Here is a 60948-nt window from a genome sequence, read left to right on the forward strand (position 1 = left end):
GTTAGCCTGCTGCTAATCTCTTCGTTTAATGAGTGAACTGCATAAAAATGTAATTCTCACACTTTAAACATATGTCGCCCATTTTCTCAATGAGTGCGGCCGTTTCTTTGTTGTTTGTTTGTTTTTTTACGAGGGAACACCATGCGACCAACCTAACAGCAACATCTTCTGGAAATGAAAAGAAATCCGGAAGCGCAGCATTTGATTTGCACTGCAAATTAATTTTGTGTTACTGCCTACTACGTATAGTGACTTGATTGGTAGTTTAGTGCCCACTGGCAGAGTGGTGCATCGATGACTCGATAAATAAGTTACTGGAATAGAACCTTCAAGTGCAACATAAGATCAAGCTTGCGAACCTGAGAGTCCCGTCTTTACTGAACTCCGTGGCAGAAAAAAAGGAAGTTTAATTCGGAGGGAATTTCAATGCAAGTGGGAGCAAAACGTCTTCGTGGGCATCCTTCGCAATAGCAAGGCTTTCTTGGGGCATAATATGCTAGGGAAAATTTACATAACTCATTCGGTATTGCCAAATATTTTTTGAAGCAGTTGCCATCTCTGCTCATATTTTCCGCATTCAGTTTGACGTTGCAATCGCAAAAAGCATTAAGCACCTGTGTGCGTTAATAAGCGGCGACAAGTGCGAAAATAACGGATTCGCCTCATTACATGGACACGGATAGCTGCACTAGAAACAGCGGAAATAAACACGCCCCGTGTTTATTTCTCTCTAATTCAGTGAAGTGTCCCCATTGCTAAGCAGGAATCGCGGGAAACACGAAACCGAGGTTTCTATTGTGTCCTATTCCCCTGTGCTAAAATTCCAAACGAGACAAAAAAAAACACTTTTCGAATCACTTCATCTACGGGAGCTGTGTTTTGGGGTTCAACATTCAAGACCTTCTAACGAAGAGCACAGATTGACGATGCCAGCCCAAAATCAGCGTCGAGTGTGTTTTGCTGTGCACAGCGCCCTCCATAACTAGCACAGCGTCCTAAAGGAACAAAATTGGACGCCGCACAAAGTACCCGCTTACATTTTATCATCCCAAAAAAGATAGCGAGGGAGCAGCCTTACGTCAGCACGCTTGCGCTCGCAGCCGGCGAGCAACGGCCACCGACGGCGACCGCCACGCCGCGGCTCGGCCCTGCGCTTGCTCCGCCCCGGCCGGCTGGGCTGCTCGGTTACCTTTGGCAAAGACGGTACGTTATACAGGAGCCAGTGGGTATGCTTGGGTGGAAGATATTGGGTAGGCGTTCAATGAGGCTGCATGCCAATAAATAACCTATTCTTCCATTGGTGGCCAATGGTTGTAAAGCCAGTCTAGTAGATTGGATTAAATCTTGGCACGGGTAGCGCCCCTATGACACGCCATTATCGTTCCCAATATTGGGCTGATGGCGGTCCATTGACGGCGTGCTTCTTAGGCCATGTGTTCAGCAGCCGGCGGTTAGCTACTGTTTCGTGGCAATAAAGCAGCGGAATGGCCGAATGCTAAACTGGAACTCTTGTCAAGTGTAAGAGCCACCTGCGCGAAAATGAGAGCGAACCACGGCATTGTGAAGGCACTAGCAAAGGACAGGTTGTGAGGAATGGCACCCCTGTGGTGCACTTCGCGGCCCTCTCATTGGGAGACCCCTGGCCTATATACTTATCCAACTAGTAGTAAGCAGATATTAACGTTCAATCGTCCGTCCTCAACACTGCAACATCTAACTTGGCCACAATCACTAAATAAATAAGAGAAGTTGCTCAACTCGTAATGCAGTATAATGTACGGTCTTAAAACGTTTAAGAACGTGCGCAAATTATGCAACGCAAACCTGCAAGGTGACAGCGTACAAATGCATAATAAGGGCCGTGTTTTAATACATTTCTGCAGTATGAATACCGCACATTCAAAAAAGTGTGGCTAATCTTAAAAATGTTCAAAAACGCGATAGGATATGCTATATCAGAGGTATGGCCGCCACTTCTCACCATCATGTTAAGCTCGCACACTGTCACTTGAGACACTTCAAATCAGACGCATGCGCGAATGCATGATTCTTGTTCAGAAGATTAGAAACAGAAAAATTAAACGTTGACTACCCCATTTACTTCACTACTCCTTTTGTCTGTGTCACTCCCCGTACAAACCCTATTAGTAGAATTTCGTGTGAACGTCTTGTAATCTCTTGTGTGCGTGTGTGTGTGCACTCGCGCGCTCGGGCGTGTTTGTGATGGACACTGAGCGCCAGAGGCCTTCAAACCCTCTTAACATGTCGCCGTTTATGCCATTTTTGGATGTCTAAGTTATTTTTCCTTTTCTTTTACAGTCAAACTATGAAATAATTTGAAATGGGCGCTGCGTCAAATACAGCGTAGGGCTTCTTTAACTTAGAAGTTTCTGAGAAGCTGTATAGCTTTCCTTTGCAGCTGTATGGTTGCGCATGGGTGGATGTCAATGAGTAATTACTCCCTTATTAGAAACCTACTACACCTTGGGGGTTTCCCTTAAATATTTGACCATCATCATTCCCACTTCGAGTTATGGATCAATTCAATCTCGCTCTACCATTTGATCTGCTAGCCGTCCTGGTTAGTTCAGGCGACAGAGCGACTGCCTCAGAAAGGCGGCGGTGTCGGGTTCGATTCCCGGATCTGGTCGAATTTTTAACTACGAAGTTCCTGAGAACGCTGTACAGGATTCCTTTGTAGCCGTTTAGCTGCGCAAGGGTGGATGTCAATAAGTAATTATTTCTTTATTAGTCCAACGCTTTGCGGTTTTAAACTACGACGGCAACTCTCTAAACTCCATTTTTGCTCAAAGCTTGTTTAGTGTAACCTATCCTTCAAGCTGCTCACCAGCACCACGCTCATTCATAGCAGCAGACATGCCCAAATGAGCTTATTAGTAAGACAATATCAAAACTTTATGGGGGAGGTTTGGAGCTGTGTGATAGGCCTCGTACGATACGCATGCCTATGACATCAAAGCTGTCAGAAACGCGCGCCCTCGGTTAGGCTAATACGCAACCAACATATCGAAATAAAGCAGTCGTTAGTAATTAGCCTTTCATTAAAATCTCGCATTGATGATTTCCTTCATGTCTTAAGTTTGGCAATATATTTTCCAGTACTCTTAAAAAAATCGCGCGGCAAATGCAGCATTATATGCAGAAAATTATTAGCCACTAACAACCGCCAGTACTAAGAGAGGTTGCAATGTATTTGAGGAAAATTATGTTAATTGTGTAGACATTACTCCGACCAGGACTATTTACCAAGAGTTATCATCTTAGTCATCACAGTATGAAAGAAATATTAACTGTCAATTTCTTTGTATTCACGTTTATAGTCTGAACTCGCCTACATCGAATTCAGGTGGTTTAATTTAAAATAAACGGCACAAGCCGTTTCTTTTTTTTCTTCGTTTTTCTGCCCACATTTCTCGTCCTGTAACATGGTCTCGGCAATTGGACATCATCTACAATGTGCTTCCTAAATGGACAAGTTACTCCGCAGCCCCAACTGCGCTGCTGTGCTACCAAGAATCAAGTCAGCAACTTCCACCATAAGCAACGTTTGCTTCTTTGTACACAGATAGCCCGCTCAGGTCTATCGAAGTACACCAAATTGCAGCTCACTTTGACATTTAAACAGACTTTTTTAGTACTTGTTAATGTTGGTGACACGTTTCCAGCCATGTTAAAAACAGCGAAAAAAGTTTGCCGACGCTAATTACTCTCTAACGCGAAACTTGAGCGCAGCTCATTTGCTTTGTCACCTTTTTCGATAGATTGAGGCAAAGATTTCGATCAAGACATGTTGTACAATTACAGACAACTATTTTATTTTTCACACATATTCTTTCACAAAACACTCCACCAACAATTTTTGACTGTCATGAAGGAAGGTTTGTGGTAGAAGATATGAAGAGAGCAATTAAGTTATCGGGAAGTTGCGGGAGGCAGTGCGTGGGCCAATTATTTTCTCTGTGAGTGTGTGAATTCATTTTACTGCACATGTTACCCTGCAGTTCGGTGTGGGCGCTCGCATTATTCATGAATCCCGCCCTCCGTATCCGAACATGGCCCCCAGCCCTAAGTCGAGAGCCAGAACAACTCAGCCGCTTACACTAACGCAGTGGAATTGCAGAGGTCTCAAGAACAGCAAGAAGCGGGATGAACTCCGCCTCTACCTTGAGACCTTTGAATTCCTCGTTGCCGCGGTTGCCCTTCAGGAACCCGGCGCAGGCGTCAAGCTCACAAACTACACTACATTTCAACACAACCCGCACACATGTATACTTGTTCACAAGCAATATACTGCACAGGAAGTCACACTCCCCACAACACCACCGTTCGCGTACACGATGGTGTCAGTACTGCCCCTAAGGCGGTCTGACCCACCTGTACACATTCTAAACATTTATTGTCCCCCGAAACTTAAAAATGTTACGTTAAGCGAAATTTTCACGCAAGCTATGCAGGTATCGGGAAAGGACCCACTTCTGATTGTCGGTGATTTTAATGCTCACAGCAGGCTCTGGGGGTATCCCCGAGAGAACACACGTGGGAGGAAGCTTGCGGAACTTCTCTCTACACTCGGACTCACCCTCCACACCGACCCCACCAACCCAACACGTGTAGGAAATTCGATTCAACGCGACACTTGCCCGGACCTCACATTAACACGCAACATACGCCATGCCGACTGGCTGAACACAGAGGAAACTCTTGGTAGTGATCACTGTATAATCTACACAACCATCTACACGCGTCCACTGAAACGCCCACAAACACAAGCTTGTGTCCCGAACTGGACAAAATTCCGCACCTCTCTGTCTATCGTAGACCCCCTCAAGTCGGGATATGACACCTGGTACAAATCACTCACGTCTGCACTGAAACAACACGAAAGGCAGATACAGCTCACGGAAACGCAAACGGACGTAGACAACCACCTCCTACATCTTTGGGAGGCCCGCCGCAGCCTCACCAAAAGATGGAAAAAACAGAAACATAACAAACGCCTCAAAAAACGCATCCTCGAACTCACACATCAAGCCGCGGAATATGCTGCTCAGCTAGCCGACACTAACTGGGTAGACAGGTGCAACACGGCTGCGCGCCAGATGTCTGGTCGTAATACGTGGCGCCTATTCCGCGCGCTCATCGATCCCACACAAACACGCACGGAAACCCAACGCCACTTACATAAAGTCATGCACAACTTTACAGGAACGACAACACAGCTAGCGCACACACTCAGGGATCGATACCTGTGCACCACCAAGGACCCCCGGGCGGTCGCCTACTCGTATGCAGGCAAAGAGAACACGGAGCTGGACACTCCGTTCCAGCTCCACGACCTCCGGGCGGCCTTAAGCAAGATGAAACGCGGCACTGCACCCGGGCGCGACAAGGTTACGGTCAAGCTTTTGGCCAACCTTTCCGATGCAGCATATGTTGTGCTTCTAAAATACATCAATAGTATTTGGGACGGAGACACTCCTCTCCCTCTCGATTGGAAGTCGGCTCTCGTCACCTTTATCCCGAAAACCGGCAAACCTATTGATGTGGAGAACCTTCGCCCCATCTCTCTCACGTCTTGTGTCGGCAAGCTGATGGAGACAATGGTGCGCGACAGACTCTCCGAATTTCTTGAAACACAGCACATTTTCGCGGACACCATGTTCGGTTTCCGCCCTCAAAAATCAGCACAGGATATACTCCTTCAGCTCCACCACGACATATTAGATCTTGTCGAATGCCCCCATAATGACAAGGTGGTCCTGGCCTTGGACCTTAAAGGCGCATTTGACAATGTGAAGCACGAAGTAATCCTCGATCACCTCAGTCACACCAACTGTGGTAACAAAACTTTCAATTACATAAAACAATTTCTTACAGACCGCCAAGCCTACATACGCATACAAGATGCGGAACACGGGCCATACACCATCGGCTCGAGGGGAACACCTCAAGGCGCTGTCTTGTCTCCCCTCCTCTTCAATTTAGCCATGCTTCATCTTCCCTCCAAATTGGCTTCTCTTCCCGGGATACATCACGCACTTTACGCGGATGATATCACAATCTGGGCCACGCAAGGTAACCTGGGCCACATGGAGTCCTGCCTGCAGGCAGCGGCGACCGTAGTCGACGACTACGCGACCTACTGCGGACTCCAGTGCGCCCCAGCTAAATCTGAATTTGTGCACGTACGTCCATCCCCTCGAGACACAACTCAGCTTCGCATCAGTCTCCCCTCGGGACCGATCCGGGAGGCCAAAGAGATCCGCGTCCTTGGCCTCTTCATACACCATCAACGCAGAGTTGACACCACTCTGGCCAAACTTCGCATGGTGGGAGACCAGGTGGGCCGTATGGTCCGCCGGGTCTCCAACAAGCGGGGCGGATTACGAAGCAAGGATGCACTGCGGCTTGCCCATGCTTTTGTAACGAGCAGAATCCTCTACTCGACACCCTACTTGTACCTGCGTAAACACGATGAGGATCAATTGGAGGCCATCCACCGGAAAGTCATCAAGCGGGCTCTCGACCTTCCGGTCAGCACGTCCAACCAGAGACTTCTGGCTCTGGGCGTGGTGAACACGTTCCGGGAGCTACGAGAAGCCCACATACTAAGCCAATACACGCGTCTTACACAGACCACGTCCGGTCGCCGCCTCTTGGACCGGCTACACATCAAACACGATTACCACATTGAGGAAAGGGTGAGAGTGCCAGAACTCTGGAGACGCGCCCTCCAGGTCCGACCCCTTCCCCGCAACATGTCCAAAGAAGACCATAACGGTCGTCGCCAGGCGCGCGCGGAAGCGTTGGAGCGATACTATGGTCACCAGCAACACGTGTATTATGTGGATGTTGCCGGCCCTTACCATGGGGGGTGGTATACGGCTGCAGTCGTACACAACACAAACACGGTTAACGGGCTAACCTTCAAAGCCTACAGCACAACTCACGCGGAGGAGATTGCTATCGCTCTGGCTCTCAGTATTCCCAATTCGAAACACATCATCACCGACTCGCGAGGGGCCTGTCGGAATTATAGGCTGGGATGGGCTCCCCCACTTGCCCGGCGTATATTGCAATCTAGCTGCCGATACATAGACCCAACTCCGCATAATCTCATTTGGGCACCCGGTCACCAGGGACTCAGGGGAAACGAACAGGCCGATCAGGCCGCCCGCGCACTCTCTCCCCGGGCTATCTCCTTGTCCTTGGAAGCCTACTCCCAATCAGACAATCTGGCCCTTACATTCAAAGACATCACCGATTACTACAAGGAAGAGCACAGGCGCTACCCGGCCCCTTGTAAGGGACTGGATCGCGCTGACGAGCGCCTCCTCATCAAAATTTTTACCAATACAGTACTGTGCCCGGCGGTGCTTAAACATTTCAACCCGTCCTTTGATGGTGCGTGCCAGTACTGTGGGAAGGTGGCTGACACCTTTCACATGGTCTGGGCGTGCCAGTCAAACCCATCCATTCCCCCCAACCCCAATCCAACTAGAGAGGACTGGGAGGCGGCCCTGCTCGGCTGTCAAGAACTCAAGGCTCAAAAGGCCTTGGTTCAACGGACGCGGGCGGCGTTGCTTGCCAATGGGGCCCCGGAATAGGGGCTCCACCTAGTATTGTGAGGGGGAGACCGATACGTCTCTAACCCAAACACCTCTGTAATCATTTAATTGTAATTTATAAATGTTTTAACCACCACCACCCACTTGAGCTCTGAAGCGTGCCTTCAATAATTGGTTCACTGGAATAGAAAGCCGCAGTGTCTGTCACACTTATTTTCTGTGGACACTTGATTTGCGCCTTAAAGGAAGGAAGGAAGGTGGGGTGAAAGCCTATTTAAGCTCTGAAGCGTGCCCTAATAATAATAATAATAATAATAATAATAATTGGTCCATAGAAAGGTAAAGGCGCAGTATCTGTCACACTTGCTTTGTGGACACCTGAACCGCGCTGTAAGGGAAGGAAGGCAGGAAGGTGGGGGCGAAAGAGAGAAAGGGGAGCTGTAGTGGAGGGCTTCGAAGTAATTTCGACCACCTGGGGATCCTTATCGTGCGCTAACATCGCACAGCACACGGACGCCCACGACCTACTGTATATAGGTCGCGCGGACGCCACTTCGTTTCGCCTCCATCGAAACGCAGCCGCCGTGATCGGGTTCGAACATGGGAACTCCGGCACAGTAGTCGGGCGTCTTACCAGAGCACCATCCTGGCGGGGCGGAAGCGTACCTTTCATAATTTGTTCTCAGAAATCGAAAGGCGCAGTATCTGTCACACTTGTTTCTGGAGCAGGACTTTTTGACGGGTTAGTTCGTACATGATCTTGATTTTTATAGCGCTGTAGAAACACCACAGGAAGAAAGACACAAAAGGACAGAAGCGCAACTTCCAACTTTAATGAGCAGAAAGGGAACCCAGGAACTCTTTTATAATCTCTGGTCTGCATTAATGTGCGATAACCACTACACTAAATCAGAAAACCAAAAAGGAAAAAAAGAAAGCAAAAAGAAAAGAAGAAGAAAGAAAAAAAGGAAAAAAAAAACATTAGGCGAGATTGAACCAGTTCAATTATGGCAAAACGCATGGGTGAAAGGCAGGTCGCATGGATAACGACAAGAAAATGTTAAAAGCGAGCAACCACAAGAGCTTGAAAACCGAAGAATACATGAGAGAGAAGTCAAAGATAAACGCCTAAAATTTAAAAGGTGGACGGCAGCGTGTAAAAAACCCCTGAAATCATTGAAAAAAAAATAGCGTAGAAAAAAACTGTGAAAAGTACTACACATATCCTTCCAAAAAGGAGAGTTCGCCTTTAGAAAGGAGTATAAAAGGCGTGCTAACGCACTTGTCTTTTCTTTGATGAATGTAAAAAGCCTGAATAACTTCTCTTTCTGTCTTGTCCTGTGCCTTGGCTAGAAACTTGGTTTCCTGAAACGTGGGACGGCAATTTTCACAGCGACTACAATGTATAGCAAGGTTACCTCCTGTCTTGTTCTTTACAGTCACATTGTGCTTTCGAGCCCTCTCATTGAAACATTTCCCCGTCTGTCCCACATGAACCTTGCCACAGGTCAACGGTATCTCGTACACCACCTTGGCGGTGCACTGGGCGAACATGTTTTGATGGTTTACAGTACAGGCCTCTTTGACACGCTTTCTTGACACCATCGGGCAAATAATTACCAGCTTTCGGGGAGCTGAAAAGATTAGCTGGACACCATGCCTGGATGCCACTTTTTAAAATTGTGCGAGACCGTGTATAGAGAGAATGACCTGCACAGGTTTCTTTTCGGCCTCTCGTTTGTTGCCTGGCTTCTTGATTTTTTGAAGAAGGCTTTCGGACACGCTAGTGACCATATGCACGGGGTAGCCTGCAGAAAGGATTCTTCCAGTCTGATACTGGAAGCTTTCATTCATCTTGTGTGGGCAAGATTTATCTAGGGCAAATTTTAAGCAAAGTAAAACTATGCCACGCTTTACTATCTTTGAGTAGGAGCTATCATAAGCTAAAAGAGTCTTCTTTGAGCGAGGCTGATACATCCAACACACGTGTGTGTTGGCAAAGGAAAGTTTGCGGTCTAGCAATTGAAGGCAACCGTTATCTACTGATTCATGCGTAAATTTCAATCCTGTCGATGCAGAATTAAAAGAACTCAGGGTGTGCGCGATAAAAGTATCAACGTCACTGTGGGCAGTTACATTAAGAAACACAACATATTCATCTACATATCTAAACTGCTTCTGTGGACACCTGAAATGCGCCGTAATGGAAGGAAGGAAAGTGGAAGTGAAAGTGGACCTGGTGACGAGGGACAACGTCGGTGGCGACGACGACGCGAAACCCTGAAATGGGCTTCAAAAAGCGGCGATCTAAAACGTTTATGCGGTGGAGGCATGATGCAACAGATATATATCATGCTACGAGACATCTTACACGCGGCTGTAAGGACTGTCCGGGTACTATCTATGCTCCGCCGCAATTTTAGCCCTGTGAAAAGGAGCAGAAAACATTTGCATGCTGAGCAGACTTCATAAGAAGCGATGTCTTCTACTGGGAGATATCTGACACGCAGGAGCAGCGTACAGGTATACCGTTCTTACGATCGGAATTTTTAGAAAGTGTCGCCTACCGCTCTAACATAATTTAATGTCAGCTCATCTATGCCGACGTCAATCTCGTAGCGAACGTCTCTTAAAGTAATAGAGTGCAGCAATGTTTATTGCTTCGGCCTAATCTTAACTTAGGCATCTAATACCGGTTTCCATTGGGAGAACAGGAGCACGAGCAACGAGCAGCAGAGAAGCGCACGAGAGCACTGGAGACGCGCGTTCTCGTCTCCCCAATGGAGCACTCACGCTGCTCTCCGAGCAGAGCAGCGTACCGAGGCGGAGCGCATGACGTCAGGCGTCATGTGATCAAACTTTTGCCGCGCTTGCGTTGCCTGTATCTGCCGGCCGAACGCCGCCGCTGCCGTCTTCCGCCATTTTTTTCGGCCGTCCTGCCGGGCGAATAACCAGAAGCACGGCCTGTCTCGAGGAAGAGAGTGCGCGCGCTCTCTCTCGAGAACGGCCGTGCCAGAAGTGACATCAAAAAGGTCAGGTGACTTCCTCCGTTCTCCCTGTAGTCCGCCGCTGGCGACGGAGCACCGAGGACTGCTCTCGGCTGCTCCCAGGATCCCAAAAGCGCGCCTACTCTGCCAATAGAACATAACGCTACTGCTCCGGTTCGACTATTGGTAGGCGCTGAAACTCGCGGGAGCACTTTTAGTGCAGCTAAAAGTGCTCCTGTTCGCCCAATGGCAACCGGTATAAAGTGCACAGCCGGTCCAATTAAACATTAATTATCCCAGAAAACTACCATGACTTTCTTTACCAAGCTCTTCACGCTTTATAAAAATGGCTAGTCTATCTTCTTCCAGTTGGCTTGTTGACATTTAGGATGTCAGGGCGTGTGTAAAATGCGAGAAAAAATCCTCCGTCATAGCTCTTATACGAAAACTTGAGTGTCGCCAAATAAATTAGCAACTTACTAGCCGAAAATAAAAGCTCCTGTTAAAAGCTTAGAGAGCTAATAGCGGGAAGTGAATTTCTAATCCAATCGAGAGAGCCACCCCTCCCTTCTAGAGTGTAACTATTTAAGGTTCTCTGCGTTTTCATATCCCAACTTTTTTGTAGTCCTCTCTGCACTAACCAAGTGTCAAAGGTTGGTTAGGAGTTGTCTATTGCATATTTTATTTTTATGGTATCTGTGGTGACAATGTTCAGAATTTGACACCTTACACACCTAAGGGCCTAGAAAGGCGTGTGAAATAAATAGCGAATTCAAACGTACGACTGCACGTTGTGGCTACAAATACGTTTTTTTGCGTTGTTTATTTTTTTTTACTTTTTGCGGTTGAGACAAACATTTTCATGCTCATTTCCGCTACGAGATGGCAAGCAACACATTTAAAATATAGCTTTCTTCACTTTTTTTTTTGGTGCTAGTAACATTAGATCGACACTATCCGAACGAATATCACGCACATACCTTCCAGCTTGTACAGGCAATGCTGACGTGGAGCGAATGACGTCATCTGTACGTTTCGAGCTTCTCCGCTTCCATTTCTTTTCCCAACTCCCACTGCCTCTCTCCTCCTCTCCAACGTCTTCTTTTTCTTTGTCTAGTCTTATTTTCAGCATCTTTAAAGGTGCAGGTGGCGCTATATAAATTTTGCGTCTGCATTAGCTGACATGACTACCAGAATTTAATTGCGCAAGCGAACACCAGAACGTAACCTGAGAAAATAAAGGTACTGAGGCACTTTTTTCTATTTCCATAATCACAAACAACAGACTGGTGTCCTTCAAGCAAGAAAGTTTATTTAAGCAAAGTGTTCTTGCCAGTAAGCTGGGCACACATTGTCCTCAATTGTATGCACCAAGTGTGCAGGTGACACAAAAGTTAAAACCACTTTTCAGGCCTTCAAAGCATAGAAATCACCTGAGCTAAAAAGACATAAAATTGCTGATGCCAACATTGTCAAAGAACGACTTCTATATATGTTAATTTTGTAGAAACGTGACAAAATAAAGTTTTGCTCTCTAATATTGCTTGTATTTTAAAAGCTTTGGGGCTTCGTGGCATGAGGGAACATTCGATAACCATCTACACCTAATATTTATTTCACAGTCAGGCACTTTTCTTGTAATCGAAAATACCACTCGCAATTTTAAATGTACTCTTGCAAGCTCCCAGGTAGACAAGGCATAACATGAGAATTTATGAAAATATTTGGTGGCATTTGCGTTGCTAACAGCAGGTCCGCACTAAATCGTTTTTTAGACATGCCTGGTGTCTTTTGTATTTTGCCCAATGACATTTCACATTTTTCAATAATGGCCCTGAATTATAAAGTTATTTCGCTGTTCATCACTCATAGTGTTGTAACTCACTGCCTCATATTTTTCACGTCTCTAAAGATGACAGTGGTGGACAAGTTTTACCATTTCCAACTTTACAGGCGTCATTGGGGGCAGACTTTTCAAGTATTTTAGGCTCCAGAGTCAATTGTCTACATTAAAACATTATAGCCTATATTAAAATCATAAACATATTTTATTTCATAAAACTTTATAGTCTTCGAAGATCGCCACTTGTCTTCCATTATCCTGAAAGGTTTAACATCAAGGAAGAAAGTAACATCTACGTACCGCACATTTTCAGAAGCAATGAAAGCGACAATATATAACGTTCTGTAATATTGCTGCATTCGTGACCCGAACTGAAAAATTACTGTTGACCTTTGCTCCACAATCTAATCTCATCGAAGTCCTTGTTGACGGTGTTCCTCTCTCTGCCCTTATTGACACTGGTGCCCAACTCTCTGTCCTCACTTCCTCGTTTCGTTGTCGCCTGCAAAAGCAGGCACGCTTTACAAGAGGGTTCAGCATACTGGAAACAGCAGTTATATCCTTCAACAGCTGTGAATGATACATATAAAATAAACACTGCTGTGACAATCACTGTTTTCAGAGGTAGGCGAAAATGCATTTCTATAAGTCGGAAAACAAGACAATAAAAAATGCCGAGCAGTCTGGGCGTGTTCGTTATTCATGATGGAAAAATACAACCCAAAGAAGGACAAGGACAAAATGAAGGCACATAGCACGCACGAGAACTTGCCCTTCTTTGCGCTGTATTTTTCTATCTTCAACAATAAAAGAAGGTATATATGATGGACATGAACATCCGAAAGGAAACAATTTTTCAACCACCGTTTTACTAACGGATTGAAAGCGAAGAAGGAAGTTATGAAGAGATGTGTCACTCGGGAGTGGTATAATAATTTTTGTGGCAAGCAGAGAGGCAATTTAAAGTTCTCGGAACAAGCGATTTTGTGCACTTGCTGTCATAATGCATTGTTGAAAGGATTTACCGCAAGCTAACAAGTATGTATCAGCAACCTGGCAATTGTATCCGATTGTGTAGATGTTCTCTTGCTCGTTTGGTACATTTAGATATTACAACGTGAGATATCTAACAGCCTCTTTGCTTGAGTTTTAGTGTTTATCTGTTTTGTCAAGTTAGAAATTTAGCAGGCTTATATTATTACTGAGGCTGCCTACTGAGGTTAGTGTGGGTAGTAAAAGGAATTTAAAATAACGTCACCAAGCCAGCATCATGAAAAGCACGAAGGGTTTACGTAAATAATAAATAAAAGATAGGCAACAAACAAAATTGAATTCCAGAAGAGAAAAAAACAACAAAAAGAAAGAAGGAAAAGAGAGGTATGGGACAGTGTACAGTACATCAGAGCTGTGGAGGTGTTAGAAAAAAACCATATAATTTATTTACCTTTTCAGTGTTCATCTAATCCTCTCCATTTCTTTATATGTATATTGCCTTAGCGTTTGCTGTTGTTTTTTTACTGTGGCTTGGTAATTTGCCCTTTATACATTCTGGAAAGGTGGAATCTGCTAGTTATTATTATCATTGCATAACTACTATATTTTTTGCAAATTGACTATTTCTGAATTCCAGGAGAGGCGAAAGTTCAGTTATATACTTAACTTGTAGCTATTCTCCAATGGTGTCTTATTGCTTGCTTATAACAGTATGAAAAGTCAGTATAAGCATTAAGAGTAAATTGAAAAGGCGCATGACCTAGCTTTCGTTATGAATACTGCCATGAATATTACTTATACCAATTGATGCTGTCAGAAATACAGCCGCTATGGGTGATAATAGCACATTACAGCTAAATAACAAATCTGTCCTGCATGTTGAAAAAGGTTTTCGATGCTGCAGTTGAAACCTCATGTGTAAATGACATACCTTGGCTTAAAGAAAATATCACGTGAGACCAAGAGACTCAATTTTAATGGGCGCCAATCACCGGGAAAATGTGATCCAGGCTGTTTGGAGGGCGAAGAAAATTGCTTACTCCTATAGCGTTTTGTTTCTATGGAGTCATAGAGTATAATTTATCAGCATTTGGGGCAAACATAGTCAACAGAATGTTCACACTCTCACGGAAACGAAGTGAGCTGTGGCTCTTAAAAAAATCAGCTGTGAAGATAAACATCTGTGATGTTCCTCTGTCAGGGCCATTGGTATTGTCTCGTCGCATAGATATGGCTGTCCACCTACTTTTTCTTGCCGCTACTCATGTGGCCTCAGACCAGTAAGTAGTCTTCCATGTCGATCTGCGATTAAGTTTACGTCGCCTAAATTTATTGGCGGCTTCAATACTACCTAGTGTCAACACTGATAAGGTATAAAATCCCATCAGTTATCTAAATTGTGCATCCATGTCGTTCGGTTCGATATATGGTGTAGTTTTGGAAGCTTACCACACAGCGACTCAGGCTATCGGAAGCACCATATGGAAGGGCTGGGGAGATTACGACCACCTGTGGTTCTTTAGCGTGCACCGTCTAGCTTTGTACCTTCAACAAAAAGCGGCTGCCGAGACTGTGATTCGATCTCGAATCAGAGGGAAGAACATATACATGTCGTATTCATGGCATCAAATAAAGGTAAATGCATTGTGTGGTGTTCTTAACTGAATAATAAAGGGACTGCTGTGACGAAATGCATGATGGTGTATAAAGTATTATATATGATAAGGTCAGTGCGACAGTGTTCCCTATTCGTCTATGCTAAAGGGTAAACATTCGCTTTGACTGAGCTCCTTAAAAGATGCTGTTTTCTTTCCTAGCCGGGAATCATAAAGCCATATTTCTGTGATCAAAATTTTAATAAGCGATTGTATATCCATGATGATTTTGTTGACGTGAGCAGACTCTCTATTTCTCAAACGTCTAAGCGCGTCGGATCTCCCGTACCCAAAGGGCATAGAAAGACACTGCGAAAAGTAACATGCTCCTGACAACTAGTTGAAAACAGTAGTTAGCAACGTCCCTTTTGATCTACCTGACCTTATGCAGGTTTTTTGTGTTGTTTGGGTTTGTAGCTATTGTTGCTTTTATAGGTCCTTCAGTGACCATCATGCACGTGCTTGTAAGTCCTTGCTCGAGTGCTTGCTAAAGGGCATGAAATGGCACCGCCCAAACACAATGGCTATCAAAAGATGACGACAACAATTGTTGCTATCATCTCATTCCGGCAACCTCTCCTTAAAAAGATGTGTTAGTTCGACTGACTTACTGACACGGAACGCCAGGCGGCATTCATTACGGTGGACAGGCAACTGGGCACACCTCGCGGCATTTCAGGAGCTGCAAGGCCACTGGCCGGACCGTATATAAACAGTGAGTGCAAATTCATCAACTTGCGAAATGTCCTGCACACAACAATTCTCAAATGTTCTTGCGCGTGATTCAATGTCCTAAAGACAATAACATCCATTCTTCTAGATAAAAGCATTGTTACGCAGACAGAGTGATTTTCCTGGTCATATTGGATCAGTATGTTCAACGCGAAACACTATCCGCATATAAATCGGTTCTGCATTCACTTCAAAATAAATAACCCGTTTCTGTTTATATCAGCATAGCTTTACCGATACCGGAGGAGAGTTTACGGATCTGAGATTCTGATATTTCTAACAAAGCATATTGGTTTTAATGGTTTTCAACCAGGTGGCTTAAAAACAAAGTACCTTAATGAAGGGCACTCGACCGAATAAACAACAAGCCGTCACATTTCGTATCGCTAAATATTATCTTCTCATTTTATACATACAGTGTTATTTGGATGCGCTATATCTGCTTTACAGGTTGTCGCAAGGTGCCTTTGTGCAAGAAATCACTAGTAGGTGCGTTTTATTTTGAGATATATGTCTTATCTCTTGTTCTTCCTTTTGTTTTTATACGCGAGTACAATAATTTTCTATTTATAGCATAATTCGTGGTAAAGCTATTTTTTGCGTTTTGCTCACTCACTTGCACTAGAATTTCCTGATATCAAAAACTACCATTTATACACGCTTAGTTTTGGTTTACTTGCGATGGTTTATCTTCACATCAGAGGGCTCCAGCCCGAAGAATTATGCTGCCTCTGTCTTTATTTTCCATGACAAGTGTTCATTTCAATGTTCCTTGGTGCTGCCAAAAACCGTAGGGAGTCCCGGGCTTTGCGAAGCTGTGAACGGGCACCTTTACTTAGGGCCCATGTCATCATCTACGACATGATGGTCGAATAAACAATATTAATATTTGTCCATCGTCTATCACATGTCGACCGGCTGATCTCAGGGGTTTATCAGAAGCTCTCGAGTGTTGTCGTATTAATGTAACTTCAATATACTGAGAAACTCTCGTGTGTTGTATAAATGTAACTTCAATATAACGTCAGGTGAAATGACTTTGACAGCGAAAGTCTATGTTATTACTTCCAGTAGTGACATTGCGAAAGTACAGGAGTGTTTAGTTTGGAAATAATTGTAGCCAGGGCCAATAATGAACTAGTAACGCCAACGGGCGCCGCAAACGTGCACCGCAATGTTTATTCAATCGCGTTAGTGGAATGGCTCTAGAGGGCGCCACTTGTTCAAAAATTAGCCATGTACTCGTATATGAACCATCAGTTTGCCTTTTTCATGTCCCACTAGAGAACTGTACCTATGCTGCTAAGACCCTATCAGCTGACATATTGGCATCGTCATTTGCGGAACCGTCAACGAATGTTGCTACCGATCGCCGAGAAAGCGTTCTCGATGAAAAGGCGACAGCCTTCAGAAGCGTCGAAAACGCTACCCACTGAAGAAGACAGAGAACGTGATGGCGTAAGGAAGCACTTGAATCTATGAGCACAAAGCGTTTTGAATGAGAACACGGGCCATGAAAGAAGCTAAAGGAGGCGATGTGGAGCGAAAAGTCGGAAACGGAGTGGTCGCCTTGTGAAGTCGACGGCAGAGTGCTTCACTGATAAGGAAAACGGATGCGCCCGTGTCGACGAAACCGAGAACTGCGGCGCCTTCTGGAAACACATTGATAAGATTAGCTGGACAATACGGAGGACTTGGAAAATTGAAACAAGCGCAGTCCTTGCTCCTTGAACTGTGACTGTTAGTTTCCCTCTACAGCACAGAAAGGACGTCGCTGTATCTCAGAAAGCGATCAATGACGAGGAGAATGTGATTGGCGATTGGTATATTTTTGGCGATCTTGTGATAAGAAGTGAGGGCCGGGTGGAGTCGTCTGCGAGCGTGGCTCGACACCGTACGGACAGGATCACATATTAAGGAGGGAAGCTGGAAAGCACTGACGACAAAGACGTGTAACATGGCCCGGCCGAGCACAGGCGTAGCAAATCGAACTGTTGTCTGCAATACTCCAAGGATACGTAGGTTGTGGCCGGACCCTCGAAAGACGGGCATGGAACGAATGCTCAGCCTGCGACGGAGAATGTTAGGCAAGAACGTCCACGTAGGAATCATCTTTAGGTGGGCGTGGCAGCCTAGCCATTACTAGGGGATTCGTCAGAAGTGCCGTCACAGGCGACCGCGCGGGTTTAGATGGGAAGACAGTGACGTGATTCTTGCACCACCGGAGTATGGCATGGGCCAAAGACGGAGGCAGTACAGGAAGCACGCTGCCAGTTTTGAAAATGGGGAATGAGTGAGAGCTGCCGTGCGACCTGTTCAAGAACAAAATGTTGAAATTGCTGAATCAGCAGACTGTCTTGAGGTGTTGTAGGACCACCCAGGGCAAATGCGGTTTTGTTGCACACTCCGGAGCGCCGCATAGAAGCGCGCTGATAGCGGAGCTTGCCGTAGATCTGGGAAAGCTTTACTTCAGTGAAGGTGGTACAATTTTTTGCTAGCAGCATCTGAAAGGCGTCGTCAGCAATGCCATTGAGGATGTGATGAATCTTATCCGCTTCCGGAATGACTGGGTTGAGGCGTTTAGAGAGGTCAACAATGTCCTCAAAGTGACTCGTGAAGGTCATTTCAGCGCCGTCGTTCGGCACGAATCTTGCGCATTGCGGGGCGGCCAAACACTAAAAGGAAACTCTTTTAGTACGTTGCAGTACTAGCCGCAATCGCGGGTTTCGCCGATATCTGTCCGAAGCCGCTCACTCGCTCTCTCTCTCTCTTCGTGAACTTGAAGTGGAGAAAGGGAAGGTGAAGCGCGCGTCGCGCGGCTCAGCATTAAGGAGGTGGAGCGGCCGCAAAGCTGCAGCACAAGCCTCTCTCTCTCTGTGTTCTTCCGTCTCTCCCTGAACTTGAAGATGAGGAAGGAAAAGTGGCGACGCCCGCATTACGCGAATTAACACTGAGGTGGCGGAGCGGCTCCATAGATGCACCCAGTGAGAGAGTAATACAGTGAGAGAGGGGCGTGTCAATCGCGCACGTGGCCGCCGTCACAGGGCAGCTTTGGACAAGCATGTGAGCAGTCGTGTGTCGCTCGCATGTCCTCAACTTCGGCATCTTCCCTCGCATCAGTCCCTCCTCAGCCTTCACGGACAGGTGTAATGGTGTAAGGAAAGCTGAGAACAGGCTTTTGCTTCGCGTCGCAGTGAATAAAGCCAGGCCGTCTGGCACTGAGGCACAGGTTCGCCGTGCTGAAGTACAACGGTTACAAAAGCAGCGGGATTGTGAATTCACTGATTCTGATATTGCAGCTAAACGGTGAAAGAACCTAGAAGCACAAATAATGAGTAAACGTGCCGAGCGTGCTCAGGAAACAGCTCAAGACCCTATGCGTCATCGTGAAATGGGTGCCGAAGCGAAGAGGAACAAACGTGCGGTAGAAACTCGAGTACAGCGGGCTGCGCGACTGTAATCGATGGAAAAGTAAAGCGGGAGAAGCAGTTGCTAAACTATGCAAATCAGGCATAATTCTTTTTAATCAGGCCAAGGTGACGTTCGTCAGTAGACTATTATGTTAGTGAGCTAGTAAGAATCATCCCATTTGTTATAGGTGCTTACTCTTTCATATGTAGACAGCCAGTCGTGGACATCTTGGTCAGCCATGTTGCTGAAGAGCAAGGCAATATAACAAAGAATGTGCTTTGAGCACGCGGCAATGTTGAAGTGGTCTCGTCTTGCATGGGGACACAGGGGCCAGTATATGTCTTCGCGGTTCCAGTGTGGATGGGAACGATCCAGCACCTCCACCAATTTTAAAACTACGTTTGTTGAGGTAGCTGAGATGAAGTGACTTGGTAAGGAGGATCTTACAGCGCGCTAGGCGTACTTAGTCTTTGTCGTCGTCACCAACACACTGGTGCATGTCAGTGGCTGAAGAAATGAGGATCAGCAAGGTACAGTACAAATAATATTGATTCATGCCGCTAACTACTGAAAACTTTATAGCGTATTATTACTACTTTACAAGAATTTATAGTTAAGCTAGTCGGTTACGGTACATTGTTAAATATTCTAAGGCTCAAACAACAGGAGGTACACGAAATGCCACTTCAAAGAACCAAGATGCTTTTACCGCATTAGGCAACGGTCCTACAGGAGAAGAGTTAGAGACGACACAATAAATGTTGTTTGCATTTGTAACGTTGATAATGCTAAAAGCCACAGACGGAGTTACTTGCCTGTACAAAAATGAACACCTGTATGGACTGATTTGCACCAGCTAAACAATCAAGGAACACAGCAGCGGTGATAGATGCCATCGTGCTCGTCCGTCGTTGAACTAAGAATGCCAGTTGTACTCATCAGGGTTCAATTTAAATTTAGAAAACAAGAGTCTAGACCAACTGCAAAAAAAAAAACAAGAAAAGCATTGAGCAATGTTGAAGCAGACACACTTGGAGGAAATCATTCGGCATATGTCTCGGTATACCTTGAGCCATAAAAAGGCGAAAAAAGCGCGTCCAGGATACATTGAGAGAGAACAAAGGGAGGGCCTTTCTGCATTCAAGGAGCAAAATATAAGCAAGCATGTCAGTGGTGCTTGGCATAAATAAATCACGATAACAATTGTCGCGGCATTACTGCTCTCGTAAAATTGTCATTCATCATTCGAAATAAACAGAGAAGGCTTAAGAAAAATATCACAATTGTAAGCGCCAATGCCATTTATGGGTATAATATGGATTAAGGTACACAACATGCACGATTTTAGGGCGCGTGCGTAGCCACTCGGGTGCTTTCACACCGTTGGGAGTGACTTCGTTGTCGAGAGCTCGACAAGGGAAGGACTTTGCATGGGCCGAACTATCGGCTTAACAACGTTTTATTAAGCGACTTCCAAGCCCTGATTCGGCCTCCATTCTTGCAGAGTGCGTCTCGTCGGCCGCGTTGCAGTGTCGCAATGCTCAACGGTGCGAGTTGCCGGGTTTCATTTTCGCGCTGAAGGTAGGCAACGAGGTTGGACTTGTCTGTGTCTGTGCATCATCCCATCTAGCGTGGTCGTGGGCTCCCGGCCATACACAAATTGAAGTAAGGTGGACCTGGTTGTCTTCTGGGCGACGTCGATATAAGCGATGAGCATGAACAACGATATGTCCCATGTCTTGGGTTTGGTGTTGACGAACATGGCAAACGTGTCCACAATCGTTTTTTTAGACGATCTGTAGCTCGTTAGTTTGCTTTAGATTTGGATATGGTACATCATATCTAATTTTTTTATGAAGCAAGGGGAAGATAAACATATATAACCTCTTATAGTACTACAAATATGTTTAAAAGAACACGCTGTTGCGTTAAACTAGATATCTTGGACAGCGGGTCCTTCTTTGTGTTTTTGTCCCTCAAGTACATCATGACGTCTAAGTTTTGTATTTTGTCTTTACCAGTAGTGCTAGATTCATTGCTCGTTATTTACGCAGACGGCTTGGTTTCATTCCTTTCGTTCCATCATCCTATTCTTCACGTACGTCGCGTTTTTTCGCCTTTGAATATATGGCAATATATCGGTATTCAGTTGTTAATCTCAATGGGGGAAGCTGGTAGCCGTGAATACCATATCAATTTTCAAAGGCACAAATTCTTATATTCTCAGACCTTTCGAAGCGAGGAGTTCTGATGCATTATTCCGCACAAAACGCAAACTGAACGCAACGTTTGCGAAATTAAGCTAGGTCTAGATTTGACGTGAGCTGAGAGGCGTTGTAGTGACTATGGCGTCAATTTCGAACAGTCTCCTTTGCTGATGTGTTGCGCACTTTAATTCGCTCTGCTGCCCTCAGTACTAGCCACTACGCAGTTGAAAGTACGGACCTTTCTCTTGACCCAGACATGTGGCAAAAATGTACAGTTTGGCACAATATGCCCTGAATTCGAACTTAGCGCCTCTGTCCGGCATCAATCCATAACGCTTATTTTGACCAGAACTTCGGTTTCATAAGGACAAAAGCGTCGAATGTTCCCTTCCTCCAGGGCATGAGAAACATTCTTTTACGTTTAAAAATTTTATATAAGGTCTACATCTTCATAACTTTGTACTTTCTACTAGGAGTAACCACCAAACGGCAATAATTAACGACTCAATTAGTGAGCTTCAGCTAATGAAACATAAATTTAGAAGAGGCTTGCTGCAAATAGGGCCAGCGAGGGAAGCAAGTTTGTTCACACAACTCTTTTTCTCCGCTTTAAACTGGCTGTTGCCAAAAATTGATTAAACGCTTTGCTGACACACCCTGTCGATGCCAAACTAGTTTTACAGCTTAAAGGATGTCAGACAAACCCTCAAGAAAATTTCTTCTCCAGGCTGGCGTCAAGGAGAAGGAACGCAAAAGTCCAGCAGAAGTACAAGTTTGGTTTTTGTGTTCAGTTCTATAGCAAAATATAATTATCAGTAAGATTGTGAAGTTTCCAAAGCGAAGGTGGTTCGCGGCAAAAAGGCAAATCCTTATGCAGGTTCTGTCCAACTAAAGAATAATACTTCAATTATTCAAAACTTTATTTTTAGCACGGGGTGATTTATTTTTTTTTTTTGTTCTTACTATGTTTCGACAACATGTTCTGTCATTTTTATTTTAATTTTCAAATTTTTGTTTCGTTGAGAGTACTCCTCTACACCGCTTTATCTTTGGTCTGTTTTCGTGATATATTGTTACGACGGGGGTTTCACGTCGGAGCGCTGCACAGGTATGGGAGGCAGACAACTCAGCTGGTGAACGACTGCAAGTCTGGGCACGGGCACGAGAGTCTCTTCGTCTTTCTCAACTTTATTTTTCCTTTCTTCATCTATGTGTTTTCCTCGTCTTCGGGATTGCTACATTTCCCCCCGGGACAGCCGAAGCCCCCCTGGGTGAGGGAGTTAGTCGTTCTCACGGGATTGGCACGGCTTCGTCCGGGCGATATAAGCGAGTTCCGTTGTAGCTGAGCGACGACCACTTGCGGTCATGTGTGCGATTTCGAAATTAGGTCACTGACGTGGTCGAGGACAACGTAAGGGCCAGCGTAATGCGCCAACATTTTCTGGGCTAAACCACATTTTCGTAAAGGTCGCCAAAGAAACACTAAGTCTCCAGGTACGTAAGACACATGGCGATGCTGTCTGTCGTATCGAGCTTTGGAATGCTCTTGCGAAGCCAGAATCCGCAAACGGGCGAGACGGCGAGCTTCTTCGGCCCCACAAAGAGTTTCGGCGATGCAAGGTTCGTCATGGACGGAATAGGGAAGAATCCTCTCGAAGGAATACCGAGGATCACGGGAATAAAGAAGAAAAAACGGGCTATAGCCGGTCGTCTCATGCGTTGCAGTGTTGAAGGCAAACGTTTTAAACGGCAGTATTGTATCCCAGTTCTTGTGGTCTGATGCAATATACTTAGAGAGCATGTGCGGTTGGTGCGCTCCGTCAAACCGTTGGTTTGACGGTGGTATGGTGTGGAGTGTGGAAATGTGACGAGCACAAACGGAGAAGCTCTTCCACGACATCTGCCGTAAACTGCCGACCTCGATCACTGAATGTCACTCGCGGAGGCCCATAGCGCAGGATGACGGAACGGAGCAAGAACATGGACACGTGGTGAGCGGTGGCTGAAGGAAGAGCGGCCTTTTCGTAGTAGCGGGTGTGACAGTCGGTACAATTCACGATCCAGCCATTTCCATCGGAAGATTTCGGGAAGGGACCCATAAGGTTGATTCCAACTTTCTCAAATGCACCTTGTGGTGGAGTCACAGGATGCAGAAAGCCCTGTGGCGTGGATGTAGGACGTTTGTGCCCTTTGGCATTCAGTGCAGCCCGCCACATATCGCTCAGTTGTCTGGCTCATCTTCGGCTAACAAAACCGGTCGCGGGCACGGTGGAGGGTTCGTGCACAGCTCAGGTGACCGGAAGGCGGGTCTTCGTGCATTGCACGCAGGATGCACGAGAGGTAATTCTCGGGAACCACAAGTAGAAATTTTGTGCTGGTGCTGGATCAAGACATTTTGTACAGAAGGTCATCAGGGAGACAGAATGGGCTGGTAGCTGTGGAATCCCGCGCAGCCGCAAGCAGTGGCTCGAGGCTTATGTCGGTCTCTTGCGCAGTGCGCAGAGCCGAGGCGTCGAGAAACTCGGGAACAACGTAGGAGATGTAGTGATCGAAGTCAGCAGAGTCGCATTCGGTCGTGGGAAGGGGGAGACGTGATAGGCAGTCTGCGTCGGCGTTTTTGCGACCACTCTTGTACGAGGCAGTGATGTCGTATTCCTGCAGACGAAGGGCCCAGCGTGACAGACGACCAGATGGATCACGAAGGTTGACGAGCCAACACAGGGCATGATGGTCCGTCACAATCGTGAAATTGCATCCATATAGGTAGCCCCAAAACCGCTGAACAGCGAAAACTACAGCGAGGCACTCTTTCTCAGTAGCAGTGTAGTTACGCTCAGGTTTGCTGAGGGAACGGCTTGCATAAGCAACTACATGCTCTCCGGTTGCCGAACGTTGCACAAGCACAGCACCAACACCAATCACACTTACGTGTGCACTGGCGTCGGAGCGGAGGGGTCGAAGTGCCGTAGTATGGGATGTGACGTGAGCAGAAACTTTAGCTGGTGGAAAGACGCGTCACAATCTGAGGTCCAGTCGAAAGGGACCTCCTTTTGTAGAAGGGACGTCAGAGGGTAAGCGACGTCGACAAACCTTGGGATGAATCGTCTAAAGTAGGAGCACAGCACCAGACTACTGCGAAGCTCCTTTTGGTTCTAGGGTCTTTCAAATGCTGCAACTGCTGCAGTCTTCTGTGTATCTGGCCGAACTCCATCGCGGTCGACGAGATGTCCGAGTACCAGCGCTTGACGCTTGCCAAAACGGCACATTTTAGAATTCAGGACAAGGTCAGACTTCTGCAGGAAACCTAAAACAACAGCGAGTCGCTTGTTATGTTCACTAAAAGTCCGGCCAAAAATAACAACGTCGTCTAAATAGCACATGCAGATTTCCCATTTCAGGCCATGCAGTACTGTGTCCATAAATCTCTCAAAAGTGGCCGGCGCATTACATAGGCCGAAGGGCATCGCAATAAATTCAAACAGGCTGTCGAGAGTAACAAATGAAGTTTTTTCTTTGTCAGCGGGGTCCATCGGAATCTGCCAATACCCCGATCGCAAATCAGCCGAAGAGAAATAAGATGCAGAGAAAAGGCAATGTAAGGCATCATCGATGCGCGGGAGAGGATACACATCCTTTTTAGTGATGGAGTTGAGGCGATGGTAGTCGATGCAGTACCTCCATGTTCCCTTCTTTTTGTTTTTACCAATATCACGGGAGCAGCCCAAGGACTGGAGGACTCCTGAATTACGCCCCTGCTCAACATGCCTTTAACTTGCTCGGTGATCACCTTGCGCTCTGACGGCGACACGCGGTACGGCTCTTAGCGGATTGGATGGGCAGATCTCTTGTTAATCCTGTGGCGTGCGCGCGACAGCGGAAAACGTCGAGAGCCGTCGGATTGCGCGAAATCAAAGACGGACATGTGCTGGGACAATAGGTTCTTCAACATCTGTCGTTATGAGGTGTTCAACGATGCGCTGATCATCGCAAGAAGCTTCTTATCAGCAGATGAGTTAGCGCTGGGGTTATTAAAGGAAGAAGTAATGAGAGTAACATAATTCGGGAGAGCTGCGCTACATGAAGCTAGTTTAGAGAACGCTGGAAAACAACTGGTTCCGGCGAGCAATTTGTAGTCCACAGTCCGGTACGGCCCTCTTTCATGCAAACCAAACAATGCGGCACTAATAGATTTTTCTTAACACACTGTAAATTAAGAGGCGCCACAGAAACCTCAAAAGCGTCATTACCAGGATGGGAGCAGGACTTCTGAACGCACACTGAAGAATGTGGGGGTATGACGATTTCATCACAGACACACAAAACGTCTTCATAATTTGACGTCTCTTCCAAAAATTCACGTGGGAAAGAACCACTAACATTTAGCTCTCCAGTTCGGCAATCAACTGTAGCGCCGCACATACGCAGGAAGTCAATTCCCAAGATTATATCGTGAGTTGATCGGGGCAGTACTGCAAATTCCGCGGGAAATACTGTACCCCCCAACGAAACTTTAACTCTGTATACCCCAACCGGTTACAATAACTCTCCCCTTACTCCATAAAAATTTGCAGTTTCGTCCCAAACAAACATAACTTTGTTCTTTAAAAGGTTCTTAAAATCTAAACTGAATACCGAGATAGTAGCACCAGTGTCTACCAACGTCGTCGTAGGTAAACCATCTACAAGCACATCAACCTTGTTCTTTAACATGCACACACACGGAGGAATATAAGGTAGCAGCTGACCTCACCTTTATTGGCCGCGCTGGCTAGTTTTCCTGCGTTGGTGGTGGAGATCGGCGCCGTGGTGACGGGGAACTGCGCACACGAAATGACGGAGGCGGCGTCACACTACGGTCAGACGCTGGAGATTGGCTGCGGAGTCCTTCGTTTTGAAAACGGCCCCTTCGGGATGAACGTTTGGGCCGATAGCTGTCGTTGTAGGGCTGGAAGGTTCGTCGGTTCGATGCCGTCGGAGGATTCCTGAACTCTGCGCGTCGATTGCAGTAGCGGGAAATGTGACCCGCGACACCACATCGGTAGCACACTGGCATAGGCCGATCAAACAGCTGCGCTTCAGTCGACTCTTGCGAGGTAGGGCGCGACGGATAATGAAATGTAGGCTCCGGGTCGACGTAGCTTTCCCGCGGTAGGCACGGTGTACGATTTAAGTAGGACCCAGTGTCTCTGCGCTGATAAGAGAATTGCCGGGAAATCTGGTTGGGCCCTGGTCGCAGGGTGTCCAGGTCTTCTCGGAAGGCGAAGTCGGTGTCATTGGCTGGTGTATAGGTCGACGTTGGTGGGCACGTACGTGGCTGGAAAAGCGTATGCTTCATCCGCGAAGCCAGAGGGCGGCCGGGCAAGCAGCTCACGTCGGGAAATTTCATCCCTTACGATTTCACGAATGGCGCACAGGAGACGTGGAGATGGAGATTCTTCGACGCTGGCCATGGTAGTGACATTTGTCAGTCGCCCAAACTTCGGTGTAACGCGGCGTGTCTTGAGGGCCTCGAATGTCCGGCAGTGTCATATAATGTCGGTGACTGAACTCAAGTTGTCTTAGGCAGTGAGGAAGTGGTAGATGTCTTCCGCAATGCCCTTGAGCAGATGGCCTACCTCGTCCTCCTCGGTCATCCGACTCTCAACGGTCTTGAATAATTTAAGCACTGCCTCGATGTACGTTGTGCAAGTATCACCTGCTGTCTGGGCTCTCTGAGAAAGTGTCTGCTCAGCCTGCCTCCTCTTTGCAGTCATATCGCCAAAACATTCTTTGATAGCTTCCACAAAGCCCTCCCAAGTGGTCAGAGAGTCTTCGTGGTTCTCATACCACATCAATTTGGTCTGCATTAAGAAGAATACGTCATTCGCTAGTTTCGCCACCGAATCCAAGCGGTTGAAGCGGCTCACACGTTCAAAGTGAGTGAGCCACTCATCAGCATCTTCCCCTGCTTGACCGGCAAAATAACGAGGCTCTCGAAGCGGTAGCGTCGCATTTGAGACTGCTCAGTTGTTTGCTGCATTTTCAGAGGAATGGGAGGAAGACCAGCGAGGCGACGGCTCCGGCGAGACTCCAGCGATCGAAGATGCGTCGTGAGGGTATTCGTACCCCGCACCTCCACCATGTTGTTACGACTCTTTTTCTCCGCTTTAAACTGGCTGTTGACAAAAATTGATTAAACGCTTTGCTGACACACTCTGTCGATGCCAAACTAGTTTTCCAGCTTAAAGGATGTCAGAGAAACCCTCAAGAAAATTTCTTCTCCAGGCTGGCGTCAAGGAGAAGGAACGCAAAAGTCCCGCAGAAGTACAAGTTTCGTTTTTGTGTTCAGTTGTATAGCAAAATATAATTATCGTAAGATTGTGAAGTTTCCAAAGCGAAGGTGGTTCGCGGCAAAAGGGCAAATCCTTATGCAGGTTCTGTCCAACTAAAGAATAATACTTCAGGTATTCAAAAGTTTATTTTTAGCACGGGGTGATTTATTTTTTTTTTTTGTTCTTACTATGTTTCGACAACATGTTCTGTCAGTTTTATTTTAATTTTGAAATTTTTGTTTTGTTGAGAGTACTCCTCTACACCGCTTGATCTTTGGTCTGTTTTCGTGATATATTGTTACGACGGGGGTTTCACGTCGGAGCGCTGCACAGGTATAGGAGGCAGAGAACTCAGCTGGTGAACAACTGCCAGTCCGGGCACGGGCACGAGAGTCTCTTCGTCTTTCTCAACTTTCTTTTTCCTTTCTTCATCTATGTATTTTCCTCGTCTTCAGGATTGCTTTTTCTTGTCTTCATCTATGTATTTTCCTCGTCTTCGGGATTGCTACAATATTTTTTCGCTGTGAAGTAACTGAGACTGCTAGATCGCCATTCTCTCCCGTTGTGCATGAATGTATGCGCACCTAGCTAACATAATTTCACTTTTTTTAAGATTAGTCTATTAGGTACTTGTTTCTAATGGCGTACTAAAAAGCATGATCACGGTTTTCATATGAAAAGTAAATTTTAGATATTAAACTGTAAGGCACTCTGAAACGTTGGCGAGTAGGTCTTTTTGAGCATAATAATACAACTCTTGAAAACCTACTTTTCTGAAAGTAGAGGAAATCATCTCCACATTGAGCACCTTTATATATTAGTCAGCAAGAGTCAATGGTTCTCGTGAGTTGTGTTACTGGATCAATGTGATTTATGTCGTCGATATTCACTTTCCAAAGAGGGCAATCATTTGTGTAGGTCATTACAACGCTCTTGATAGTTACAGCTGAATAACTACTGCGCGTGTTCGCCCAATGATTTGCATGAATGAAAAAAATTGAAAAATCAATAGCAAAATGTATGGCACTAAAGTTCCCTGATTTTCTTCTTTCAGGTTATGAATACAGCATTGTTCATTTGGCTTTTGCTCTGCCCGCTTATCGAGAAGCACAGTGAGTAATTTTGATGATATAATCAAATTTATTCATTTGTACTTTTATGTATTTCCAGCCATTTGTTGTTCTTTAAGGTAGGTGCGCCAATTTTCATCAAACAAGTATAACCAGCGAAATATTTTCCTAATTGCTGCGCCAGCTTCCTTTTGTGCGTCCACGTGCAATACGAATAGGTTATCTTGCGAAAGATCAAAAATCTGCCGGGGCTCACCATGCATTTCCCTAATCTTGATCCCTCCGCAAGTTTGATCTCCTTCTTATGGACAGTGGGGCACATAAAAAGCAGCCGTCACACTATCTACTTATACAATGGGGCTGGTCTACTTGGTTACGCTCCCATCGTTACTCTAGAACACAAACACCTGTATAATAATTATGTGAGCAGCTTTTAACACCATTATATAAAAAAACAAAGTTCACAAAGTTAATTAGGATTTTTGGATGTGTTAAGGGGACAGTCGGTAGCCTGCGAAACCCTCGATATCATACTAAGGATTATTTTAGTAGTGCAACTCATGCAAATGTGTGGAACATGAGTAAACGGTTAATCAGAGTATGGAACCTCTGAAAATATATTAGTGCTACAAAACGCGTTGTTACTCTAAATAATGTTGTTGGAATAAATATATCCGTTTTACGATAGCATCTGTTCAAAATATTCCTAATTCAAGCCATTTTACAAAATCAGATTTTGAAAATTATATTTAGTGTTCAGCAGAATCTCGCATTGCTTTTGATTTATTATACTTATTATTTCTATCTTTAGGTTTGTTCATAGGAATGACTTCTGCAGAAGACGATGATCAAGATTTGAGTGAGTGGTGTAAAATTACCTCAGTGACTATCCACATACCTGTAAAAACCTTTTCGTCTTGTGTGGAAACTTTTCTGAACTCAAGAAACTTCAAACACATGACGAAAACATTTTTACAGGTACGTAAGAATGTCTTGATAGCTGTTTTGATAGTTTTTGATGGTAGTTGATAGTTTTCGCCGCACTGTTCAATTTATTCAAGCACACTTTAGACAGAATACAATCTGGGTTTAGTTTTTAGTGAGTGTGCGGAATGCTTCCATCATAGCATTGAAATAAACCGTACTTCGCGGAATAAAAGCGAGTGCCGAGCGAATCGAGGGTTCGAATATGTATTCAAATACCCAAACGGTTGAGTAATTTCTAAGAAGAAAGTAATTACGCATTGACATTCCCCCAAGCGCAGCTATGAGTTATTACTTCCTTCCTAGAATACTACTCAACCTTGGGGTATTACCCGAAATATTCGATCAACACCATTTTCTACTTCGAGTTATAAATTCGCTCGCGCCATAGAATTGGATCTGCTGCCGTTATGGTTAGCTCAGTTAGTAGAGCGACTGCTAGGAAAGGCTGTTGTTCTGAGTTTGACCCCCGACCAGACAAATGTTTCTTTAACTACGAAGTTTCCGAGAAAGCTCTATAGCTGAGGATCTAGAACTAACCAAATATTTTCCTAACTTCCGCACCAGCTGCTTTTTCTGCGCCCACGCACGATACGAAAGAGGTAACAATTGGGAAAGATCAAGCCTATGGCGAGGCGTACCATGCATTTGTCTAATCTTAACCCTTCCGCAAGTTTTATCTGCGTTTTATGGGCAGTGAGGCATAGGAAAAGCAGCCTTCACAATACATACTATAGTAGGGCTGGTATACTGTGGTTACGCAGCCATCGCTAGTCTAGAATGTAAACACCTGTGTATCTATTTTGTGAGCCGCTTTTAAAATCATCATATAAAAATAAGAAAATTCACAAAGTTAATTAGGATTGCTGGATGTGTTAAGGGGACAGTCGGAATGCAGAGAATATCTCGATATCATTCCAAGGATTGTTTTATTAGAGCAACTCATTCAAAAGTTTGCAACCTGAGTAAACTGTTAATCAGAATGAGGAACATTTGAAAATATAGTAGTGTTACAAAACGCCTTGTTGCTCTAAATAATGTTGTTGGAATAAATATTTATATTTTACGATAGCATCTGTTCAAATTATTCTTGATTCAGGCCACTTTGCAAAATCACAATTTCAAAACTATGTTTATAGTCAAGCAGAATCTTACATTGCCGATTATTTGGTGCATTTACTTATTTCTTTTTTTATGTTTGAGCGTAGGTTCGGCTTCTACAGACGATGAAGATCCAGATTTGAGTGAGTGGTGTCAAATAATCTGAGCGACTATCCACATACCTGTAAAAACGTTTTCGTCTCATGTGGTAACTGTTCTGAGCTCAAGAAACTTCGAACACATGACAAAAACATTTTTACAGGTATGTGGATACTTTTTGATAGTTTCCGTCGTGCTGTTCAATTTACTCAAGCGCGCTTTACACTAAATAGAATCTAGGTTTTGTTTTCAGTTATTATGCGGAACGCTTCCACTGTTGCATTGAAATAAACTGAATTTTGCAAAAAAGAAGTGAGCGATGAGCGAATGGAATGATCGAATATTTATTAGAATACCCGAAAGGTTGCGTAGATTTCTAAGAAGGAAGTAATTGCTCACTGACATCCACCCAAGTGCAGCCATGAGTAATTATTCCTTCTAAGAATTTCACTCCACCTTGGGGTATTACCCTACATATTCGATCAACACCATTTCCTACTTCGAGTTATCTATAAATCCGTTCTCGCCATGTCATCAGATCTGCTGCCACTGTGGTTAGCTCAGTTGGTAGAGCGACTGCCCAGAACGGCTGTTGTTCCGGGTTCAAACCCCGGAACAGAAGAAGTTTTCTTTAACTACGAAGTTTCTGAGAAATCTTTATGCCAGAGGAATTAGAACCAAAAATATTTTTCTACTTGCCGCGTCAGCTGCGTTTTCTGTGTCCACGCACGATACGAAAGAGATCAACCCTTGATGAGGCTCACCCTGCGTTTGCTTAATCTTGACCCTTCCGCAAGTTTGATCTGTATTTTATGGGCGGCGGGGCCGTCGCAGGCAGCCGTCACAGTGCCTACTTATGCAGCGATACATCATTGCAAAAAATTCTGTATCTCTGTGTATCTCTGTTTAACCCTAGTTGAATGGCGATAGCAACGGGGGAAGCTTCTGTTGCCTGCTACATTATTTCCTTATAACGCCATATCAGTGTAAGGTGGTACATTATTGGGGACACTTAAGCTCATTCTTTAAGAGCATGACGCGAGAGCGTAAATTACCATGCTTCTTGTTCTTCGTCTTTTTTGTTTTCTTTTTCTGCATCTTTTTCGTCTTCTTCTTTTCCTTCTTCTTCTGCTGCTCCTCCTCCTCGGCTGTTCAAGGCCAAGCGTGGCCTCCGCCGGGACCACGCGACGGCTCGAAATCTGGTGCAGTATTGCTATCCCAATAAAAAAAGAAAGTTCACTAATTTATGTAGGATTGTTGGATGTGTTTAGGGGGTAGTCGCAAGGCAGCGAATCTCTCGATATGACTCCAAGGATTGTTTTATTAGAGCAACTCATAGAAATATTTGGAAGCTGAGTAAACTGTTAATCAGAACGGGGAACATTTGAAAATATATTAGTGCTACAAAACACGTTTCTGTAAATGATGTTGTTGAAACCATTATCTCTGTTTTACGATAGCATCTGTAAAAATTACTCTTCACGCCTTTTTGAAAATCAGAATTTGAAAATTTGATTTATTGTCAAGCAGAATCTTACATTGCTTTTTATTTGTTATATTTATTGATTTCTATTTTCATGTTCGTGTATAGGCAAGGCTTCTTCAGAAGACGAAGATCCAAATTTGAGTGAGTGATGTCAAATTATCTGAACGACTGTCTGCATAACTGTACAAACCTTTCCGTCATGTGGGGTAATGTTTCTTGAGCTCAAAAAGTCGAACACATGACGAAAACATGCTTATAGGTATGAGAATACTTTTTCATAGTTTTTATTGTGCACTTCCATTTATTAAAGCACGCTTACAACAAAAGTCAAATCCAGTTTTGTTTTCGAGTGATTATGCGGAACGTTTGCACTATGGCATTGAAATAAACCGAACTTAAAGCTAAACTTCGCTGCGTAAAAGCGAGTGCCAAGAGAATTAAGGATCGAGTATTTATGGGAATACCCAAAAGGTTGAGTAGATATCAAAGAATGGAGTAGTTACTCTTTGAGATCCACCCAAGTGCAGCCATAAGTAATTACTCCTTTCTTATAAATCTATTCCATCTATGAATATTCCCCTCAATGACCAATTAACACCATTTCCCTGTTCGAGTTATCAATAAATTCGCTCCCTCCCTCATCGTATCTGCTGACCGTCCTGGTTAGCTCAGTTGGTTCAGCGACTGCCCGGAAAGATCTTTGTACCGGGTTCCATTAACAGACCAGACGAATTTGTCTTTAACTTCCAACTTTCTGAAAAAGCTCTATAGCTTTACTTTGTAGCCATATGGCGGGGCTTTGGTGGATGTCGATGAACATTTACCCCCTAATAAAACCCTGCGCAGCGTTTCTAGTTTTTTAAATAAATATTCGATCTCTCCATTCTCTTGGCGCTCGATTTTATTCTGCGAAGTTCGGTTGCCATAGAATGGCTTCGATGAGCATCCTATAGAACTTTGTTTCTCCAACTGGAGGTTTTTATGTAACACTTCGGCCACATTACAGGCAAATTGATGGGAAGCGATTTGCTTGTGTTGAAAATAGTGAAGGTTTTATGAATGGGATTCTATGGATGCAAGACGTTGCATGGTCTAGTACTGACAGGTTAGCGGATCTCGAGTTCTGATATCACGAATCCAGATGGATTACAACTGGAGGCTCATATGAAGAGGGATAAGTGCACATGGAATTGTAAACAAGCATAATCGGTAGGTCCCTGTGGACCAGGAGGCTGTCAAACGGCAGCGGTACGTTCATATCACGGACAACAAGGAGACGGGCCGCGAGCAAGGCAGGACATGAGGCAAAAACTAGCGATGGCCTTCTGTTGCAATGTTGACGTTTGAGAACTGTCTAAATGGTAGCCTTGGGAAATGAGGTTTTATCGGTAACTTCGTCGCACAACGTAAAATAAAAAATGTCCACCTGATTTTTGGAGCACGGCAAGTTTCCTCTCGGCAAATTATGAATCGCACTTGAGGATGCCGTCATGTGAGCATGACGAACTCGACCATGTCTGCATTATTGACACAGAAAACACTCGCTCCCCATGCATCAAGGGAGTCGCTAGTGGGGCGAAGCGACTGGCTGAAAACGAAAATTGTCACTCTTCTGACGGCTGCAGGTATGACGAAGCACGGGCAGAACGGCAACGACCTTTGGATACACACGTACAGGGGCCATCAAAAGTTCCCAGGCCACGGGCTCTGCTTCTGAGCAGTATAATCCGGCAGCCATGACGACCTCAAGTCTCAAAAAATCTGTGAAGGATAGAAGAAGCATTATTCTAACCCCTGAGATAATTGATATCGTTAATGGGATCGTAAGTGCCAGAATATGCCGGCCAGAAGGAGACCCTGTGGCCTGGGAACTTTTGACCCCCCCTGTACATACGCCTTTGAACACTACTTGCTTGAATTTCCTAGGTGAAAGTGGATGTTCCTGTCGGAACTGCACAAAACTCAGGCGTCCCGAATTAGGGAAGGTATTTTATCTCGGAAATGAAGGCATATCGAGAGCGCATGGTACAGCGAAGGCGACAAATGAAAGGGGAACGATAGGTCGGATACAGGAGCTAGGCGGTTATCCAAGTAATCAGTGGCAAGGCTCAAGTCCCAGAATGAGGAACTGTTTCAGTCGTTTCTCCTTTAACCTATGATGCAATCTGTACCTCCCATGAAGAGCAGGTGATAAAAATGGCAGAACGCATTAAAAAGTTTGTATTGCCTCTAAATTGTACATTTTTTTATGCCTAAACCCATATTATGCCGCTAAAGGCAATCCACGTTTACTTCACAATGTGTATAATAACTCATGGCTGTTTATTTTCAAACATCAAGGCGATATTTTTTTAAGGGAAGAGTAATGCCGCTAAACATTCAAAAGTATATTTCTTCTAGTACAGCTGCCGGCATACGGCCTTATCGTAGCGGTTCCAGCGCAGGGATCGATTATGTATGCTTTCTATGTTCAGTTAATTTGTCGTGAGACGTAGCCTTATTAGCTTCTTTTTGGCGCTAGATGCGCTCATAAGCATCTCGAACCTTCCCGTCCTTCACCTGTGTTACTGCAATATTCCAGTGCATGCAAGTCACCGATTGCGGTTTTATCTCGGTCTTCGGCGTAGCCTTTAAAACGAGCGCTGACGCGCAAAACAGGAATTATTTGTTCGACGACGGACAAACACGCCTGCCGTTATCGCCGCCGCCAATTTGCTTAGCTCTTCTCTGTGCGCAGTCAGCCCAATAAAGAGTTTCATTCAAGTGCAAAGCCAGTGTCTTTGTTTCCGGCTACCGGACCTGTCACCACTACGTGACAGTATATTTATGTATTCGCTTCACTCTAGCAACACTAATTTGAGTTCCGGTCTAAAAACGCTCTCACAAATAAGACTTTCTGAAAACTTAAATTTTTGCGCCAACTTTATTATGGACACTTCTAAATAGTCCGGTAAACGTTCCTTCTGGATCAATTTAGGATTTTTGCACGTATTAATAATCCAGAACATGAAATAGATGAGTAATAATGCGCACAAATATTCATCGTTCCGAAAGGCTATCAGTATTTGGAATTTGCGCCTGCCGTAGCAATAAAGTGCACAATAGGTGAGCCATTTGTGAAGTGTGCGCGAAAACTTTAGTTTTGAAACCAATTTATGACATGCATGTTTCTTGTTTACTGACTGCAGTGCAGCCTTTTTCCCCCTCAATACTGACATTACCGCAGGGATTTCCCTTGCCTTCACAGTTGTTTTACCAAGTGACCGAGAAATGTAGTTATGTTGGAAATTTAATGTAACCATTCTTGCTTGGAGTGAAAAAGCCTGCCGTATCTACTAATAAAAACGTAAGGTTAAGTAAATTGCTCCAGCAATAAAAAGTAAGTTCGTAGGCAGCTAAAACTTGGGATCTGAGACGCACAATGCTGAATGGCACCCACTCAAAATGCTAGTATGTCAAAAGATTCACATAGTTTAGCGACGAGGTTGTGGAGCACGACGTCGCTTGTCCATGCGAAGCCACATCTGGAGCGTCTCTGTTAGCCCACTGCATTGCCATGAGTTGGACATTAGCATGGCACTCTAAACAAAATTTAAACTCTGAAGGTTACAAGGTGCGAAATAAGAGTTGATTGATGTAACACTGGAAGTCCTGGAAGCAGCGAAGCACTGGACCTAGTAGGCGAATATGTCTACTTAGGACAGGTAGTAACCGCAGATCCGGACCATGAAAAGGACATAACAAGAAGAATAAGATTTGGATGGAGCGGATTTGGAAAGCACTCGCAGATTACGACTAGCAGCTTACCGGTATCGCTCAAGAGGAAAGTATACAACAGTTGCATCTTACCTGTACTCACTTATGGGGCTGAAACATGGAGGCTAAGAGGGTTCTATTTAAGTTGAAGACAACTAAGAGGGCTATGGAACGAAAAATGGTAGGGGTAACATTAAGAGATAGGAAGCGTGCAGAGTGGATCAGAGAAATAATTCAAGTTACTGACATTCTAGTGGAAATTAAGAAGAGGAAATGGGCATGGGCAGGACACATAGTGCGAAGAGAGGATAACCGATGGTCGCTTAGGGTAACAAACTGGGTTCCAAGGGAAGGAAAGCGTAGCAAGGGGTGGCAGAAAGTTAGGTGGGCTGATGAGGTTAAGAAGTTCGCAGCGGTCAAGTGGATGCAGCTAGCACAGATCCGAGTTAATTGGAGAAATATAGGAGAAGGTTTTGCACTGCACTGGGTATAGTCAGGCTGATGATGATGGTGATGTAAGAATATCGCTTTGTGCCAACCACAGCATTTTTTTTTGCTTCAATGGGGCAAAAGAGAGAAAACGTGTAGTTGAACAGTCTACAACCATGTATGCAGCGTAGATAGTTTCAGAACAGTGGAAGCGAAACTAGGAAAGGGGGGGGGGGGGGTGAAGTGCAGTTATTATGCACAATACCTGGAATACAATTCGTTCAGGTTTTATTATGCGCAGTGCGAAATGCCTACATGGCGAGGTAAAGTACAGGTATCCCGTCTTCACTTGAAGCCAGTGAGCGAAACCTGACTTTAAATACAACTAACACGGGCTCTAGACTTCGGGTGGAAAGTGGTGTTCGTTGCGTCTTTACAATATTGTTAAAAAAGACTTACTGGTACTCCCAATAAATCTTGGGAGTTATATAGACCTAAAATTGTATTTTGTAAGTGCTTTCTACTTACTAGAAACTTTATTTTGGGCCATAGATTATGATGACGAAGACTACGATCCGATGGAAACCCATTGTAAGTGCTTTAAGTATTGCCTTCTATGCTGTCTACAAATATTCTACGCTTACCACATTCTAATGTCTTGTATTTTCCAATGAATTTCCTGATGGCTGATATGTGCGGAAAATCTGTTAGTGATTTCCATAGGTTAAGCGCCTGAAATGAATTAAATGCATGAATGACGCTTCAGTAAAGCATTGGCAGTCGCAACCACTTAGGGCACTCAGATGTGCACTGACGTCGCACAGTAGGCATGCGCATCGAATATAGGTTCTAATATTACCTTGATTCAGTGGCAGGTTAGTTCACGAGTACAGTCATGAGCAGCCTTTTCTAGAGCGCGCCGACAGTGCTCTGCGGAGCAAGTCAGCGCCATCTAACGTTAGACTCTGGGTTTGAGTTATGCGTCCCATGCGCATGCGCGGCAAAAATAAAGCAGTGCCTGGACGTGGGTTCCCGGCCTCATTTTCACTCAGTGATTGCGCTTCATGCCACCAGGTACGCGCAGAATAATATGTGACAGCGCCCTGAAAACCAACGCGTTTCGTGCACATCACGAATCGGCTAGGCAAGTGCAGTGTGATATCGGGTGATCGCTCGGTTCAAAAGCAATTGCAAGAGATAGCGGATTATCGCGCGTTTTAAACACCATAGCAAATTATGCGAGAATCGGGCCTGGTTGGCTGTTTGGTGTATTTTCGTCCTGTCCGTATAAGGTTACGATCACGCACCATGCGTTGCAGGCATCTCGTTTGATGGCGTGTTTTTGGACCGGGTTATAAGCTATAAGGGATCTTTGGAATCTTTTCAGATATAGGAACTTGAATTCCCCCACGATAAAGTACAGGGGCGATGAGTGGTGCGTATGCAGGAACGCGCATTAATCCGCTATCAGACGCGCTTGATTGCCTGGCCATCTCGTTGCACTCGAGAAACACGGCGTAATCGCAACGCTGTGGCGACTGTCACAACCTCACAAATTAGGGTGCCTCGATGCGGAGAGTGGGCGCGAATCGAAGCACCCTATCACAAATGCAGGCAATGCGACCCTAGCGGAAAGAAAGGTACTCGCAAGGCAGGGGCTGGATGAGGAAGTGATGAGCAGGCATACTTCTGATTTGCCGCGCATACGCACAGAACGCATAGCTCAAACCCAGAGCCTAATGTTAGATGTCGCTGACTTGCTCCGCAGAGCCCCGTCGGCGCGCTCTAGACAAGGCTGCTCACCACTGTACGTCGTACGTCGGCAGTGTAGTGGACGCCGGAATACTAAACCACAACCCTGGGGTATCGTGAAGTGGGCAGTTATAATACTACTAAGTAAGAAATAAATCAGGTTGAAACGGAAATGACTGCGATCAAAACAAAGAACCTGAGCATTACAGAATGGATAAATATATTTAAAGCTACTCTTCTCACAACAAAAATAGGCTGCACTAAGTTAAATTTCATGTACATTGAATTCCCTACAACGTATCCCATTTTAGTTCCACATATTCTCGTTAGGACCTCCGATAGGTTTCTTAACTCTTTGGAGATAGTCATGTTTGCATAGAAAGTTTTTTTTATTTCACTCCTTTCGAAGAGCAACGTTCAGCGATTCCTTGAATATTAGCTTGAAAGAGTAGGCTCTATATTCAAAGATCGCCTCAATAGCAAGTAGTGCAGTCTGGCAGAGTAAGATTAGAAAACTCTTCTGGGAAAACGTCCTTCGTTCTGAAGGTGAGGTGGTGCGGTTAACATCGCTCGAGAGTATTCATGCAGCAGTGGCCTAGTCATGGCAATGTCACCAGTCCAAGTACCCAGCTTTTTCCCGAGACAGGGAATGATATCGGATTCTAGGATCAGGTCCCGTTATGTCTAGGGGTCTATTCTGACCTCGTTTTCACAAACAGTAGTCTTACCTGCTCAATGCTTTAAGGATCCTGACGCTCATGATGATAATAGGAAAATACCTATATAGCAGGGGTGGGTTGGTAAGCATGTCTTCGTGCATTTGCGAATTCCAAGCTGGTTCGAGAGATACTACTTATCGGTGAGCACCATTTTGTTAAAGACGCAATCTCGGATGAGTTGCAAAGTCTCGGGAGAGTTTTCCAGTCTAGACGCCTTCATCTCATTCGTGAGTAGCAGCCTTCTCGTTCATTTGCGAAAATGACGTCCAAGGCTGTGTTTAACTGGTAGATCCATAGTATAGTTCCTAACATTGAGCTCATGGTCTGATTTTTAATACTTTTAGGAGGAGAGAAGATGGTGCGGGATTTCTCTTCGCCTATGGTCTATTTGCGGTCGCAGGTTCTGGTTCTTCTATATATCCCATTTCGCTAACGACCGTTAGAGCCACATATCATTTTAAATAGGTTGATAGCTCTATGAACGTGCCAAGTTTGACCCCTTCACCCTATTGGAACTGGGGGGATTTATTTGTTTGCATTGCGATAGTGCAGGGCACGTTTTCTGAGATCAACCAGCAATATTGCACTAATACGCAGAAAACAATTTATGGGGGAAACGAAGTTCCGTCTTTAAGATATGAGATGATAGCGTTAGCAACCACTCCACCTTTAAAGCCCTGCTTCAATAAAGTCGAATGATAATACCAGTGAGGCGTTAAAAAACGTGAAGGCAATAGTCCAGGCAGGTTGATTGTTATATATGACACCTCCTGCCAAATATAACGTCGGATAACTCTACAGTCTGTCAGTGCGTGACCAAGTAAGGCGCCAGCGGCGACGTCACAGCAATATATGGCCGTGAGTTTTCATTCACAGCGCTGATCCTGGCTCCGGCGCCGACGTCTAAGTTCGCAGTGAACGTTGCCTTTAAGGCCATAGCGTTAATAGCGCTTGTCTATGCGAAAAGTAGACAAAAAAGAATCAACAACATTGTTGTTTAGCAATAATAAAAAATAAGCAAACAGTGGCAACCGTGAGGAGCTTTAGACACCATTTTCGCACACTCTATGCAAACGTTTAATGAATGGCCCTTCATTGGGAAAAACGTTTTTAAATACGATAGGTTTTGGCACACTTTGCGGCACTCACTGACCAATAAAAGACGGTTTTTGCAGTGAAAATGCGGTACTTATACAACAGATGTGCAATACATATATGACATATTCTTATACTTTGTCTTATTTTGCAGTCGAGCGGAAGTGATACTTTGAGCTCGAACGCACTATATGCACACTTGCATATAGTGCAGGTACAAATCTCACGAGTGAACATAAATCTGTTTCGCACAAGGAGGTCCTGTTCAACATACTGAGCATTTAGGAGTGAGCAGCCAAAATTTTATTATAGAATTACGCCAATCGTATATAAGGTTAAATATGAAGAGGCTCAAATGGGAAATTCAGGAATATATGGGAAAATCTGGATTCCAAGGGAAAGAAAGCGTAGCACGTGGCGGCAGAAAGTTAGGTGGGCGGATGCGGTTAAAAAGTTCACAGGGGTCAAGTGGATGCAGCTAGCACAGAACCGGGTTAATTGGAGGAATGTGAGAGATGCCTTTGCCCTGCAGTGGGTGCAGTCAGGCTGAGGATGATGATGATGATGATTATGGTAATGATGATGCGAAACGCTCTTTCAAAATCCTGTAGCACAAAAGGTAATTACACCCGAATAGGCGGTAACTATTCATATTGCTTCTTCATTGAGTTGCCGTCAGTTTTAACACATTATGTGCGCATTGTCTGAAATATAATACCTATTTCAGTAATGTAAACATACAAAGGTTTCCCTCTGTTTCTAGGAACACGCTCAAAAGAGCCTGATATGTATGTGGCCCTTAGTACACATTAACATAGGAGTAATTGGTATATCTTATTTTAAAAATCAAAGTGGTGTAGGCAATGAACTAAGGCTTGGGCAGTTAAGTTATTGTTGCTGAGAACGTCACTGAAAGCAATGGTGGAAGATATTGTGCTCAGGCCGAACCTTGACAAGCCTTGTAACATAGTACGAAGTGTAAAACTAATCTCTGGAGAACACAACATCGACGATACGGCTCACGCCTAAACAATAGGGCACTCGTTTACGAAATCTGCAACCACGTATTCCTTTTGTACATACTGAAAAGGCGTTCATATTATTATTATTAAAGAGGAGTATAATTGTTAATTAGGGCTCTTTTCATTATTTATGCAGCACCCATTCCTACTACGACTACCAGAGCGCCCTGCCCACCTGCACTACACCTTCAGGGTCCCACAAACATGGTATGCTGACCAGAATCTGTGAATATTGTAACGCTTCATTATAATAACGCTACTATAAAAGCGTAACAGACACCCATTAAAAAGGCCCATTCTGCGCATATTTGCCCTTTTAGCGGCTGCTTTAGGACACCGTTGACGTAATGTGGAACTTTTGTAAGGTGCCGGATGAGAACGGACAGGTAAGGGCACAATGGCGCAAAATTTTGCCTGGTACTAAATTTTGCAATCTTACACAGGCTCAGGAGCTCGTTTCTAAGCCCTGTATCTGGGTCTATGGAAGAAGTACTCGAATATGTATGTACGCAAGACAAGAGGGGGATGGGATTTATCATCAACAAGATTTATACACTCGATTTGTGTTACGCGGCTTAGAAGCAAGAATCTTGAGCCGCATATTTTTGACAAAGACTACATATGGCTTGATATGCCTCGTACGGATCTTTATTGAAATTTCTGCATCAGGACCGCATTGATTATTTGTTTAGATCCCAAAACGAGTAAGAGACCAAATGAAATATTTCATGTCTATCACACAAGGAAAATACTGTGCGATGCTTTTTCACTTGCGGTTTACAATGTACAAAATACATAAATAAGACGCATTCAAAGTCTGCGCTTTGAAACAGCAGTGATTGAGATGTATATTCAAAGAGCAATGAAAGCAATATCAATATCATTGAGAAGCTTTTCCGAGATGAAGGGATACCGGTGTTTATAGTTAATAAAGGTAGATTTTTTAAAATTTGTTTTCGTTATGACGTCTGTTTTGTTTCAGCATATGAAGCAAGGGTGAACTCAATTTAGACACGCACACATACACAACAGCGACGGGGGCGTCCGGCGCGAAGAAAATGTTTTTGGAAAGATTAAAAAATCAATTTGATGAACCTTAATTTCACAATATGGTTCATAATAGCAATTTTATTATACGCTCGCGCATATCATTTAGTACTGTTTCTTACATCAATATTATCAAATCGTTTGCGTTCCAGTATGTTTATGGTCCTCTTGATAATGTGTCTGAAGGGCTCAAATGTGCGATTACCTTAAAGCGAAAGGTATACTGGTCTCGAAAACGGCGTCAGCGGGACGTTCGGACAGTGTGTGAAGTAGCGACGAAAATTTCTTTATAATGTAATTATGTTCAACATTCGCGTGCAATGAAAAAGTTCCAGCCAGAGGCTGCTGTGCGCTTCTCGAAATAAGCCCACTGAGAATTATAACAAAACTAAGCCTTACGCATATTTTTTATCCTTTCCATGCAAACAAGAGAAAACAATTGCTTTAGAATACCGCGTCAGTGCTATTATAACCTGCAAGGAGGTCGTATAAAGTAATAGGTGCTTAATTTGTGGGAAATATATTTTACAGATTAGACAGCAGCTACAGTCCTCTGCAGTATAAGATAGATCATTGAGGCAACGATGTTTTGTCAGAGTTGCGCGATATGCACAATTTGAAGTATGTTTGCTAGAGTATATGGAAAGCCGAATTGGGATGCACCTTTTATGCAAATTATTGAACAGTTTATGAGGTTCCTCTGTCACCTTTGAACTCAAATCTTGTAGCTTGTTGCGACGACTCGAACTGCCGACAACATGAACATAAAAGCTTGAACTTTTTGACATAGTGCGGGACGTTACGGGGGCCAAGGTCCTAGCGGGCTTAAGCCGATTGTTTGAATATATTTTATATATTTCCACCTCTTCGTATTATTGACTAGGTGTCGATATCTGCTCTGCATTACCCAAAAATAGGAATTGCAGGCCAATAATTATGCCTAAAATGTATAAGCGCAGCAAGGAATGAAAAGACTAATATAGCCCTAGAGAATCAACCAAGCTAGCGAAATGCATAGTCAGAGTATCATATTACTAATAGTTACTTATATATGAATGAAACTGGACCCGGATATTCGGGCCACTAATATGCAATAGCAAAATAGCAGAGGAAAGAGGGAGCCGCAGTGTATTCTGATGACACTCTTAGTACTTTACAATGACTGTGCCGATACCTTTCAAATATAAAACTTCTAGCTGGTGAAAATCATAAAACTACACCAAACGCATTTTAAACTGGATGCGAAACAAACTGAATTCTCTGGCTGCACGCCTGGTGCCCATCCGTGCACGGCGAATGGCATTATAGTGAACCGAACCCAACCAGTCAAAACTCGGCCATATCGCTCGAATGGTTTTGAGGGGAGTGATATCGTCCTCAGCATGGCCGATCATCCACATTCAACCTCTGTCCAACGAGTACCGTGAGCGCATCGCCGGCTTGTCCTGTTTTTGACCAAGGTTGGTCCGCACATGAGATAGTAGTGACCCATGCATGCGCCAACCGTGTCCAGAGGCTCGACAAGTCGGTGGTGCGTCGACAATATTTGTTGTCCTCGATAGCTTGTGAATGGGCCAAAGATTACTAATGCATGACCCGTGATCTACAAGTCATTTATTAGTGCACGGCCTCTGGTCTACGCATTTATCACCCGTGGTTCTGCCGTACATAAAATCGCTATTTTGGTAACATTTTTATATGAGCAGCATTTTCTCCCAACTAGCTCTGTCTTAATATTTGCGGCATTTTCAATCTGTAAAGATTGAAGTTCTTCAGAAATGTTTGAACTAGCGCATAAGCAAATTTACTAACATAAAAGGAATCACTGCGACTAAGGTAGATTCAAAAGTGATTTACTGGTCATTTTCCTCTGATAATCTAGCTGGTGAAAGATTTCTATATTCCAACAATAACCAATATGGCTTCAAAATTTTAAAGCTTATGTTGTTTTCCAACAATTTAGTCTGGAGTTCAGCTGTTAAACTGAGTTACAGATGTCAGTATTCTTCGCTCGTTGTACTCCCTATTCAATTTCTTCAATATTGTGAACCACAGTTTTTCCGCTATGGATGTGACCTTTAATAGACGCCTCCTTAAGCAGATACATGATGTAGCTCGACATGCAGCCGATGAAATAAAGAAAAAAACTTTTCACCTTCATTTTGTATTCTTAGCAAAAATACAATTCTCAAGTTAGGCAAATTAGCGGCACCTGCCATGTTGGCCACATTTTCTGGTCTTGAGACGTGATATAACCTATCGACAAATCGGTGTCCGCTAAATCTTACCTGCTTAATACCAGTTGCCAGAAGAATGATCCCGAGTTTCCAATAACAACGCCGACGCAGTACCTTATGGAGACGAATCCTTTGATGCTATTGCAATATGTCTTGCCCTTCTTTTACACAAGCGAATGTTCGGCTGTACGGCGCTCCTTCAGACAACAATTTCTCTATTAACGAGAAACCTCTATTAGATAAATATAATGTATTTGCTTCCATTGCGTCAGAGTGAGTGACAGTTAGTAGGCGTAGCTCTGACACGTGGTAGTTCACATGATAGTTAAGCGGGCGAGTTGGTGATACATCATCCAAAAAACAGCGCGAACAAACAGGGACGAAAGAAACCACAGGAACAAGCATTTTTTTCACGAGCTTTGCACACACACACAGCAACCAACGATCCAGGAAGCGCTTGTTCCTGTGGTTTCTTCCTTTCGTCCCGTTTGTTCGCGCTGTTTTTAGAATGAGGTAGTTCACACGCAGCATGGCCAAGCACAAATTGTTCGATGAGTTGTAGCGATACTACGAGAACATATGGCATGACAAGGGCTGCCAACTACAGCTTTTTTCAAACGGTAGGGTGTAACAGCAATCCAGCTTCTAGGACCATCGGTGATACGTCAGACATTATGCTATACAGCCGCGTCTATAGGGCTCAGTAAAGCGTGTGGTTTCTACGTGGACATAGGCCACGAACCACCGCGGGTTCGAGCGTCGCGCGAGCCGAAGCCCCGATCAGCCGTCACCGCGCGCGCACTCAACCTCCACCGGGAGGAGAGCACTTCGCTGCAAGGACACCAGCCTCCAAGTTCACAAAGGAGACGTTTATTGAAACGCCATCCTCCAGCGGCACACACACACACACGCACACACATACACAATATACAAAACGCACAAGTGACACGGAGTGCGCCGCAAGCACGCAAGGGCGTGCAGTGATCTCTCTCTCGCAGTGACCAGAGGGTTCCTTTGAGAGAAAATGGGCAACCACCGCAAGGTACGCCTGTCGCGGATCGTTGGATCACGATCGACAGGCTCGAGTTGCGCTCTCAGGTACGACCCGGAGCAGACGAACTCGAGTACACACTGGTCTGCGCGGACAAAGGCCGGCAGACAAGAACAGTAGCGTACGCACCTTACGATGTCTCGGAGGAGTCTCTCCCTGGGCCCCGCTCGGAGGGTCGCGCGAGCGCGGCCCTCGAAGCGGTGCCGTGTTCCCGCCAAAAGGCGCCAATGGGAACAGCCACTGGGACGCCAGGGCGGAGCTGTGGCCCGAACGACAGTGACAAGTCGTCCGAGCCCCTCTCCGCCGCCTCAGGCGGGAGAAAGGGAACGAGGAGAACAACTGGGAAGCGGGCGGCGGCCGCGCAAAGGGCAGCCGCAGCAAGCCCGAATCCCACAAGCGAGGCATTACAGATCACTATAGGTCCAGTGGTCTTTGAAATATCCGGGTGCTTACGACTGAATGGTAAGGATGGTGCGAGATTCGACGCTTTAAAAGATTCGTGTTTAAGCGACGCACAGTGTTTTTATACGCAATGCATCCGCAAGAGGAGCTAGAGACGGGATTTATTGATGCTATAGCGCCATGCCGTTTAAGGTGCGCTAAAGCGTTTACTAAATATGTGCACTCTGATGTCTTTGTTAGTTATCTTGCGAGATAAGCGCAGGAAAAGCACTCCATATTTTTTGCTACAAAATCGCTTCTTCTTACAAGCGTATGCTCATAAATACTACTAAACGCATGTTGCAATAACATAAAAAATGCTTCGTTTTTTTTTTCTGCTAGGGACGATTTTTTGCCTATAGCAGCACAGAATCAGTTGGATATCGACGAAACAAAAGAGATGTGGAATTTAACTCGTAAACTAGAACTGCACGCAATGTTTTCATTCAAGTATTTCTAGCAACAGCCACTGCAAACATTACAATAAAGGAACATGAGGAAACTCTTTTTGCTCAGCGAAAATTTCATTGCTAGATCTCAGTATACGCCTATTCTACACATCTAATGTGCAGTGAGTTTTCGCGGCGATAAGAGGTCTCTAAACGCCGAGGTAAGAGTTGAAATCGGCAGAAGCATACAAAAGCTGTTGGAAAGAATTATATATGCGAAGGAACTTCATTCACTGTTTTGTGCTTGAAATATTGCTTTCAGTAAACTTGGCTCATTAACCTCCGAAAATATGACATATAAAAGAGTCTCAACTTTCAGGCATTTAAACGTGGTTGGTTGTACTAATGTTCAAGTTTTTTTAGTCATATTGATTGCAGACTCCATTTACGCATTTATAAGCGACTTGCACTACAATGTGTACGGCGGCTGTCCATGCGCTAACACTATTGGCTTCATTGTGCGTTGCCTCGCGAACAGTCTATCCACTTTCAAGCCAGTGCGAATTTCATTTACGTGGCTTGTATGTGGCCTCTTCTGCAACATGTTTCAGAATGCGCAAAGAACCTAAAATGAATGAAGCTTATTTAGAAAGTGAATCAAAATAGAGCGGATTTGGGACAAGTGAGTGCGTTCATGCAAATCAATGAAGTCTAGCTAGTTTAGACATTTCGGAATGCATTTGTAAGGACTGCAATATGGGAATTATCAATACAGCTGTATATCATTTTTATTACTTCTTTATGTGGGCAGTGCCTGAACTGAACTTGTCATATATACTAAAAATAAATATTTCAGGACATTGCTGTAATTAGGAGGTTGCCACCAAGCTTACTCGCAATTCCACAGACAGAAGGGCAGTTCGATATTTGTAGGCAACCTCTAGCTACACGCAGATATGTTTTGGCTATCTTGGACGGTCGTACCAATGAAACGGAAGTCCGCTTTAAATATTAATTATAGAACAGCCCTTTGTGTCATACCACAGTTCTTTTCCAGAGATTATCAATCATCACATCATGCTTTCGATCCTTGCCCATTCCTGTAATATACGCTGAACGCCACCTCTTGAGTTCGGGTAGTAACTTAAAATAAGCGTTCGTTTTGTGCTTGATTATACCGAAACATGATAACGTTTCTGACTTTTTGTCCTGCTTTCGTAGCCTTTGCTCACTTGAAAACGTGTGAAATAAATAGGATATATATTTTTTGTTTTAGAAGCCTGTTGGATGCTCATATCGGTGTGAAGAACAGCCAAGCTTGGTGCCTAAGAACACTGAATGCTATGTAAGTTAATTTTTTACCCCGAATGCCGTTTCGAAGACCTGCCCGTAGAGTCTTTCCTTATAGCTTCTGGCGTCTTTTTGCTCGCGTATACATAGCATTATGTTAGAAAGTACATTTTTTTTTGTTTGCATATACCTTGGCAAAAAAGGACCCTTGCGAACGAACTGGATGTCCTTTATAACGCAGATGTGATATGAATTTGTGATTAAATTTAAAAGATGTGATACACAATCTCTGTCTTGTATTTTTACCGTAATGTCCCTAGCCATCTCCCATCCCAGTAAAATAGCAATACTTGGTTCGCAGGAAAATAAATGTGCAATATCCGTCAAACTTGTTTTGTGGCCACCTGAACCGCTCCGTAACAAAAGGGAGGAAGGTGGGAGTGAAAGCGGCAAGAGGAAAAGGGGTGCCGTAGTGGAGGGCTTGGGAGTAATTTCGATCACCTGGAGATCTTTACCGTGCACTGACGTCAAACAGCCCATAGATGGAACTACGTTTCGCCTCCACCGAAACGCAGCCGCCGTGATATCGATTACATAAAAACCACCTTCTCATCACCCAACCTTCTTATCAGTCGTAAACTGTGGGCATCACAATTTGCTAAATGTGCACCATCATGAGTCACGATCAAACAAAAAGAAAAAAGAGATTTTGTTAATTTATTTCCCATTTTCACAACAACAACGTGAAGGACAGTAGTGCAGAAAGCAAAGCCGCTGAGAAAACAATAGCAAGCATTCTTTTCATTTTACAAGCTGAAGAAAGTCTGTGCTCTGTACGGGTGAGGAAGGTCGATACTTCAATTTACATCACCTGCAGCGCCAACTGGTACTTTGTTGCAAAACGACCACTGTATGCCTCATTCCCAATGGCGCCAGACCTAGCTGTAGTGAAAACCCATTGGTGTTCTTTTTCGAAAGGCGTGTATTCAGAGCCCAGTTTAGCGTTCATTTGTGACTGCCTTTTTCGCGGCCAGTGCTGCTGCTGCTTTTTTATGCGCGATGAAAGCTACCGTTTTAAAATTGGTTCACAGGAAGGGAAAGGCGCAGTAACTGTCACACTTGCTCTGTGGACACCCGAACCGCGCCGTAAGGGAAGGGAGGAAGGTGGGAATGAAAGTGGAAAGAGAAAGAGGAGCCGTAGTGGAGGGCTACGGAGTAATTTCGACCACCTGGGGATCTTTAACGTGCGCTGACATCGCACAGCACACGGACGCCACTTCGTTTCGCCTCCATCGAAACGCAGCCGCCGCGTTTCCAGAACGGCTTTCGCGTTATGCACGCAGCAAGCAGTAAAAAGTTACTTTTTATGTCTTGCGAGCGAAATAACATCCCGAGAATAAAGTTATAACACCTATTGCAAAGTCATGCCAGACGCAAACAAACCATGCATATTTCCACCCCTCTCTATATATTTGTGTGGTCACTAATACTTTCGACACCCCACCTTTTATGAATTTGGGTTGACGAAGGGTGAGCAATCACTCGTGATATTACGATAATAATATATTGATTCCGTTCTATCTGAGGAAACTACTTTGATAAACGTTACTATAGGAAAACATTATTGCCGCAAATATACGCTAACAGGCTTATCGCGACAGTTCGGTACACTACTACAAGAGGAACTGTTATTGTAATAAACTTTTTTCTTGTCAATGCTTTCATTGAATCCTATTTAATATATGCCTTCCATTTTTATCCTTAGGAGCACCATAGATCCTTCTTTGCGTAATGTATACACACAAATAGGCATAATTTGGCACGATATTTTGACAAGACGCGTCCCTGCCCCAGGACTAACTCTATAATGCAAGCCTTTGAATTCCTAGTTCCTCATGTTTAGAATATCTGCAACGTGTAGCAAAAATGCGTATATAGTCACTTGCCTAAACGAACGTTTTATATAATATTTTGTGAATATAAATGATTATGTTACCGTTTTTATATTCAGACGTTATTCTTCCTTCTGCCTTAGCTCTTCCACTATGCTGTACTTTTTGTTTGGTTTACTTTGCCTTTTGATTGTCTTATTCTTTTGCACGCGATCATCTTTAAAGCTCGAAAATGTCCTATATCGCCTGCAATTAACACTCACAAAACCAGCTAAATTGAAGCGTATATCTAATACATTTCTTTAATATAATGTGGGGCTCTTATCAAGCAATGTGATGTTTAACTTTTAACGAACAAAACACATTTTACGCCACCCTATACAGCAGACAAAAAATCGAAATATGCGGTTATATATAATACCTACCCTTTGTGATAGGCATAACTTGATGCAACTGCAATTATTTATTCAGTTGCAATTTTCTCGATGCCTGCTGACGTCTCAGTTTTCTGCTCGATTTTAGGTCATCACAGTACCAGAAGCCAAGAATATGGAGAGGTACAAACCGTACAGCTGCCGACTTGGTAAATGCAATTCATTCGGAGATTGCTTGCCCACCGGACAAAACGAAACGTGCGTTCGTGTGGGAGATTTTAATTTCCGACAATAAATTCTTGTCTTGGCAGCCTTCCTTCATTTTTGATTACCGTTTGTGTAATGAAATTATAGTAAAATCAAGTGAACATTTCTAATATCTCAAGAATTGTGACATAATAGACATGACAGTTTGCATATTCTAAACTGTCTTGCTTATTCCTCTTCTATACACAACCAATATGCGCAATATCAGCGATAATTTTAAAGTTTAAGTTGAGTGAATTGCTTTTTCGCCATTCAGATGGCTACATATAGGGAGTTGTCAACCAAACAGGATTTAATAGAGGCAGAGCGCAAACAGACAGCTTGTGTTTTAGTTTAGTTCACTGCGCTTTCCTCACATACAAAAACTACATGATAGTGGTTTCATAAGAAGACGAAGGTGTAAAAGAACGTAATGAATTGTAGATCTATAGAAGCAACGATGAGTATCTTGACGCGCGATGCTTTTGAGGTATTTGTTGGGTAAACAAGTAATATAGATGATGGTGAAGATTTAGCATTCATTTAAGGGGCTATTTTGGTCATTTAAGCTTTATGTGCGATTAAGAAGAAATCAACCCAATTTTTACCGCCTACGTACGCCGCAAGTGGCCCTTTTCGCAGGAACTTCACGACAACCAATAAAATATGAACAAAGCCACCTTACAAAGCTCATGAGAAAATGTAATGCCGTGCTAAAAAGTGCGTTTGTTGTTTTAAGCATACATGTGCGCTTCTTTCGCAGAAATGATCTGCCGCCGCTCAGTTCAACAGGCTGTACAGAAAGGCAAAATAGAGGAATGGGACTCAGTAGTACACCACTTCACTGCTTCTCCTTACTATTCTTTTTTGCCGCGTGATATACGTCAAGAATTTCATTGAATAATTCTGCTGGTAAATAGAATATACATGTTTCTAGTCGAAGAGGAAGTACTGCTTCACAGCGATCAACCAGTCAATAAAGATTTTACATTGCTCAAATAATAACGAATCAGTCCAAACTGAGATTACACTTAGCATTTGTTAGAGATGAGAGTCGCGTGCCACACGGCGAATCCTCGACTGCTTCGACGCCCTTTCCAATTAGGAATGAAGTGCCGTTCAGCGAACGGTCACGCATTCGGAGGATGAGGAAGACAGTTTATTTACATCTTTACATGGATGACGAAGGAATGAGAATGCCCGAATACACTCAGCGTTTTATGACGCACTCAACCTCCAGTTTCCCTACGCGACTGCAGCGCGCGCTCTTCCCTGCGAGATAGTTCCCCGACATAGTACGCCACAGCACTGTACTTGCCATGGCGGGGGTTGGGGAGATAATGTTGCAATATGCCTGCGTCCCTTAACATTCATTGAAGAAGACGACGTTCAATAACATTAGTTAGTTTGGTCTATGTAAAATAGATTGCCCTGCAGGAAGACAGAAGGAGCTGGAGAAGCGGTGATTGGTGCTAAGAAGAATGATGGAACTTGCCGGATCATTCACGCAAGTCATCTGCCGTTGTGTGCTGTGTTTCCTGGGATAACTTTGTTGCCACGTATTAATATTTTGCCTGGCATTCTTCATGGTGCCCCATCATCCCTTGTCATTTATCTTGCAGTCTACGTATCACAAATTGTGCCTAGCATTATAGGCAAAGAAAACATGCCCTCTACTCCATATCTCATTCCAACTTTAGACGGTGCGACATTCTATGAACAAGTACAATGGCAGTATGTTTTTTTCTACTGAACGTCTCATGAGCATGCTATTTGTTAGTTGTCTTTACTTTTGCCATCACCTTATTACGCGCAAGCACGCTTAACTCAATTTTTCTGCCTGCTCGTAGGAGCTCGTCTTTATGGCATGCCCGCCAGAGGTAAAAATAGCTGGCCCTGTTCGTAAAACGGCCGAGCCACACCTGACTAGCTGGAATGCATGCATTTAAAATATAGCAAAATTTCTTCAATTTTGGTGCGAACTTCTAATGGACGTGATCATCCCTAGAATTCAACCTTAGATCGTGAAACGGAACTATATAATCTGGCTGGGTTTCGTGTGTGCAGTTAATGCCTTTTGCACCGTCGCAAAAAAATTATTCAAATGTATTCGAGTGCTTCGACAGGTTCGGCGTTTTAATGAAAAAATCTAATCATTCACATATCTAACAACGTTTTTTACAGTAGCTCCGACGATACTCTTGATAGGCTTGTCGACATAACTCAGATTATTTCATTTGAATTGGTGCCACGACTCCTGCATTTTGCAAAACGCAATGTGCCCTCAAACTAAAATGATGGACTGAACGTGTACGGAGAACAGCTAAAAAAAAAATATGCCCCATATATGACAACATTGCGAATTAACTTTTTGTCGTCGTTTTCAATTGTTATATATTTGTGAACACATGTAGGGGGATGTTTATGCGGAAGTGAACAGTACAAGTCTTGAACATTTATACTTAACGCTCTACAGACGCTTGAGTGTGTCGTGACAAAAATTCTTCAAGAAAAGACGAATCGTTCACATGATAATCAGCATGCCAAGGCCCATGTGCCAAGGACCCTATGCTCCCTTTAGACAGCTTGCTGCCTGCTGATGACATGCCAGCAGTTATGATTTTGATGACATAGCACGCGACAACGCCGCCCGAAAGATCGCCTCAAGTCTTCCCAGATTTCCAAAACGTCGTTACGATCATCACGATCGAGACGTTCGCTATCGGCCTGATTCACTCGACCTCTTCTGGGTTGCGGCCAGCCGTGTGGACCTATACGAAGAACTCATGCATAGTTACACGGACTCCTACCGTGTCTTGCAGCACCCGATGGACGTGGCCTACACAATCACGCTCCTGTCTCTAACGTCAAACGCCAATGCACTGCTTACACAACTTGTCCAGGTCCCTTGTCTTAAGGCCTCCTGTTCCTGATCCTCGGTTTAGCAAGCACCTGGAATGTGTTTATTACGCTGGGATAGTGCTAGGGTGTGTAGCCGAGATGTCGCTGGACAAACAAGGATGTTTGGGCGCAGGGTCAAGCGAGGGAGCCGCTGACGCTACAGTGCTGGTGGGCGCTGGAGGTCCGGAGGTGCTCCTGATTTTGAAGTTAGACCCTTGCCACTTGGGAACTCTCCGTAAGAATTTTATCTGGTTGTAATTTTCTGCATCAATAATTTATAACACAGATCTTGGTACAACATGGGTACATAGATGTATCACACAGTGGTGTCATATCATACACTTGGTGATGTGCATTGCGTGATGCAGTTACTTCGTACAGTCTTTATTTGTTGATAGCATACAAATACCATACTGCATTTCGTTCAATACGGAGTGAGAGGCCAGGAGAGCAAAACATAAATAACGAAGACTACTCGCAAATGACAGGATATTCATTAAACACTTCAAACAGGGTCTAATGGTTCTCAAGCATAAACGTAGAGAGTACAGCGTCTTCGTAACAACGGTGCATAGTGACAGCGAAACATTGATGGCATAGAGAAACTTGAGGCATGGATGCTGCCTGTCATGGGGCATACACATGGAGACACACGAACACCAGCACCTGGCATAGGTGTGCAGAGCGCTCAGCTTAGTCGAAGAAATGAAAAAAAATTCTATTGAGGGCCGCCAAAAGATATTTCTTGGATATTCTGTATGGTTCCCGCCACAGCATGTAAGGACTTGCAATCGCTGGTGTTGGACTGCGCTTTTAAAAGGTGGCCCAAACGGCACCAGAAGATACTACATGCAGCGCGCAAAAGTTTGGATCAAGTAGAAATGGCCATGAAACAAGTATAATGACACATTTCAAAATGGATAAACAGAGGCAAATTACACAGTAACTGAATTGTAGCTAGCAGAAGAGGACAGCTTAGTAAGTCTTGAAAGCACTTAAATGCATGTAAACCAAGCACCACAGAGTTGGGCTATGTCATAAAAGATGAAACGATATTTAAATGGGCATAAAATGGAAGAGGCATTTAAACAGCAAATGTCGCATCTGGAATAAAAGTAAGCCTAAGTAAGAAGGAAGAGCAAGCTATTCAGGGAGGTGATAACAAGATCTCAAAATTTATTTGTGGAATTATAGAAGACAAACATAGCCATGGGTAATGCGCTTTTACACCAGTGATCATACCATAGCATATTCATGAACATCATTTATCCAATTGTTCATTCATGCATATTTTTATTTATTTTTTGATAAAATTATGGGCAGCCTCCTGGGCTAAAAGCTAAATATGCAGCTTGACAGGGCCCAGGAAGCCGTTACAAGGGGCCAAGAGGCCGTTATCATGTGGGAATTAAAGGGGGTAAAAATGTAGAAGCGTAATATGTGCTGCGCTACACCTTTTCATGTACCCTTGACTTCCTGAAATATTTGAAATAACCATTCTTTTCATCTCAAGGTTACCTCTTAAGGCTGAAACAAGCAAGTGGGCCTTCTTTGCAACTGAATAATTGTTGCCGACAGGTTAGTGTTAAATTTACACATAAACTGCGATTCACAACTTTCGCGGACATTATTTGTCTTAAAGTATAATTGGAGTAAATAGCTATGAAGTTATGCAAACAATGTCAGGGGATGCGTTAGGGTTTTGAAAATAGATATGACTAAGTTCACGTGTGTGATCCGCAGGCAATTGAATTCCGAATGGTGTAGCTTTTTGTGCAACTAACTCAGCCCTCTTGATGCCACGATTCAAGCGCTAGATATAGCGAGTGCTGCTGCATTAAACATTACTTATTATATGAAGCGAGAAGGTTGCCGCATTGATATTGTAGCAATCCAGAAGAAGAGCAAACACATAGAAGACAGGGGAAAAGACGTTGAGAAATACGTTGAGATTCTCGTTCCGGTGTCGGAATCGCAGCCGTTGACCAGCTGTGTTCTCGGCCTCCTCGACCTGTGCAGCGCTCCGACGTCAAACCCCCCGTCATAACAACTTCGGGGCAGGCGCTGGGTACGAATACCCTCACGACGCATCCTTAACCGGTGGAGCCTCGCCGGAGCCGTCGCCTCGCTGGTCTTTCTCCTAATCCTCCGAGAATGCAGCAGACAACTGAGGAGCCCAGAATATCAACGTAAAGCATTCTGTCCCCGTCTCGTGATGTATAACCAACTGCCTCAAACGCGACGCGACCATTTCGAGATCGTCGTTCATTTGCCGGTCAAGCAGTGTTAGATGCTGATGAGTGCCTCACTCGATTTTGACGTGTGAGCAGCTTCAACTATGGGATTCGGTGGCGAAACTCGCCAATGTGGTACTCTTCTTGACGCATACCGCCTTGATGCGGTACGAGAACCACGAAGACACTCTGACCACATGGGAGGGCTTTGTAGAAGCTATCAAAGAAAATTTGGCGTTCTAACTGCAAAGAGGAAGTTGCTCATAGAGATCAGGCAGCAGGTGAGACTTGCATCACATACATCGAGGCAGTACTTACATTACGCAAAACCGTCGACAGTCGGATGACCGAGGAAGACAAGGTAGGTCATCTGATCAAGGGCATTGCGGAAGAGATCTGCCACTTCCTCATTGCCAAAGACAACTTGCGTTCGGTAACCGATGTTATTCGACACTGCTTGGCATTCGTGACCCTCAAGACACGCCACATTACACAAAGTTTGGGCGGCTGGCAAATGTTACTACCGTGGCCAGCGCCGAAAAATATTCATCCTCAAGTCTCCTGTGCGCCATTTGTGAAATCGTTAGGGATGAAATTTCATGACGTGAACTGCTTGCCCGGCCTCCCACTGCCTTCGCGGATGAAGCATACGCATTTGCAGTCCACGCACGTATGTACCCACCAACGTCCATCTATACACCAGCCAATGACACCGACTTCGCTTTCTGCTAAGACCTGGACACCCCGCGACCAAGGCCCAACCAGATTTACCGGCAATTCTCTTCTCAGCGCAGAGACCCTTGGTCCTACTCCAACCGTACCCACGCCTACGACGGGAAGCTACGTCGACCCGGAACTTACATTTAAATATTCGTCGCGTCCTACCTTGCAAGAGTCCACTGAATTAGCGCAGCTGTTTGATCGACCTATTCCCTTGGACTACCGGTGTGGTGTTACGGTTAACGTTTCCCGCTACTGCAATCGGCGCGCATCGTTCAGGAATCCTCCGACGGCACTAAACCGACGCGCCGTCCAGCCCTGAATAGACACCTATCGGCAATTACATCCTCCATGGAGGGGCGGTTTGCAAAACGAAGGGTTCCGCAGCCATACTTCAGCGTCTGAATATGGTGGGTCACCGTCTCCGTCATTTCGTGTGCGCCGTACCCCGTCAACACAGCGCCGATCTCCGCCATCCTTGCAAGAAAACTAGCCAACACAGCCAATGAAGGTGAGGTCGCTGGACAATATGCGCTGCTACCTATTATTCCTCTGTCTGTGTACATGTTAAAGAACAAGTTTAATGTGCTTGTCAACGGTTTGCCTACGACGGCGTTGGTAGACACTGGTGCTCCTGTTTCACTAAGGAGTTTAGATTTTATGAACCATTTGAGGAACAAGGTTATGTTTGCTTGGGACGAAGCCGCTAATGTTTATAGAGTGGGTGGAGAGTTATTGTATCCGGTCGGGGTATGCAGCGTTAAGGCTTCTTTGGGGGGCACAGTATTTCCGGCGGACTTTGCACTATTGCCCCGATCTACACACGACGCAATCTTGAGTATTGACTTCCTGCTTACGTCTGGCGCTACAGTTGATTGTCGAACGGGAGCGCTAAGTGTTAGTGGTTCTCTTCCTCGTGAACTTTTGGAAAAGACGTCAAATTATGAAAATGTTTTGTGTGTGTGTGATGAAGTCGTCGTACCTGTACATTCTGCAGTGTGCGTTCAGGTGTCCTGCTCTCGTCTATTAATTGCTTTTTTGAGTTTACTGTGGCACCTCTTAATTTACAGTGCGTAAACAAGAATGTATTATTAGCGCATTGCTTGGTTTGAGCGAAATAGGGCCTTCCAGGATTGTGGACTGCGAATTGCTCGCCGGACCCGTTTGTTTTTCCAGCGGGCACAAAACTAGCTTGATGTAGCGCCGCTCTCCCGAATTATATGACTCTCGTTAATCCTTCTCTTGATAACCCCGAAACTAAACAACCTGCTCACGAGAAGCTTCTTCCGGTGATCAGCGCATTGTTGAACATCTCACAACGACAGAGGTTGAAGAAGCTCTTGTCCCAGCACGTGTCCGTCTTTGATTTCGCGCAATCTGACGACTCTAAACGTTTTCCGCTGTCGCGTGCACGCCACAGGATTGACACCGGATCCGCCCATCCAATCCGCCAGAATCCGTACCGCTTGTCTCCGTCAGAGCGCAAGGTTATCACCGAGCAAGTTAAAGACATGTTGAAGAGGGGCATAATTGAGAAGTCCTCCAGTCCTTGGGCTGCTACGCAAGGGCTGGTAAAACATAACAGATCATGGAGGTTCCGCATCGACTACCTTCGCCTCAACTCCATCACTAAAAAGGATATGTATCATATCCCGCGCATCGACGATACCTTAGATTGCCTTTTCTCTGCATCTTACTTCTCTTCAATTGATTTGCGATCGGGGTGTTGGCAGATTCCAATGGACCCCATTGAGAAAGAAACAACTTTATTTGTTACGCCGAATGGCCTATTTGAATTCAATGTGATGCCCTTCGGCCTATATAATGCGCCGGCCACTTTGGAAACATTTATGAACACAGTATTGCGTAGCCTTAAGTGGGAAGTCTGCATGTGCTATTTAGACGACGTCATTTTTGGCTGGACTTTTACTGAACATAACACGCGACTAGTTATTGTTTTAAATTGCCTACAGAAGGCTGGCCTTGTCCCGAATTCTAAAAAGTGCCGCTTTGGTGAGCGTCACCTGAGCTCTGCAAGAACCCGCCACCGTGCCCGCGACCGATTTTATTGGCCGAAGGTGCGCCAGACGACTGAGCGATGTGTGGCAAGCTCACTGAATTCCAACGACACAAACATCCTACGTCAACGCCACACGGCCTGCTGCATCCCGTGACTCCACCACATGGTGCATTTCAAAAGTTGGAATCGACCTTATGGGTCCCTTCCCGAAATCTTCCGATGGAAATCGCTGGATCGTCGTTAGTGCCGACTCACCCGCTACTGCGAAACGGCCACTCTTCCTTCAGCCACCGCTCAACAAGTCTCCATGTTCTTAGTTCCGTCATGATGCGCCATGGAACTCCGCGAGTGATCATCAGTGATCGAGGTCGGCAGTTTACGGCAGATGTCGAATAGCTTCTCCGTTTGTGATCGTCACATTTTCGACCCTCCCCACCATACCACCCAGGTGTGCGTAATGCTGTCCAAAGTAATACTCGTCGCCGGGACGGAACGAAACTTAGCGATGGGTTGCATCATAGCGGCACTTGCGGTCTTCCTGGCTAGCCTCCGTGTTGACGCGAGCAAGCCGGCGAGATTTGGCCACTGGAGAAATGAACTGCTCAGGAAGAGAGGATGAGGAACTGGCATATGTAGAAAGGAAAGAGGCATCAAGAAGAGTAGCGAGAGAACGGCCGTAAATGTGGGAAAATGAGGTGTAACTTGTGGTCCGCTGTACAGCCGCATTGTAGGCGAACGTAACAAAAGGAAGTATTACGTCCCAGTTTCGGTGGTCCTGGTGGACGTACAGTCGTGAGCAAAAGTGGTATAGCCAATAGATATAGAGAACCCAGCGGCCATTTCTCTCTTATCTAACACCCGATGTGTCCCGAGTGTGTCTAACGAAGATGGTTCAAGGTACCATAAAATACACTCTTCAAGCTGCAAGAGCAAGAATCTTTTTGATCCGAATTGTGTTGGACAAGCAGTTAGGGGAACATGAGAGAAATTTCTCGTTTATTCAATTGTTGAATGTCGACAGTTACGATAAGTTACTCGCAACTTAGCGAAGAAGCATATGATATCGCTAAATATGTCGATTTTCAACACAGACGAAATAGAGTAATTTTTTGAAATATTTCTCTTGTTTTGATACTATCCAATTCCGATTTACAAGACACAATTTTTTGACTGCTGCAAAACATAGCTCTTTTGTCGTATTATGAGAGAGGAGCTTTCAAAACTAATTGCGAAATATCCCAAATGTTTCTACATTCCGAATATTTTAGGGCAATATCATGAGATATATAGCTGAAGTCACATTTTTAAGGGTTGAAAATTTTCATGACCAACGTCGATGTGTATTTTTTGTTACGGAATGTTTCACAGCTACATGCAAGGTTATGCATGCTTGGTAGCAATCTCTGCCGCTGCGTTTGTTTAACAAGCAATGATATGGAGGCAACAAAATGCATAGGCTTTTTTTATTCATAATAATTGGTATATTCATGTATACTTCCAAGACGAGAGTAATGATTTTATACTTCGGCGTCTTCGCAAATGAGTATGCTACTAATTTCGAACAGCCATGTGAATAAATATTGGCTATTGTCTTGTACGTTCATCGCAAAAAAATGGGAAGCGAGCGTTTCGACAAAGTTCATTCTCCTAGAATAAAAGGTGTGGTTAGAAGGCATCTTCGGATCTCTTAGTCGTAATGGAATCTCCGTTCGAATCACATTTACCGAGTGTGCAGTGATACTGTATGTTAAACTCCATTACTCAGGCTACTTTCCATGAAATCATCTAAAAGAAAACTACAATTGATAGCATTAATGCACACAAAAAACAAGAAGCTAGGTTATCTCACGAGATAATATAATGTGCGGTGCATATTTATTCTTGTGTGTCGACATTTTTGCTCCCTTATTGCTCGTCTGAGTACTGGAAATATTTGTGCAGATCTATTGCACATTACAAGTTGGTGGTTCTCCAATTCGAACACACCAGATCCATTTTAAATGAACTATTGCGGCAGCTGGATGAGAGTAACTAAGGTATGCCTGCTATATTCTTTAGAAATTCCGATATCGTAACAGTTCTGTCAAGTAGGCGTTGTAATATAAAAGCATTATGGGTAGAGTGTATGTAGCTCATCATCTTACAATCGTAGTTGTCAGTGTGCCAGTAGATGTTTTCAAATATTTACAAGAAATATAACCATGATATTTCCGCAAGTTCTGGCGACAAACCAAGGTGTCAACCAGTAAGGCAAGGACCAGGGCATTATGAAAAAGGGGTTTGCCAGGAGTGGATGCCAGGTGAAGCGGGTGGCTGAGTTCAGGACCGCTCCACGCGATCAGCGCTTTTTGTTATTGCTGATGTACCCCGAAGACGCAGCAGCAAGTGGCAGCTTCGCGCGAGTTATTAAAATGTCCGATTTAACTAAAACCTAAAAATTTTTGCCCGATGGTGTGTCTCGGTTCCCATCCAGTGCAGAAGGAAACAATAATTATGTTGAAATTAAAGCTGTTGGAGTATAAAATAACAATTCATGTTATTAGCAAATGAAATTATTGTGAAGAGAAATTTCACAAATAATTTCGTAATGAAACGCGCCTTCGGCCAGTGAATTGGCGCTGCGCAAATGTTAGACTAATGCCATACGAAAACTTTTTTGTCATTTCCATCGAATGACATTCGTTAGGGCAATGCCATTTTTCGTGCGCGCTGCTACACGACCAAAATTATTGAGATTTGCAACTGATGACCATTGCGATGGACAGAAAGTGGCAGATATAAAATATTGTACTACATGCTTTAATATTTGCGACCTTTAAACGAAAACAACATTAAAATATGTACTGCACTTACTAATACATCGTA

The 60948-nt window shown here is 44.5% G+C and overlaps 1 protein-coding gene and 1 pseudogene across 5 annotated transcripts; one reads left to right on the forward strand and one right to left on the reverse strand.

Moving 5' to 3' along the window:
- The first annotated feature begins 15644 nt into the window (after positions 1–15644).
- LOC146195026 (evasin P1180-like) lies at positions 15645–50283 on the forward strand. 5 transcript variants are annotated; one of them, XM_084597624.1, is made up of 9 exons: positions 15646–15782; positions 28783–28840; positions 29610–29657; positions 30991–31026; positions 32574–32609; positions 37206–37244; positions 41378–41448; positions 47683–47751; positions 50111–50283. In XM_084597624.1, exons 2-9 carry the CDS (start codon positions 28786–28788, stop codon positions 50255–50257), a joined length of 501 nt encoding a protein of 166 aa, XP_084453750.1. In that variant the 5' UTR covers positions 15646–15782; positions 28783–28785; the 3' UTR covers positions 50258–50283. The 5 variants fall into 5 exon arrangements, with proteins under 5 accessions (XP_084453753.1, XP_084453750.1, XP_084453751.1 ...); XM_084597625.1 differs by lacking the exon at positions 30991–31026; XM_084597626.1 differs by lacking the exon at positions 29610–29657.
- LOC146195027 (uncharacterized) lies at positions 26688–27538 on the reverse strand (annotated as a pseudogene).
- Positions 50284–60948: the final 10665 nt, after the last annotated feature.

The sequence above is a fragment of the Amblyomma maculatum genome, chromosome 3 (genome assembly GCF_055883805.1).
Source record: "Amblyomma maculatum isolate TAMU_Amacu chromosome 3, ASM5588380v1, whole genome shotgun sequence".
Classification (NCBI taxonomy): Eukaryota; Metazoa; Arthropoda; class Arachnida; order Ixodida; family Ixodidae; genus Amblyomma; species Amblyomma maculatum.

Excerpts from the sequence above, each read along its gene's own strand:
- LOC146195026 (XM_084597624.1), top strand. The coding sequence starts at position 28,786 with ATGAATACAGCATTGTTCATTTGGCTTTTGCTCTGCCCGCTTATCGAG. Across the intron at positions 29,658-30,990 it reads AGACGATGATCAAGATTTGA|GTTCGGCTTCTACAGACGAT; the intron begins GTGAGTGGTGTA and ends GTTTGAGCGTAG. Across the intron at positions 32,610-37,205 it reads AGACGAAGATCCAAATTTGA|ATTATGATGACGAAGACTAC; the intron begins GTGAGTGATGTC and ends TTTGGGCCATAG.